General features: G+C 38.3%; 2 protein-coding genes across 3 annotated transcripts; both read right to left on the bottom strand.

Annotated features, from left to right (window-relative positions):
- Window positions 1–11,928: 11,928 nt before the first annotated feature.
- zgc:92664 (uncharacterized protein LOC436695 homolog) lies at window positions 11,929–15,246 on the bottom strand. 2 transcript variants are annotated; one of them, XM_036597631.1, is made up of 6 exons: window positions 15,054–15,246; window positions 14,640–14,734; window positions 13,731–13,832; window positions 13,108–13,328; window positions 12,901–13,005; window positions 11,929–12,637 (listed from the first exon to the last, which is right to left on the bottom strand). In XM_036597631.1, exons 1-6 carry the CDS (start codon window positions 15,072–15,074, stop codon window positions 12,573–12,575), a joined length of 609 nt encoding a protein of 202 aa, XP_036453524.1. In that variant the 5' UTR covers window positions 15,075–15,246; the 3' UTR covers window positions 11,929–12,572. The 2 variants fall into 2 exon arrangements, with proteins under 2 accessions (XP_036453524.1, XP_036453525.1); XM_036597632.1 differs by lacking the exon at window positions 13,731–13,832.
- A 5,574-nt stretch (window positions 15,247–20,820) lies between these two features.
- Window positions 20,821–35,608, bottom strand: ache (acetylcholinesterase). Its single transcript, XM_036596161.1, has 5 exons — window positions 35,310–35,608; window positions 28,064–29,504; window positions 27,352–27,544; window positions 27,056–27,234; window positions 20,821–24,542 (listed from the first exon to the last, which is right to left on the bottom strand). Exons 2-5 carry the CDS (start codon window positions 29,445–29,447, stop codon window positions 24,421–24,423), a joined length of 1,878 nt encoding a protein of 625 aa, XP_036452054.1. The 5' UTR covers window positions 29,448–29,504; window positions 35,310–35,608; the 3' UTR covers window positions 20,821–24,420.
- Between the last annotated feature and the right edge of the window lie 33,097 nt (window positions 35,609–68,705).

Raw genomic sequence — 68,705 nt, 5'->3', positions numbered from 1 at the left:
GGCGTCGGAAGTCCATCAAGACCATCATAACCATCACTCTCCTCTTTGCCCTTTGCTTCTTCCCCTTTCATGTGACCAGAACCATATTTTTGGTGCTTAAAGTTACCAGCAGGGTGCAGTGCCATACAATGCAAATGGTCTCCATTTGTTACAAAATCACTCGCCCGCTTGCCTCCTTCAATGCCTGGCTCAATGCTTTGCTCTACTTCCTCACCAAGGAAAAAAGTGCGCCCTGCTGCCACAAGCCACAGCCCTCCCAACATGGCCTCCTCTGGCCTTTGAGGATGTTGGGAAAAGGAGGGAATGGAGAGGATGAAGCTGAAGAGGCAGGGAACCATAAAGACAATGAATTCAAGGAAGAAAACAACATATTCAAAGATCTACCTTGAGAAAAGCCTGAATTCCAGAGAAGACATCAAAAATATAGGATGTTTTTGAGGTGTTAGCACCATGAGTTTACCTGGTGTATAGTCAAATGTATAAATGTAAACTTGTGGATTTGCCTTTAAACTCTTTAAAATTCTTATATCCACATTTTGTTCTCATTTGTGCACTCACATGAAAAGTGGGAAAAAATAAAGAAATTTCCTAATGAATAAACTAATAATGTGATTCTTAGCAGAGAGTATTCACACAATTCATTTGGTAATATTATGTGTGTATGACCTGTTTTTGTCCTCTTTGTTCATTTTACCTCAGTATAATGATAACACAAATAAGCTGCTATGACATGTTGCGTATCAGATTACTTGAGGACTACTTGTTTTTGTTTTTTTGGCATACCTCATCGTGGACTTGGGTATTTTGTTCAGTATCAGTGAATGATGTTGCTGACATGTGAATGATTAAACTGAAAACAAACTGTACCAGCATGTACATTTGAGACCACTGAAAGATACTAAAACTCACATGCAATATCTTCAAAACACTATTGCTCTGCCAGAAACTTAGTAAGTGATGAGATGTGTGACAGGTGAGAATCCAAACAGATGTTTCTTGTTCACACTTGTGATTTACAATTGTTGTAGTTGGAGTTAGGAAGAGGTTTAAAAAGGATTAGTGTCAGGGTCAATGAAATTTCTTTCAAAGTCCATTCACTGTCCCTCATGTGAGAGCGAGTAAGACAAGAGGGATTAACAATTGGTTATGTATTAGGTGATGTTAATTATTTTCATTTTTTTTTTGCCACCCAAAGCTTAACTTAGCATTTTTGATGCACATTTCAGTTATATTAAAGATTTATAATCACAGAATTCCTTGTTTTCAGAAACGCATTTTCACATACAATAAAGTGCCCTGATTTTAGCGTAGTGTCTTGGTAGCTTGGTAGCGATATTAGACAGAACTAATGTCTCATTTTGCTCACTGTCACCTTTTTCTCCCTGTCACTTAAACTATCCATCCAGAAATGGGTGGACAACTGAAGTCCTGGGCTTCTACTACTGTAACTGTAATAAAGTTTTTAAACCGAACACCTTTTGTCTGTCCTTTTTCACTGAAATAAACTAAAAGCTCATAATCCATGATGGACCCCAGCCTCGGATGTAGTTATTAGAGCATGGTAAATGATTAAGCTTCTAACTAACAGAAATGCTGTATAAATGGAAAGTCTCCTCTGTGTAAACATCCCATAGTATGCCTATGTTTGGTGTCAGTGGAAGAATGTGTGAGTCACTGATGTTATAGAAAAAATGTAGTATTTTCTCTGCATGTCCCTCTGTAAATGTGAATTTGTCGTTATATCATTCTACCTAAAAACATGTCAGTGACGGGTTAAGTCACTTCTCAGGTTTCAGCTATCCAGGTCTAGTAGTAAGTAAAGGTAAATGGACCTGTGGTACAGGCTAATACTGAACGATCTTTAAGATTATGCCACAAATCCAGTCACCTTGACTTACACTACTATTTCTAGCCAACTCCAAACTGTATATCAATGTGAAAATGTTTTCTCAACATGCCTATATGCAGAGGTGGATACACCATACACGCATTCCCAAGTACAAAAATATTGTTACTTTCGTGAAATAATGACTCTGATAAGCACCTTTCCAAAAAACCACCTTGTACAAAAACAAGAAAAGTCAAAGTTTTTGAAGTACTGTAAAGGAATTTCTGAGCATACCCAGCACCAACAGAGGAGCTGAAGTAGAGGTGCTGTTAGCAAAATAGCACAATGAAATCGAACATTTAAAAAAATGTAACTAAATGTGAAGGACTAAATGGAAGTGAGGGAAAACTAGATTTTCTTTCTCATACTTAGACAAAAAGGAAGTAGAAGTAAACTATCACTATCTAAAATTACTGAAGAAATTCCAAAAAAAAACTAAAATGTATTTGAGTACACTATATGTGACTTTTTACTACCCACCTCTGCCACATCATTTTCTTTCCGAGAAGTCGTAATAGTGACCACTGAGCAATTCTGAATCCCAGAAAGTGGCGTTTTATAACAATAAATTAAAATTTCTCAAGTGTTGCAACAGAGCCACCAACATGAACTGTACCAGCAGCTACGGACTGACTTTAAGGAGACGCTGCAACACAGTGAGTGTGCAGCAGGGGGCGCCAAGTGGACCATCCGGGAATTTCAGTTTGGAAATTCAAAACAAAACCAGGCAGGGAGACTCCCGACCTGCACCGCGGCACAAATAATCTCTGACCGTTAAAATAATTTAACAAAAAAATTATTTAAAAATTCCTGGGGCAAATATAAGCACAGTGAATACCTTATTTCGTTAAGATTAGCCAAAATACATGATTCTGAGTAGTTTAAAAATTATAATTTGCGGGAGGAAATTTATATTTATTTTTTTTCTCGTGCTCGTGTCATCACAGTGTAGAGCTGCTGCGGCGAAGCGTTGGCGCCATTTTCAAACTGCAGAGTCCGAGTGAATGGAAGTGTTGTAAGCGACAAATTCGTGTTTTTGTTCTTTTAAAAATTTCCGTTGTTATTTCACAGTTTGCAGTGATTGTTCTGTCCGGGAAGCGAAGCTTTTTTTCCAGAGGTAAATCAATATTTTATATTTTAAAAACTTGACTGCTAAGTTACTACTTTAAAATTTGTCATATCTAGCCTTTTTCCGCAAATGTCACTTTTTTCTGACTGCTTGGTGCACAGATTTGTGTTGGATGGCATTATAGCTCGGTTAGTTTTAATGCTAAACTCCTAAGTAACAGGACTGTGAGCAACGTGGACAAACAGCCAGTTTGCGAGGTTAACATACTTACTGGCGACTAACTGACTAAGACAGCTTATTAGCTGGTAACGTTAACGTTAGTTCACGAAGTGATGCTTGTTCAGGAATAGCACATAGATGACAAAAGTATAACTTTGGCTACTTAACTACACTACGCTGAGGACACTTTATTCGTTTCCAGGCTGGAGCCTAGTCAGTAAATGAGTAACAGTTAAGCTGTTTGTGAAGAGAGAGCCGATGCTGCTGAGAAACTGTTGGTGGATAAGGCTGAGTTAGCTCTGTAGGAGTTTCCTCTACGCAGACCTTCAGAGACACTTTTCTCCTGTAGCTAACATTACTGATAGTCCTGCTGGTCTAACAGTGCCTGCTTTTATAAAGTCTGTTACACGTTAAAAGTAGGCACCTGTTATGATCTGTAGTCGATGTTTGGGGTTATTTCTTCATTTGACGTTTGGTCAGATGTGTAGTTAGTTTTTTTAATAATCTGATTTGTTTCTGCGACACGAACCACTCCCTGTTCGTTTTTTTTCTTGCTTGCTTTTCGCCGACTAATTGTTCTTTGATCGAAAAGCCAGAATCTGACGTGTTTTACGGCTTTCTGTGTGGTTTTCTACTGGTAGACATATTATCATGTATGTATTTTTTTCGATGTGTAGCTTCTAAAAGTCGCTCCCTCCTTATTGTGTCCGTTGACCGTTTGTATATGAAGAATACGTTTATCTCGCTCTCAGGCAGATTTGACATTAAATCGCTGAATTATTGATGAGTATCGGTAGGTGTTGTTGGGTTGATGGATATGACTTAATTCAGCCTAAGTCAGACCCCCACACATGGACAAAACCGAAATGCAGGCTCCTTCATAAAGTCAGTTTGTCCTCGTTTTCATGGGCTGTTTATTTATCTGCAATGTTTGTACAAACAACATTAACATCTTAGTTCAGATTAACCTGCTCCGCTCGTATGCCGGCTGTGAAATCTTGGCTTGTTCACAGGGTCGAGCAACCTAGATTATGTGGCTACGGGCCAGTCACTTTAAAATAGTATATATTCGCAAGAAATTTGTGACAAGACCTATAAACTATATGTTGATGACTAGCAGTACTCGATATGTAGACTGTCCTGCTCACCCTTATGTATTTTCCCATATTTCAAAACCGGCTCGACCTGTATTCTTATTTATACTGGTTTTATGCTCTTTTTTGCTCTGTTGACAGTCAATTTCATTCACCAGTGTACAGTTCACGTTGACTGGTCAGTTCTGCTAAATGTGCTTGTTTATGTGTACCGTGCAGGTTTATACCCACAACCGTAGGACGTACATACACCTTATACAGGCAGTGATGGAGCACATTAATCAGAATACAGCATGTATTAGGGGATATACTCTTCAAGTTGTTAAAGCAATACATTCTACCTAATGGTTTAAAATGTGTGGCATGTTGTGTTATCTGCTGTAGCTACAGGATGTGTAACAGGTAACTAGTAACATAAATGTGTAAAGGGGTGCACTGTTGGTGGTGTGACTTCAGCAAGCTGTTGGCTTTGGGAGGAGGTTCAGAAGAGGTATATAACCTAGCTGTTCTTCGTTGCTGATTTTCCTTAGGAACAACACTGGAAAAGGGGCTGATCAGGTGCTTTTTTAGTGGAGGATTGCTGTTTGCATTGATCATTATAATTCTGGCTATGCATTGACCTAGTTAGAAAATTGCTCTCTAGTTTAACAACTTCTGAAGCCACACTATTTTTCATAGGTTAATCAGTTGTGGATCAGTGCTCTCAATTTTCAATTGTCCCTCCCCAGATTAAATTTTATATTGCTAGAAAATCTCATCATATTACAGTTCTAACTCATTTGATGTCAGGTCAGTCTTGTCAGCTCTCAGTGAAACTTTTATTCATAAAAGTAGGTAAACCTCATAATATAAAGCTCTGCTGACTATGAGGCCTTGTGCAGTGAATAGACAGGTAGTGAATGGAATTTGTGCACCTGCTTCTTCGTCACAGCATATATTGCTGTAATTTAATTCACATGTTTGTATCGCTTGAAACAGTAGTGCATGCAATCCAAACGTAAATTAGGTGTGAGTTGGCTTTTGTTATTGTTATTATTTTTTTAAATACATCTTTTGGTCTGTTTGAAACATTTTACCCAAGTGTTTGATCATTTTGCAATCCATGACTGTATATTCAGCTGGAATTTGAAATCCTCATTTGTATTTTTGTAATGAATATTATTTAACTCAAATTCGTCATGTTTAATTTTCAAGTGTGTCTGTTCAGTGAAAAAAGATGTTAAAGAAATTTTATGTTCTGGGCTTTGATGTAGTTCCCTCACTGGACTGTTCTTAGTCTTCCTGTTTTTGTGTGTGGTTACTGAGGCTTAGTGAAGATGTGTTGTTGTTTAAGCTGACTGATATGATGCTTGAAGTGAAAAAGTTGAAGTACGTTTGCCATTTACTTTTATAAACAGTCCACGTTAGAGCACTGCTGCCTATTTTTACAAATTTGTACACATACATGTGTATATATAATTAAAATAAAATAATAGTGCATGTATTCATAGGACTACGGGTAGGAATATGATTACTAGGGAGGAAATATAAGCTGATTTGAAGCTAAGCCAGTGTATTCTTTGTTGGTCATTATTTTTAATTGTTCAGTTGTTGTGTGTTTACCTTATAAATAGTGATTAAATCTTAAAGGCCTGTTTGGGGGAGCCTTTCATCCTGGTGGGGTTGTGACTTTGATATCTTCTGACTTTTGCTTTTTGGTTGTGTATCATTCGCAGAGGCCTTTGTCTTGTCTGGCTGCGTGCGTGTGTGTGCGCATGCAACTGTTCAAGCCCAGTTGTCCTCCTCAGTAAAACTATCTGTGGAACCAGATCAACATATTCTCCATTTTTTGCACCTAGTCTCATTCTACACAGAGCCCACAGTACCGTTGCATAAAACCAAGCTCTGTATTCAGATGGAAATATGAAAGCCTTAAAATTCAGAAAAGTTTGATGGGGATTTTTTGGGTTATGTTTGGTACTTTCTTTTTCTTCCCCTGCTCGCATTTGTATTTTTCTTTTTCTTTCTGCGAATGAACCAAGGCCAGGAACAGACGTAGTTTTCTAACAATATGTTTGAACTTAAAACACGGTCCTGTACTGTTGTGAGGTTTTAGTTCGTGGCGAAAGCTTTCCTGCATCGTAGCACAAAAATGCCACAAACGACACAACACTTTTTCCTCGTTTCGTTTCCCTGTTTCCCTGTGTTTCTACAGTCAAGCCTTCTCCCTCTTTTGTTCCCCCCTCTCCCTCCCTTTCTCTCCGTTGGCTGTGTGAATGCTTTGGCAAGGGTACAAGAAATCAAGCAACCGAGAGCTGCTAGCACTGGCGCGCCCCAGACACCAAGTCCCACAAATTAATTTTTTGCCCGGAGACGGTTGAAGCAACAGCCCCCAAATTTCACACCCTTCTAAGGGGACCCCAGGGTGACGTACTAATTTTTTTTGGGATTTTTTCAGCCCCCCGAAAATGTTCATTTTAATTGTAGAAAGTGATGCCCCGGGAAAAAGGCTACAACCCCTGCTTTTTATGCCTACCAAGTTCCTCAGGCAGCCTCACTAGCTACAGCTAAGCAGAGGCTGCACACTGCATGGACTGCTGGTCTGGAAGTGAATAGGGAGAGAAAAGGGGTTTAAGGGCTGAAAATAGGTGGTGGGGGACAAAAGGTTTAGGCACTTATTTTACTACTGGAAGCCCCCAACCTGGAATGGAAACCCCAAGCTTAGATGAGTGGGTGTATTTTTGACCTCAAATTAAGACTTGGAATGCCCATTGATAAGTGTATGTGTGGATTTGTTTTCTTTTTAATTCTACTGCTACAAATTTGTTTAAAATGACCTAGCTATTTCAGTTGTTGAATTTGTTGTGTATTTTTGAGGAACTTGCATATTTGCATTTGACAGACTTACTTGGTGTGTTTAACCTAGTTTTAAGAAAGATGGCAAAAAAATTCTTTGAAGGCAGTTTTGCTTTTCTGAAAACTAAAGCATATTAAACTTAATTGGATTTAGTTGGTTTAAAATGTTTTTGTTCTCCTTTCTACCCAGGTGCAGAACTGATTGGAAGATGGGTGTTGGGTGAGGTTGCTTTTGGAAGTACCTTCACCCCTTCCCTGTTGCTTAACAGGCTGAAGAAAAAGGATCGAGGGTAAGTGAATTTCTTTTTCTGTGCCTGCTTCAAAGCTTAACCAAAATGGCCCCTGGTTTGAATGGGTAAGCAAAGTTAGGCCAGGGTGTGTGTGGCGTGTGTGAGTGTGTGCGAGCTTGCTCTCTCTCTCTCTCACTCTCACTCCCCACCCATTTGCAGTCTATCCTTTTTGTCATATTCTCTCTCTCTCTTGCTCTCTTTCTCTCTCTCTCGCTCTCTCTCTCTTTCTGTCTTTCAGTGTCTCTCTCTCTATCCTTTATTGCCTCCCTGATCTCACTCTTTTCTTTTCTCTTGCACTTTCTCCTGTCTCTCTCTTTCCCGATGAACAGCTGGCAGAAGTAGACGAAAATAAATGCCTTCTTCATCTCTGCTGACGTGATCATTTGATTGAGACTGCCCTTTTATCAGACGTAACGGTTAAGCTTCACACTGGTCTATAATTTACTAATGTTTTAATGCGCTATTGATGATGGTCTGTAGTTGCTGGACTTTGCAGCTTTGTAGTTGCTTAAGATTTTTTAATGTTAATAAAAAAATATAATTGAGTCTCTATACTTTTATTAAATGAAACTAACAAATTTTTTGTAGCCTTACACAAATTTGAATTATGATTGTGAATATATTTTTAATGCCATCGGGATCATTAAGACTTGGGTACACCACATAGTGTGGTGTATTGAGGAAATTATTAATATTTTCGGGTACACTTCTTACAACAGTTGTGATAACAAGAGATATTTCAGTCACAATCCGTCTTATTCTCATTCATGAATTTAGAATTAAATAAAACAAACATTTTGGTAAGTGAGAATTATGCTTTTCCTCTTTAATTAGTTTACTGTGCAATTCAAATGTGTCAGTGATGGTGTATGAGTGTCTTTTAGGGCTTTGTGGTAGGCCTGCATTTTTTCCCTCAACGATTTGTTCGTAGTTATAAATAGTGTTACAAAGTCCTCTCGATCTGACTGTTCTGTCACTCAGAACCACTTTAGTGAACAAATTTATGTCCGTTAGGTTCGTCTCTATTGAGTGTCATTGTCAAGGTCACACCTTTGGGATTCCCTTCTATGCTGCTGTTTTTTTTTCCTGCTCCCTCCTTTCTTTTTTAGTCTAATCAGTTCTCATTGTTTGTCACTTAAAATATGCCAAGCTCTGTTACAACTGTCTTGCTAATTTGTTAAATAACTTGTAGATTACTTGTAGTCATTAGTGTAATATTAATTAGATATCTCAGTTCTTTTTTTTTTTATTTCTTCTAATGTAGGTTTTTGCATCTCAGATGTTTACCCTCTTATTTCTGAGAGTAGTATTTTTGTAATCTTCTAAATTTTTCTCCTATGTTGATTAAGCTTGGTTTTCTTGGAAAACTAAGTTTTGTGGTTTTTTTTTGTCCCCCTCTTGTTTTTTTCCTCCCTTCTTGTTCATTGACAAGATCAGATGATATTTTACAATATCTCTGTTACATGATTAGATGACATTTTATTACAAAACAGAAGTGGTGAAGGGTACAAGATATACATTAAGAAAACAAAAAATAAAATTGGCAAATTTGGGGATTTATGGTAATTACATGGTTAAAAATTCTGGAACTATTGTACTTTTTTTAAATAACTGGACTATTTTGTGTTTTTGATCAATGTATTGTCATTTAACATTTTTAGTAGACACATTTATTTAAAGAATAACCTTTTAAATAGACCCTATTTTTACATTTATTTTCTTGTTCTTCCCTCTGAATCCACCATTTTGTTTCCCTTTTGAACATTCTCACTTTCTTATTAAGTGTAATAGGCCTTGAAAGATACAAAAGACCACACGCCTCCTCATAGTGATCTGAAAATGCGATTTGAGTAACTGATTTTGTCAAATGTTTATATTAGTTTAATGTAATTTTTTAATTCAGTAAAGCATTTTTTTTTAACCGAGAACTGTCTGTCTTATCTCCATTATGCTCATCTTCAGTTAGCTCAGCTGTGAAGCTGATGTGTAATGCTTGAAATGAAAAAGCTCAAATGAAGACACTGTTCTTCAGGAAAGAAGCCTATATTTAATAATCTTTTCCTTTTCTCTTAAGGAAAGCCAGCATCTCACCAGCATCTCGTTCTACCCTCATAGCCTCTTCATTTTCAGCCAGAGTACCCTCCAGCAGCACATCATGATTTGCAGGTTCATATGAGATTTCCAAATCATTCTGTGCTGTTACTGGGAGCCTTGGTGGTTCTACAGTAACAGATAGCATTCTGTGTCCTTCTCCACCTGTGCAGATGCAGTGATGGGCATCTTTTCCTAATGTAGGCTGAGTCTTGGTGGCTTGGGGGTGTAGGTTATTAAAATAATGTAGTGCATTAGAGATTCACATACCCTTTATTGAAGAGAGTTTGTCCCAGCTGTCTTGTGTTCTGAATTTGCAGCAGATGCTTATCAAAGCATTACGGAATTGCATTGATCTGTTGTCCAGTGCAAATTTTGTTTTGACAAATGACCAGAGATGGCACGAATATTGAATTTGTGTAACTGAAGTAGCCACATCAAGAAGCTTTTTTCTATGAAGGAAATCGTGTTCCCTCTTGTTTTGGAGAAAAAAAAAAAAACGGTGACAGTCCGACTAGCTTTATTTGAATGAGTACTGCCCTGTATCTTTATTAGAGCTGTACGAGGGAAATATCTTTCGTAATATTCTCCCTCTCTGTGCCTTCTCCAGACAACACTCTCATTACTGCAGCTTTGTCTCAGTGTGCCTGACACTAGCAGCACATCAATATTGGCAGCTGCCCTCTCCCTGGGTTGCCAGTATGGTTTGTGCTGCTCCCGTCAGACAGACGCACTCTTCATCTCTCTTGAATACAGATCAACATGACAAATGCATGTACTTGAAGGCTGATAAGAGATGTGTGGGTTTTGCACTTGCCTAGTCTTAATATTGTGCAGCCAATATCTGCACAATCTCTGATTACTTTTGCAGCTTTTTGTAATAAAGAAGACCCGTTATTGTCTTTTGTGGAAAAAAATATGCTTAATCATTGTTTATATGGCAATAAACAAAAATATGTTTAAAACTTACTGGAGTTTAGATTTATTTCCCACCATCACCATGTGGATTCTGCTTGTGGACTGATAGCTTGTAGTTTATTAAAGATTATTTAAAAATATTTCCATGATAAACTGAGATGTAATGTCTTCTGTGAATGCTTTATATGAATTAATGTGGCTCTGTTTGAGTGTCCTACAGAAACAACACTGGTGTCTACACTTGATGCCTAGATATTGCAGGAGGTGTAATTTACAGGAAGTTCCATTTTTCACCAAAGATAAACATTCCCTTCAGTTGATCACATTTTAAATGCACAAAATGTTACATTAATTTTAATTAAAATTGCCACGTTGAGGTCTCTCATTCAGCATTTACTGTTCAGTTACACTCAACACAGGCTGTGGTTGCTGGTTAATTTTATGACACCAGTGCCACTCAACTGGAATAATTGGAGCTCACTTGCCTGGGATAAATGATTTATTTTAAATTTAAGTGTACGTGATACTAATGATCTGCCTAAAGCTGCAGTTTTCACTGACCATTATTTGCCAAATGTTGCAAAAGTGGATCTGGGCCTGTATTCATAAACTGTCTCAGTGGAAAATCACTCTACTCCCCAAAATTTTAGAGATGGAAATTGTTTTTTACTTTTATGAATAAAATGTTCCCCACTTTAAGAATAATCTATTTCTAGTATAAAGGGATCAGAATTATTTGTGAGGATTCTCACTAAGTCAAATACAGTGTGGAACACACTGCAATACAAGCCATACAAATTACAAGTTCTTAAGACTTTAACCCATTTCTTACTTAAACAGGAGGCTTTATAAAGGTTCACTAGGAGTGATGTGTTTGTTTCTAGGAATACTGTTTTATGCATGTATCACTGGGGAGTATTGCTATTTTTTAAGTATAATTTTCTAATGTAGCATTTTAGTGATTACATAGACATTTAATAAAAACACTTCATCGAATGAATGGAGTAACATTTGTGTCCAGTTAAGTTGTATAATTTAATATTAGATTACAAATAAAGTTCTTCATTGACCCAGACTGAGCTCAGATTTCCAAGCCCGGTCCTAGAGAATCACCTGCAGTGCAAACCTGATTCAGCTCAAGAAGTACTTCTTAAAATGCTAATAGCAAAATATGACTATCTTGCTGTTGGGAAAGCATGAAACTGCGTTATAACAGGGGTGTTGCACTCAAGGCCTTGAGAGCCACAGCTCTGCCGAGATCAGTGTTTCCCTCTTTTAACACAGGATTCAACTCAACAAGGCCTTGCTAATTAGCCAGTGAGTTGAATGAGGTAGAATGCTAAACTCTGCACTGCCTTGGCCCTTCAGCGCTGGAATCTGACACCCCTGCAATGCAGGTAGGCCTCCAAACCTGCAGTTGGGAAATATGGGATTAGCTCATACCAACAAATTAAATGTTTGGAAACATGGCATAGTTTGCCACAAAAAGTTATTGCAGCTCACAAAAGAGTCCTCACAAACATGCACTGATGACAGCCTGTAAACTGAGCACCTTTATAAAACTACAAATATTAAAAAACAAACAAAAGTGTTACAGTGTACTCTTGTCATCTTATGGAACAAATCTGCATGCGTTCTGCCTACAAATTAAAAAAGATTACAAATTTGCATTAAATAAGCTTATGTAAGCCCCACTTAACACAAAAGGAAAATACAAAATATAGCTTTTCATGGACAGAGTGTTCTGATGGAAACAAATGTTACAATAAAAAGTGCATTAATGGGGAAATAAAACATTTAATATGAATTTATAATACACATATGAAATATAATGGCATAGAAGAGGTTCCTGAAGCACTTCTGGCCATATCGTTTAGTAATAAAACTGTACATAGACATTTTACTGTCCTATTTGTATTTCAGCAAACTTGAAACCAAGGAGTTGAGACCAAAGGGAAGAATGTAATATGAATTGAGCCCTCCATCTAGCTTACATATTAGACCTTGCATCCAAACTAGAATTCGAATTTAGGCTCAGTCTATGAAAAGGTGGAAGGCCCAAGAGACAGTTCCTTGGGCTACAGAGTACTTTCAGTAGAAACAGTCCATTCTGAAGTGATGCGAGTTACTTTTGTTTCCGGCTGATATTTATTAGAGGTGAGCCAGGTTCAGCGGGATAGGAGAGGCAGATCACTGGAGTTCATGATGAGACTGGAGTCAAGATTTAGGCTTTCTGTAGGACAAAAATGACCACCAACTTAGTACTACTTATGCACAAATGTGACTGAACAGCACAGTAAATGTCACTTGAAACAAAGCATTTACAAAGCATCTATAAGACTAATTATACACTGATAACTGTCAACATTTCTAAAAAAGAGAAATACTGAAAATGAATGTCATTAGATTGTATATATATAAAAACTCAAATGAGCAAATATAGCTCCCTACTTCTGTTCTTATTTTGATCAACACAAACACAAAACATTTTCATACCTTGATCGAAATTGAGTTTTTTCGCTGCAGAGCTGTCACCAAGTCCCTCTATGTCTACCAGGTCGCTATTCACATCCGAGTCATTCAAAGCACTAAGCGTAACCTCTGTGAACCATAACCACATACATTGTCTCAATGTGATTATCATAACATTTGAGAAGAGGCAAATTATTCCACATTCACGTCTGAAATGCAAAAATAGCTCACCTGATGTCTTTGGCTTCTTAATGCTGGCTGGGCCTGAGGATGCTCCCTGTAAGCTTGTCGTTACTACAACCTGAGAAGTTGGCACAGCTATGACTGTAGGTGGTGGAGGGGGAGCAACAGCAACTTGTAGCTTTTTGGTGCTTTTCTTTGGTGAATCAGAAGACAAGGGAACTCCACTGTCTTCATACAGCTTCCTCTTGACTGTGGTCTTGATCTGTGCCCTAATTATAAGAGATTCAGTTAAATTTGTACTTTGGACATACAAAGCAGACTATAATTTTTTTTTTAAAGATTTCAACCCAAAACCATCTTAAATTACAAGTGTCTATCACACAAAACATGGTTAAATACCACATCAAGCAAGCCTGAGTTAGAATTTTTGTTTCTCTTGAATTTCCGCAAAGAATACCACAATATCCAAACCACACATTGACACATTTCCATCCAAATTTAACATTCCGTCCTACATGAACATGCAGCCTTGTGAATTCCAGCAGTGAACCTACAGAAACTACAGAATCCACTACACCTGAGATATGAGCCTAAATCTGAACTGTAACTGAGCCAAGTACAGTCAGGCCCTGCACAGGAAATAAGCCAGAGAGGGAGACCTGATTCCTTACACTGTGCGCTTCTTGATGACCGAGCTGAGCGCGTTCAAGTCGTCACCAAAGCGCCTAACAGCCGACCGGAGCATCTCAATCTCAGTGTCCGTCCACTTAGCTCTGCAAGAAGACAGCAACCAAGGCACAGGTCCCATAGTGTGACTAAGCTTCACTCTGACTAAAGATCAAATCTCAGCCAGTTTTGTTCTGCACAAAATGGCCTTAGAAATTAGTAAAACGGATGTCATACAAGGTCAAATATCACAACCTTTCAATTGATTTTAACACCTTAAACATCTGAGACAGGATTGACAGTTGAATTTTCCATAGGTCTTTGAGAAATTCAAGAGAAAACAAAAAACAATCAAGGCTATCAAAACTGTGTTAAAATGACTGATAATTCACTGTTACCAAATTAAAATATGGAGAATGTATTAAGTGCTGGGCAGTGGTGTCTATATTGGTATTAGTGTCAAACAAAGCTTACTTTTACTTTCAGCAGTACTGATCAATAAATATAATCTCCATGATAATGTTCTCTGACATTACATAAAGTGGGGTCCCTGTTGGTAAAAACACCAATAGTAATAGAAGAAAACTGAATAAAATGGTCAAATCAATAAAAGCTGTGCCAGATTTGTAAAACATCCATTAGCACAGAGTTCCAGTATTAAGTAATGGGTTCATTAACTCTATCCATTATTAATTTTCTCCATATATCATGATTATGAATTTTATCAAAAACGCTCAGCAGTAGAATGTAAAATACAAGTGTTTACGAATGCTAGGCATATCTATAGCTTCATTTATTTTCAATGAAAAGGACAAAAAAACAAATATATGTTGGTACCCGAGTTCATCTGCTCCACAAAATGAAAACATAGTAGGGAAACAGTTCTGCCTCCACAGGGAGAGACTCCGGCTTACCCTGCTGGACTAGAGTCAGCCACTGGATGCAGCTGCATGGTGAGCTCCCCTAGTTTAGTAAAAGCAGCTCCTGCTGCAGAGAAGATCTCACCAACCTAGACACAGAAAAATCACTCTTGAGGGAAGCTGTACTGGTGATAACACTGTGTGAGCTGCTCACTGATGGGGACAGAAATCAGGCTAAACATTAGCCAGCTAGCTGGAACTTGAGCCAAACAAGGAGAACCATTAGATTAGTTAGCACTCTTTCTTTCTGAGTGAGGAGAAGCCTGTAAGAGGTAGAATTTAAACCGTATTTTGTGCGCTATTTAACCAGCTAATGTTTGTTAAAGTTAACGTTATATCGACCCCGAGTTCCGGAGTCGGCTGGCTGGCTAACAGCGCCTAGCTGCACTAGCTGTTCTGCGGAGGTACCTTTGTTGATGCCGAAGTCATCGTTCCTTCTGTCTGATCTGGCAAGCTTTAACGTTTAAAACTGCAGAAAGGAAACGCTGTCCGGCCACCTGATCTGAGCGCCAGCCGGTTATGAATCTCTTACATTAAAGAAAAACGGTGTTTTGAAATAAATGAGCGGCATTAGTGCGCCATAAAGGCTTCGCTCCGCCCATTTTCACTTTGCCGCTGTCTGTGATTGGTTAGATCCGATCAGGTCCTCAACAGACTCAAAGGTGCGCCAAAATGCGCAGGCTAGTAGATTTCTCTGTGATTATTGGCTGTTCCTACGTTTCAAAAGTGATCGCTACCAGCAGGTCTGAACGACATTGAGTGTTCAGCACCATAATGTTTTCCAAATATATATCATATTTACGTTAGTATTAATAATGTCTGACAAAGCTGACATACTTTAATCAGTTGGTCTTTTTCTGTTTTCTTCTCCTAAAATTACCCCAAAGAGAACACAGACTGGAAGCACGTTACTTACTTACTGTTTATTTACAGTTTAATGCCTTTTAAACAGTTTCTTCAAAATAATCTGAAGCACCCAGAAAATGGCAATTTGCAGTTAATTGTCAGGACTTGGACACCAAAAACAGACAAAAGAGATTTAAAAATAAACAAATAAATAAATAAATAAACAACAAAGTGCTTGGCAATGGGCACACAGACAAAAGGTTCATTATCTATTATAACAGATCATTCATAAGGTTCATTATCTCTTATATACATTGCAGTATGTCAGTATCACTGTACACTGGTATAGATGATAAATTGCCCACTACCAGACTGAACTGTATTCATATAGGTTATTTTAGGCATGATCTCCAGGGTATCATGACACTGAGATATGAGGACGCACTCCAACATTTTGTAATGTTTACCACTGAAATCTATTTTTAGAGCAGTACAGACCTAGTAAAATTTACCTATTAAATACTGTAATTAATGATGACCCTTCATTAAAACTGTGGATGGTTGTGGTACAGATGTGATGCTGTCATCTCTCTGTGCCTTGGATCTCAGCAAAATCTGTAGACTAACTAAGTGAGCTACCAGATTCTACAGGAAGTATTATTTCAGTGGACGCTAGCTGACCTCTGGAGGACAACAAACTACACTACAGTACACAGGGTTGGGCAAAATGCATTAAAAAAAGTAGTGTTGGCTGAATACCGAATACACTGTCCTAAATGTATTCAGTATCACGGTCCATTACAGTACATAAAAATAACATATTTAGAATACATTTAGAATATGTATTGATACAGTACTTGGGGAAAACTGCTGTAGTTTTTATTTAATTCACTGTTCTGTTACTGGTTGGCAGTTTTGTTATAATAATTCTTCCGATAACATGTTTCATGAAGAATTCAATTATTCAAATGAATTCAAAAATGAATACAAAACTCTCAACATTATTTAGGCTCTCGTTGCCTGCTTCCACTGCTGCTCCCATAATCACACTGCCCTTTTATAACCTAAGCCGAACATTTGTTATACTCCAATAACAAAAACTCACAAATTTGACTATAAAATGAGTAGCTGTGTAATTTTCAGTTAATGATAGGTATGTAACTTGCCAAAGAGTGCATACACAAGTCCCGTACAGTGCCAAAGCTGAGATTATCACTCGTGAACATGTTCACTCTGTTCAGTCATCCCTACTAACACTCAGATTAAAGTGGCTCGTCGTAGTGATTTATCAGTCTACTCAGGCTTTAGAAGGAACTTCAGTGTTTGTAAAGAAGCCATTTTTCAAGTTCTTCTTTACAGTATGTGTTTACATGCTGTCTGCTGATTTCAAAATAGTTAATAAACAAGCATTGATGGTATTTCTTTGAAACATGGTGCATAAATACACCGATCAGGCATAACATTATGACCACCTCCTTGTTTCTACGCTCATTGTCCATTTTATCAGCTTCACTTACTATATAGGTGCACTTTATAGTTCTACAATTACAGACTGTAGTCCATCTGTTTCTCTGCATACTTTGTTAGCCCCTTTTACCCTGTTCTTGAGTGGTCACTGTGTCCACTCACTGTCCACTCTAATAGACACTCCTACCTTGTCAGTCCACCTTGTACATGTAAAGTCAGAGACGATAGCTCATCTGCTGCTGCACAGTTTGTGTTGACCATCCTCTAGTCCTTCACTGGTGGTCACAGGATGCTGCCCACAGGACACTGTTGGTCCAGCAGTGACACTGAGGTGTTTAAAAACTCCAGCAGCACTGCTGTGTCTGATCCACTCAGACCAGCGCAACACACACTAACACACCACCACCATGTCAGTGTTACTGCAGTGCTGAGAATGATACACCACCCAAACAGTACCTGCTCTGTGAGGGTCCATGGGGGTCCTGACCACCGAAGAACAGGGTAAAAGGGGGCTAACAAAGTATGCAGAGAAACAGATGGACTACAGTCTGTAATTGTAGAACTACAAAGTGCACCTATATAGTAAGTGGAGCTGATAAAAAGGACAATGAACAACAAGGAGGTGGTCATAATGTTATGCCTGATCGGTGTACATATAATGTACGTATAACATTATATATAATATTATATAATAAGAATAATATATGTATTCCAAATACTGGTATTCCATTACATCCCAACCCTGACAGTGCCCTATACTTAAACACACTTTTACAGTGTCAGCTGATACAGGGCGAACAAAAAGACAGATGAAAGTTTTAATTTGAATTCTATGTGTAGAGAAAACAGACCTAATTCATGAGTATGAGCAATGATAACATACTACATTAAAGTCTTTTATTTCAAAAACAGTAAAGGAAAACTTTTTTATAATATGAGCCCATTAAAAGGTGCCATCAATACCAGTCTTGTCAATGACTTTATAAAGAGTCCTCATAATAATTCCAACACATATGGTTTTACTGTCAAATAACCAGTTATTATTACTTTACATTATTAAAGTCACGATCAGAGATTTTAGTGAAACAATGGCGACAGTGGCTTGTTGAGTAGAGCAGTTGAATGCAAAAACCAGCAGTGACATGAAGAACCAGATTTACCAGATTCTTTGGGGATTGTCTATTCTAGCATTGTTTGTAACCAGTTGATTGAAATGCAGAAAAACTCCATAACCTTTCACAACCTAAATGGAATTATCTTTGATAATCAATAACCTATAGCTTTGAGGTAAACAGATCAACAAAGTTTGTATTCATCACAGAAAAAATGCACTATTGTGTAAAAGAGTTCCTGAAAAATGTATATTTATGTGCAAATAATCAACTAACACTAGTGTATAATCCTCCTGGCTATGCCTTGTGATTTGAAAGTGCTTCAAAAAAACAGCAGAAGAGGCGTTGCCGCAGGACTTTGGCCCCCTCTCCTGGTCAGTCTGTCAGGTGTTTAATATTATTCTATGAGCAAATTGAGACTAGTTATTTACTATTATGTACAAATATTACACCACAGTTTACTTAAACTGATTTGAAAGGTAACTTTTTATGCGTTATATTAGTATGCATATTAGTATGTATTTACATAACAAATTGAAATCTAATCAATCACTGTAGGTTAAATTTGGATCTGTATAACCAGGGCCTAAAGTGCTAATAGTGTTTGTCTTAAGAGTGTAACAAATGAAACTCTTTATAGTAAAGAAAAAGAGAAAGAAACTGGTGATCGTGCTTTACTTCAGGCATAAATACAGGACCCCTTTGCAATGAGCATTTATTTTGATAATGCTTGGTAGGATTTTAATAGAAGGTAAAAAAAAATCTGGATCCAGAGTGGGCCTTTGCAGCCAAGTGCAAAAGGTTGAATATAGCTTGTGTCCACTTGTGTCCATGGCTAAAAGAAACAGATTGCCTTGAGTCATTTCCACGAGACATCCTATTATTAGCCTCCGTCTCCAGATGACTGTGTTGCTTAGGCAGCGAGTGACACTGTAATGAATTTCTGAGAAGCGATAATGTTTCAAATACAACTCATCATTCCCTTGTCATATTCATTTACTGAAATAATTGCACTCTTTTAACATTTCTTTTTTTCCTCCAGTCAAATGCAGTTCATTCCATTCCTCATATAACAGCCCATACATCACCGATATGCTAATGGACACATTAAGACTACCTTATTGTAGCAGTGGGTACTCGCTTTCCTTGGATTGCTTCAGTGCACACTAGCAAGGAGAAACACCAGCTGGCTTCACAGCCCTATATACAATTAAGTGCCATATTCATCTAGATTGTCTACTTTAGTGGTCCCCAGTGTACACTGGGCCAGCATGGATCCAACCTTATGTTTTAACTAGCCCATATCATGGGAAACTGTTTTTTCCTCACTTTTTAGAAATTAAAGAGTTTGCTTTGATCTAATATGTAAACATTTCAAAACACACTGTTTACTCCTCAGTCCATACAATCTGTATATGGAAAGTAAGCTGTAAAAACAAATTCACTGTTTTTTGTGAATAATTAATTCACAAAAACCATCACATTACTACACATCCATCCATCAGCTTACAGCATCTTCACCCTGTCCATTTATACTGATGTTCAAGGGGAATTCCACCAGCTTTTCAAAAATTCTGCATAATTCAATGGCTCAGATCAAAGTTATTTAAAGTGGTTTGATGTGAAATGGTTCATTGTAGAGGAACTTATTGACTCTGTTTTCCTTCCAGTGGTGGTGACAGAAACCAGTGCAGAGCCTTGCAACGTCCTGCATATACCTCCCTGCTATGAATGTATTTAAAAAAACACGTTTTAAGCCAAAACCTCACAAAACTATCACAACTCAGGCACCAGTGTATTCATAACCATTTTTTGTAATAACAGACCATTCTTCATGACTTTGTCCACATCTTAATCATTTAATTATGTAGAAATCTCAAAAAAATCAATGCAGTGTTTCAGCTTGGACTGCTTTTCGGATGAGGCAGAATGCAGGGCAGCCAATCAGAACAGATAGTTTATATATAGCAGTCTTAAAGGCTCGAGAACAAAAATAGCCTTTCTTTCTAAATAACAAAGAAATTTTGAAAAATGGGCATGTGAAAAAAAGACAAGAAAATTATACTGTGTTTGGTATATAAACTCAAGCTCCTTTAAAACATCCACTACCTTCACCACTTCAACATTTAAGTCTTTGGGATAACCCTGACCAGTTGATGGAGTTATTTATTGATATTGGACCAGTGCTTTGTGGATTAGACTAGAGACTACTATACAGCTGCCAAGCACAAGCCCATCGGTGTATTATGCCTTGACTGCAGCAACATAGCTATTAGCTCATTCCTTATCTGCTGAGGTAAACCAGGCACATCACAATACAGTCCTGTCAAATTTCATCAAGTTGCTATGTAACGTAGATCTGGGCCTCTGCCTCTTGCCGCAAGCTAGTCTTAATGTGTGATTATGTGGATTTCAAAAGTAAATAAGAGTAAATTTCAGAATTGAAAAAATGTTTATACTGCATTCTTCTAGCTTTTTCACATTTACAGGAAGCGTTATATTTTAGATTCGATTCAGTTTTTTTTCTCAGATATCCACATCTACACTCTTAAAAATCAAGGCTCCTAAATGGTTCTTGGCTTGAATGTACAGTTCAAGGAAATTGGTACATTATACAATGTGGAAGTTCTTCAGACTTCATCAGAACTCAAGACCTCATAAATCTCATTTACAAAGGTGGTTCTTTAAAGACCTTTAGACACCTTTATTTTCACGAGTGCATGAGTAAAGAAGACACAGAGGCACATGAATCAGATTTTAGTCAGTCTGTTTAATGAGGTTTTGTTGGAGGACTTCAGATACAGTGCCCAGAGAGGGCAGAAACATACCATGCAGAGGAGTCGCACAGTGCTGTCACCACACAAGTTTGGCACAGTGGGCAATATCTGGACCAAAAAGAGTAATAACAGTGATGGCACAAATAACTGGACAATCCGTCGAAAAACCTGCCAGGTTTTGGGGGGGGTTGGAGGGCGGTGGGGTAAGAATCATTAATATTGATCTGAAGATAATATTCCCCGTAATGCCTAATGATCACACATTGCTAGGCAAGATGTCCACAGTGGTTACAGGTTCTGACAGAACAGAATGCATTCATAGCTTCAGCACACAATCCATTCTGAAGTATTTGTCACCGTAAACAAATAGTACTAATAAAAAACAAATACCACAATCGCTTTGTCCAGATATAGTTGTTTATAATCAGTGGCAAGTCCATTTGCAATCATCTTCAATATAATACTGACCATCATCATTATTACCAATCAAGCTATTATCATTAAATAAACACTGATGCATTAAATTATCAAATATATTCCATTGCAAGTATATCATCTTATTGCTGATTGCTAATCTCAGGGATATTAATACAGTTTTAATTGAATATAAATTTGTAAATATAATATACATCAGCACTGGCATGTTGTTACAAGGAATAACAGTCTAATTTCTGAGTACAGAATACAGAGGGGGAGGAGCTTTAGGGCATGCACGGGACTCTTCATTGGACGGAGGAGATAAGGGTGACCTCTCATTGAACAAGAGGTGCAAGAGAGCAGCTGTCACTCAAACCCACAGACAGACGCGCACACAGCCACACTGTAGACACATGCAGTTATTTCACTTATCTCTTCTACTCAAATATTTATACCTAAATAATTTAAGACAGTACCTTTAGTCTTCTTTTCTTTTGTAATTACATCGTTTAAAGCTAAAAGTACACTACTCCAAGCATATCGGGAGGTTACATGTCTGATGAAAGCCAACCACGATGCTCCTGGAGGACCCGCTGTCCAATCACAGCACTGACCTTCCACATGTCCCTTCCACAGTGTTAACCAAAGTGTACAAATAAATAATGCTGGGCTAATGTGTGAGTAAATCAGTGGTGTGACTTACAGAGATAAACGCAAACAACCACACTTTATAATGTATAAACAGAGAGAGACACAGACAAGGAAAACTGAAAAAAATGGTACATTCAAATCATCACAAAATAATATCAGACCCAAAAGCAGTCCCAAAATGTAATAAATACAGTACACAATAATTAAAACATTTAACCTGATATGAGCAAACTAAAAACAATACACATATAGCTTTAGTTTTGATATATGATGCAAGCATGCAACAAAAAATACTGAAACGAACAAAATAAAGACATGCTAAAATAGAAAAAATCTAGATTAAACCCTTGTATGCTCTTAAAAATAAAGGGTTCTTTGAAAAGATGCCACTGAAAAACCATTTTGGTTCCCAAAATAACTCTTTAATGGACAGTTCTTTAAAATACTCAACTGAAAGGTTATTTAGAGAAGGTCATTCTTCTGTAGCATTGCTCCAAAGGTCGATTTTGGCACCTTTAGTACTGAGAGTGTACGCTCTTAAAAAAGCTGCCACAAAGGTTTCTTTGAGTAGTGCCAGAGAAGAGCCACGTTTAGTTCCCCTAAAAACCTTTCAGTGAATGGTTCTTTGGATTTTTGTAAATGGGAAGTGGGAGTGTGAAGAACCTTTTTAGATGCAAAGCACCTCATGAAACTGGCTTGTAACTCACTCATTCACCCACTCACTCACGTTTAGCAGGCTGAAGATTCTCCTCAAGGGGATGCTATTAACAAATGAATATCTTTTGGTGCTTCATAAATCAAAGACACTGTGTGTCCCTGTTAAAGTTTAAAGAACATTAAGTTCAACATGAAGTTAAGGTTCTAGAAAGAGAACATTACTGAACAGTTACATTATGTTCAAAAAGAAATGAGCTACTGTGAAGAACCTGTACTTTAACAAACCTTCAACCTTCAAACCTTTCAGGAACCTTTACATTATGTGGAAGTTCTTCACTCTCACACATCTCATGTACAAACGGTCTCTTTCTTTCTCTAAAGAACCGTCCATTGAAAGGTTTTATAAGGTGGTTCTTCTATGACATCGTCCCAAAAGAACCCCGAATGGCATCTTTATTTTTAAGAGTGTGGTGGTGGCTCTTGTGAATTCGTCTTCCTTTCTCTGAACACTCCCTTCAGAACACTCGCTCTGTTTTCCTTCATCATCCACCCACTGCATCAAGTGACTGATGTTGGGGCTGGAGTTAAGATGGCTGACACAGCAGGCTGTCATTTCAAACAAGCACTAACTAAATTACGCTCCTTCCATTACCGTAATGAAAATTCTTTCCCACTGAGGGAGGGGGAGAGGGGGGAGCCAGCCAGCCGGGGAAGAAAAAAAACGTTATTGACTCTTTGGCACACAGACATCACACAGTACTCGCACAGCTTTTCTCTTTAGGATGTGTGCACACACGCAATGCCCAGGCAAAATATAATGAAAGTAGAGGTGACATTCACGACGAGTGGTGCGCTACATACAGACAATACATGTAGGTGAATACTGACCCATTTAGGTGCCAAATAGGGTGTATGTATGCTTCTGCAAACACACGCTCTCTATCAGTCACTTTTTTTAACCTAACACATACTCACAAACACACATAAATACTGTAGGATCATGCTGTGAGCACCAATATTCATGCAATGTGTACAGCAATCCAAATGAAAATATGCCTACGTATTAGCGAAAGACATTGAAATCACTTGTCACACATACTCGCGACCCTGCACACCAATACAACCTGGTGCAGTATATAGCCAACACGCAGACCATGGACTGAAATGGCTCATGATTCCTATATGTGATATCAAAGAATTTAGTTGGACCCACAGAGACTGCACAGAGTAGACCACAGAAGCATATGGCAAGATTAAAAGACAGAGGAGAAGACAGACAGAGGGGAAACACACTGAGAAATACACAAATGGTCAAGCAGCCATCGTAAATTAAGCAGACTATAACAGATTAAAGGAAATCCTTAAGTAAAAAAGGGAAATGTGGGATCCTGAGGACCAGAGTGAATGAGGGTTTCCAAGCATCAGTTGTACTGACACACGCACACACACAATCACACAGTTATCAGAGGTAATATCGCACCTTCATTCAACATTTTCTCTTCTTCTTCCTTACTGATGACCACAACGCTCTATAATCTCATACTGCCATAACCCCTTACTGCATCTAACTGCTTACAGTGAATAAAATGTGATACGATACTGAACGACACATACAACCTGTGCTTTACAGGTGATGAACGAGACACTCCACAGTGAGTATGTGTGTAATATTCACAAATCCAATCTTAGGCATCAATCAATAATGGATGTAATCTACTTGAAAACCAGATAACCTGTGACCTTCTGTCAAGGGGTTCTAGAGACTATAGAGTAATATGGTCATCACTCTTCTCTATTTTGTCTTCTCTTGCATTCTCTCTCTTTCTCTTACATGCTCCACAGAACTGTTTAGAGGTCTGTACAACGCTCCTGCTTGTTGTAGTGGTCAAACTGGCTCTTCCAGTGCATCATGTAGGAACTCCAGCGGTGGAACTCTGCCTTCCACTGTCGCTCAGCGTCATCAATGTTGTCTGAGTAGAAAGAAAAAGTAGAGAGAAACAAACAACATGTATTTTACTTTAAACTGTTCTTGAAGCACAAGTAATTTAAAAGGCCAATATCATGGAAAACCTTTTTTCCACTTTTAAAGAATAAATAAATAAATAAATAAATAAATAGTTTGATATAGCATGTATCCTTTGTTAAAGTTTCAAAATGCACTATTCACTCTAGTGTATATGTGGCCCAAATATGGAAATTAAACATCCCATTTCAACCCTGTTTACACCTGGTCACTTCATACGTCTTGAGTATCAGAATTATATCTGGATAAGGCCAAGCTAAATGCAAGTGTAAACACACCGAAAAAATAGATACAAATCTGATTGCACAAACCACTTCAGGAGGTGGTCTGAGATGCATTTGAGCCACATAGCAGTGTAAACGCATCTGTCTCTCCAAGATACATTCAACAACCAAAACTCTTCCCCGTGCAGTCCGTCACTGGGTATGTGACCCGTGTCTGTGAGGAAGATCATCATGGAGGATGTGTATGGTTGGGGACCCAACGATACGAAATGCTTAATAGCTATATGGACAGACACTACTGTGCAAAACAAACTACAGATGACGAGGCTGAATGGATAATTGGTAATTGGTTGCTGTGTAATGAACAGATTTGCATATTCCATCCCACACAACAATCGGATTTCAGTCCGACTAACTGAAGACGCATTTGACTACATGCATGTGGCTAATATCTTATCAGGATACTATCCGGGTATACTAGTCACATGAAGTGACCAGGTGTAAATAGGGTCTTGAAGTTCACTGTTTGATGTCATGAATGCCAACATATTTACATACATCTGCCTGTTCAGCTTACAGCAGTTTAACCCCACCCATCACACTTAAGTTCTAAACAGTGTTTCAGCCTGGACTGCTTTTTAGATGAGGCACAATACAGGACAGCCAATCATAACATATATGCACATATAACTTGTGATGGACATGGACTGGTAATACAGTAACAAATAAAGATCTGTGATTATGAACCAAAATGAGGCAAACATTAAGACTCAATACTTTCCTGCAAAATCCAGTAGAAATAAACTGAACAGCCAAATTAATCTAAAAAAAAGGACTAAAAGATGGGAGCCCAGAAAAAGAAGAGTTGAAAAGAAGATCTGTGCAGAGGACTTTCAGATGTAAACAGCAAGTCCAAGACATCCATTAAACAAATTACTCAGCAGCAGACAAGAGCGTACTCAGGCTCCACCTATTCATCAGAGCAAAAGACCTCTGGGGGATTCACAGTTTACGAGTTTGGGTCACTTTTAGCCAGACTGCTTCAGCCCCTCAGAATACAGGGCAAGAGTTCAGCTGCTTTATGTTCTGGTTCACCTCCAGTATAATAACGCCAGTTGGCACTGAGAGTTTGTTTAGTTTCAAGATACACAATCAATGACAAGGCATTTCCTCAAGGATATTAACCAGTTTACTACTTTGACCATAACTACATCACATTTTCAAAAACTACATCACATTGTAATGCTGGTAACTCACACACACACACACACACACACAATCTGAGCCACTTATCCTCCTGGATTGTGGGCATGCTGGAGCCTATCCCAGCGGTCACTGGCCAGAAGGCAGAAAACACCCTGGACAGGTCGCCAGTCCATCACAGGGCAGACACACAGACATACACATTCACACACACATTCACACCTAGGGGCAATTTAGCATCTCCAATTCGCCTGACTGCATGTCTTTGGAGGAAACCGGAGTACCCGTAGGAAACCCACACAGATATGGGACGAACATGCAAACTCTACACAGACCTAGTCCCCCAGCTGGGGAATCAAACCCAGGCCCTTCTTGCTGTAAGCCGACAGCGCTTGCTGGTAACTCTTTTTAAACAAATTTAACGCCAATAGCAATGTGATTCTGACATCACTGTGCTTCCCTACAAACAACCCAGCTCAGGGGGTTTGTAAGACATACTGCTAGTAATTTTATTCAGCCTCCCTTGCCTAAATAGCAGTAAATATTAGGAATCCATCTTTAAAATGCTACCATACACCTGTTTTCTCTACATTTACATTTACAGCACTTAGCAGATGTTCTTATCCAGAGCAACTTACAAAAAATGCTTTGTCTTTCTAGAGCAGGTATCTTTGCTAGTTACCAATAGGTTAGAGAGAAAGCTAGTCCTGAGCTCAGATACTGCTAGAAACAAAAGTCCATGTGGATATCTAGAGAAAATCCACTAATGCTGAACATTCTGCAGTCTCTCAATGATCTGTTGCGCTCTCAGTTGCCCATATTGCTTGGTGTTAATTCTTCTGACTGCCATGGGTATCAACATGATATGATGCCAAGATTTGCTGAGTCACAGTTTTACAGTGGCACAATGTGGATGACAATTAGCTCTGATTACCCACAAAAATAGTTGATTTTCAAAACAATAAAACAAGTTAATTTAATATGAAAGTATCACTACAACATAAAACAGCAAACATGATTGAGTTTTAGTTACCAGTAATGTTGAGTAGTCTAGGCAGAAATCGGTTCCATAGAGCACAGCGCTGTGTATTCAGGCCCTTGTGCACTCTCAGTGGATCTGTGTCCAGGCCCACATGTTTCTGCTCGTTAGCTGTGAAGAGGGGCCACCGCCGTCGGCTGTCCATCGATCCATCAACATTAATATTAGGGTTACTAATTATGAAAAAAGAAAATAAGACAGAAGATATAGATAGTGAGGTAATTTAATTTTTATTTTGAATTAAATTTACACAGACTCACACATTAGCTCTGTGTCTCTGCCTTTCTTACCCAGTCCGGGCAAAGTTAGCCCAGTATCTCATCATACGTCGGCTCAGTTTCTCCTCCTCTGCAGTGTAGTTGAGCCTCTTCTCCAACGGCAGGCCAAATACAAACTCAATCTCATAGCCATGGATTACACCCATCCACTCAGGCCAGGCCAAATTTGAAGCTCGATGGTCAAACAGGTAGAGATACACAGCAGCTGTGAAGGCAGAAATAGTTGTGTAGAATTAGAATTAGATGTGTGTCAAATGAAAAGATCAAATCTCTTGTCACAGTTTTCAAAGAGCCCCATGCACTCAGAAATGTGGATTTTTAATTGGTTAACTCCTCTTAGATGACTTATTATGACTATATAGATTGGTATTTGTGTCAAATGTGTAATCATATCACAAACCTTACATCTTCACAGGCTTTCTCAGTACTTTGGTGAAAAGCGATTTGTGTGCTGCTACGTAACTTATTTTTGGAATAAACAAACATATCAAGGTCCAATATACTAAAATGTGCTAATGAGAGGATTATGATGTTGCGACAGGAAACCTACAGAACATGTTTCCTTTCATTCTTTGTAAGTATTTAGGTTTAGGAATGCGTACCTGCAATTTGAACAGTTTCTTGGGTAAATAAAAATATGTAACAACTTATTATTCAACACAGTAAGCTATGTGGAAACATAACTGAAGTACTACGTTACTGCCACATTCTTTAATAACCTTACCTTGTGAATTGCCACTGTTGCTTACTGACCGTGAGGTGCCCAGGCCTAGATTCCCTTGACCTGCTGTTTGTGACTGGGCATACGATCTTGCAAAGTACTGCAGAGGACAGACCACATTGTGATCTCCTACAATGTCATCCATGGCTTCACGGTTCTTCACAGGGTTTTCCTCATCCATCCAGTCTGTGTACTGGAGAATGACTGCCTCCAATCCAATCTCATTGGCATGAGGAACACTCATCTTCACACCTTCCAGGAAGTCCTCCCTTGAGATCAGGCTTTCATTGTCCTTACTGAAACCTGGTGCACCATAAATCAAGAAAAATGACCCTTCATTCTGGTTTACACCCAGAAGGATTTGAGTGTCCTTGAAGTTGCCTTCGCTAAGCATGGCATCAGGAGTGTCTGGGAGCACCACACCATCCACAACAGGCACAAAGGAATAGCGGAAAAGGCTGCTGTATGGAAGTACCTGCCACTCGTGGTCGATGAGCTCCTGTGGTTGCTTGCTCCTCAGGCAGTTAATCAGCTCGGTGTCATTTCCGTCAGGGCAGCCCACCAGCCTGCTTAGTTTGGTGGCCCTCCTACGAGCCTCATCAAAGCTGACGGTGGCCCAAGGGCAATTTGGCACACCACTTTGAAAGATGGCACGGGTAAATTTTGGGCGACTGTCTGGTGACAGAAGGTGCATGCCAACTGAGGCTGCACCAGCACTCTCCCCAAATATAGTTACCTGCTTGGGGTTGCCTCCAAAGAACTGAATGTTGTCCTGCACCCACTGGAGTGCCAACCTCTGGTCCAGCAGACCCACATTTCCAGGAGCCTCAGAGGAACCATTAAGGGCAAGGAACCCAAAAGCACCCACCCTATAGTTCATAGAGACCACCAACACCTTTTCTGAATGAGCTAGGTAGCGGCCGTCATAGACGTCCAGAGAGGAGGAGCCAGTGGAGAAGCCGCCACCATATATCCAGACCATAACAGTGAGGTTGTGCGGCCGAGGGGAAGCAGGAACCCAGACATTTAGGTAAAGACAATCCTCACTCATCATTCTGTTGGGGTTCCACATTTCAGTTCCATGAAAGCCAGGGTACGTAGTGTCCACCTGCTGGCAGCAAGCATTAGGATACTCTTTGGCCTCAAACACATCATTCCAGGGCTTTTTGGGCTCAGCTGGCTTAAAACGCCTTTTTCCCACGGGAGGTTCCGCAAATGGAATACCCAGGAAGGCAATCACATGGCTTCGGTCAGGGACAGGCAGGCGTACACCCTGAACACGGCCTAACCTGGTTGTTACTGTAAGCTCAGAGTCGCTCTGGGCAACGTAATGGCGGACAAAGAACATAATGAGAATAATAGGGAGGAAGACATTGGAGACCTTCATGTTGTCTTCTGTTTGTGATCGTCGTGCTTGGAGTTTTTCAGAGGCTCAGCTCAGAGTCTGTAGAAGAAAAAAGATCACTGAATAAAAATGTAATATGGAAGATAAGCAAAGTTGTACTTGGAGACATAAAAAGAGATAAAAATTCAGTCATCCTACCATTGTGGTGGCAAATGGTGTGACCATGAAATTGAGCTAAAAATAATCATAAACCATAAACCACGTTAATATCTGTGTATTCTTTCTTCTATTCCTACATTTTTTTAAAAAATACTATGGATAATTGGATAATAGTAATAAGTAATAATGTTGTGCATGAAAAACAGCATGTCTCAGCAGTGACTTCACAGATGCTAAAGTACTATTTTTATGTGAAACAACAATGTTGATGCTTGTTTTTCAGATTTAATTGTAGAAAGGCATTAAAATGATTATTTATCCCATGTTAACATTGCTTTAGATGTGTTAATATAACACATACCTAATACCTAAAAGAAACACAACACATACCTAAAAGAAAAAGATGGATTGGCACAGTAAAAAAGACAAATGTTGAAACTACCCAAGACCAAATACTTGCAGCAAGACGTCTAAATTATCATATTATTCATCTAAAACATAGTATTGGAGAAAACTTTGAGGTTCTAAAGCCCAAAACGCAAGGTTCAACATTCTTCATCAAACCCAAATACTGATTCAATGTGCTCTATCTTACAGTGATTGTTGTTCCCTTAAAATGTTTTTACAGTGCATAACTCATGTTCCTGAATATTGCAAGGGCAACGGCCCACATTATAATGCTGGTGTTTGATGAATAATGTCGGGCCACTCTGCCAAAGTCTTAACACCCACACACACCTGTGAGGTTGTTGTTTATGTTTTATGTGTTGTGTGGTTGCCATGATGACCAGATTAGTTCTGGAGGCATGGTTGGGGAGATGGTGCATGACTTCTGCTGCAGCTGTGTGTGGGAAGGGGGCTATTTCTATTCTTTTACTCCCTTTGCCCACGAGGTGTTCTATTAGAGTATGCACTACTATAAACACCTTAGGCTAAAACATTTGCGTGTGAGAGGTTTAGTTTTTCTTGCCAACTACTATGCAAAGACCAACATGAAAGAGAAAAAGTTATTTGGTTATAAGCAGATTCCACCTGAAATAACTTGGGATTGGACATTAGCCAATCCCAACTTCATATCAATGTAATATGCAATCCACGTGCAAAATATTACTTAGAGGGAAGAAGCATTTGGATCGAGTGGCAGAATGGAATGGAAAAGCCTCACATCTTCCAAAAACTTCAGTATTTTCACAAGAGTTCACAAAACTCCAGACACACCGTAAGGATCGATTTCAGCATAATAGCGATATCAGTTTTACAACCTACTCTCCAAATGGGGGTGTGGTCTTGTCCCCAGGGTAAATTACTAAGCAGAGTAAGGAGTGATTGAAACCACAACTGCGTTTGGGTTTTTGCCAGCCTATTTTGCATCACATCATAGTACGCAGAGTAAGCTTTCGAAAAGTGTTTTTCTTTGCTGACAACTTCTTTGGTAGTATAAAAATAAATGAGAGCGCCAGTAACAGTTTTGATGGTATAATAATAATAATAAAAAGTTATTGCTTTTGATCAACCACTGGTTATGACTGAATAATTTGGTAAGTCATTAAATGATTAACAATCCTTATGATTATGTTGCTATTAATGATGTAAGGGCAAAGTGACAGAGTAATGAAACCGAAGGACACAGGAATATTACCGAGGGATGCAGTTGGAATGTCTGTCTCTGGAAATGTAACATGAGGAAAAATACACAAAATCTTACCCTCCCACCCTTCAACACATACAGAGCCCACCCCCATTCCCCCTGACACATTAACTTTGTGCTCACCAGTTTTGTCAGTTTTGACCACTTGCTTTACAGATTGTGTGAAGGTTTAATTAATCCCTACAGTTAAGATAACCTTACACACTTTTTGGAAAGCTGCTTGCAGACTGATTTGAAGTAGACCTGTAAACCGGAGGGATTGTAGTGGTGCCCCAGGGACTGGGATGCAGGGTGTCCGTCAGTGTGTCTCAATGGAGTTATTAATATCCGAAAGAACAGCTGCGTGCCGGAAACAGGGGGTAGGGGAGGGTACGAGCATGGGGATAGACACAGGGGAGAGGCTGCCTGGCCTCAAATTAGATCCTGGAATTCGCGTATGAAGTTCACAGGGGGATTCACTTTCAGCTTGGGATTACATGTCGTCATGCGCACTGTCCTATCCCTACCCACACCTTCTACTCTCTCCCCTTAACTCTGCCTCTCTCTGTCCATAATACAGTCTTGTGTTTTATGACTGTACATGCTAAAGAGATTGCTTGCACTGAAAAATCTTTTCCTTTAACTGTGTCAAAGGAAACAGGCCATTTTTTACATGAGTATTGTTAATTTAAGCGCTTTCCAGACTCACAGATGGTATTTTCATCGTGTAGTTTATCTTGTAGTAGATACATCCAGATATGTGCACTCACCAAGACAAATTCCTCATATGTGTAACTTACATATAAACCAGAAATAAACCACATTCTGAGGTGTAACTACTAGCATAACTGGCAGGGCAATGTTTTTGTCTCAATCTAACACGGCAATGTAAACTTATGTTCGTAAAACTGTGAAAAATGTATCAGCTCAAATAAATGCGATCAGGCAATTATGTTATAATTGAGAGGCCTAGTTGCGACCAGGCCCTCCAATGTCTTTATTGTCCTTATCATTACTCACGTAATTTCCAACTGATAACTGAAGTGTAGCAACAACAACGGTACACTTTGAACAATCAGTGAATTTATGTACTTACATATTTTCTCTCTCATTTATCTCAGGTTAGCTACTTAATAAAATGTATTCGGGTTGTGTTTTGTCATATGCCAGTCTTTAAAGCTATACTATATCTGATTGGGAGGCTCCATCTCTGTAAACGTACAGCAAGAGCAAAGGAAACAAGCAAATTACATACGCTGTTTTTATTAATTAAAATAACTTAAGGGTTTTGTTTCAAAACACATTATAGACCCATTTAAAAATATTCTTTCTTTTTTTATGATATACATTGTTGGGAGTGGGCTTTACATACACAAGAAACATCAATGCTATATCAAGATTAATGGCATCTTTTTGTTTTTTTTTTAACTGCAACATCAAACATTGTTACAACTAGATATACAGCATTGTAGAATGAAACTCTATTTTTGTACGGCCCATTCATCCCAAGATTTTCCACTGGAGCCGCTGTAACCCAGTCTAGTACTTTTACTTGAATTGTATTGTTTTCCTGAAGTATCAGCACTTTTATTAAAGACCATTTTAGCCGACTCTTATTTCTACTACTGCTGGATACAGTCACTAACAGGGTGACTTACAGTTTGCTGTAGTGTGTGCAGTTGCCATGGCAATTAAAAGCCCACACTGGCCATTGCATCCTCTCTATCCTGCACACCCTCTCAGTGTTATCTGTGCCTACACTCTCTCCTCCTGCTGCTCTTACTTCACTGCTTTATACCTATTTTAGAATGTTCATGTCTTTTTTCCTTCAAAGACCTGATAGCCTGTGGGTAACTGCATTTAATAAGTCTAAAGGCGAGAGCACACCAACCACACAGCATAGAAGCACAAACAAACCTGTGTCTGATTGCTGGGAGAATCTACATTGTTCTCCTATGTTCACTTTGGTTCATTTGGCCAGTCAGTTTTTTTTTTTTTCTGGACATTCTAAAGACAACTGCAGACGTAAGAATGTACGTTTGTTGTAGAAGGTTTGGTCGGTGTTCTCTGGCCTTAAAAACACAGCAGAACATGAATTCACTGAAAAACAGTCCGTCATAAGTAAACACAGTAAACTGTAAACATTGTTAGCTTACAGCCTGTGTAGGATAAGCTTTACCAGACTGCCATGCAATCATAGCCTACCTTCTCTGACTCTAGTCAGCCCCCCAGCCCCCAACAATGGCCTATGACTGACACATACAGACAGTTTGACAATGGCCACAGAAATCGTTCCAGTTTTCCGTCTCAGCAATGCTAAATGGGCCTGCATTTCAACGACCAGACTGTCATGAAGCCAACTGTACAGTGAAGCGCTATTATTATCATAATCACAACAACTGCGATATTTTAAGTATTGGGCCTTTGCTCTGACTGACTGAATAGAATATAGAACAGAATGTTAGCAGTAATTGATCTTGTCTGAAGCAGCTGGATGCCTATAATTAACTTTTGTAACTGGAATACAGATTTTAAAGAGGAATTCTCAAAATGTCTGCATAATGAAGTCGTTAAGATGTAAACAAAGCCATTCGGAGTGGAAATGCACCATTCTAGAGAAACGTGCAGAGTCAGAGCTGCTCACAGTGGTCGTGACAAGAACCAGACATACAAAGTTCAATGCCTCTAAATGCTTCCGCACAGATAGCTACAGAAAAAAGGGTTACGGCATGCTGCAGGATTTAAATATGGTTTTATGATCATTTTGAGAAAAAAAGTATTTAGCACTACCTGCATTCCCTACAAAAACACAGAACACGTGTGTAGGTTCACTGGTTATTTTGGACAGTAAATAAAATGGATATATTTTCACTGTAGACTGTGATCCCCGGTTCCTGTCACCTCTAAATAGGGGTGTCAGTAAGTTTCTCTAGATGTCAAAGTTCCACACCAAAACACTCAATGATTCTGTTTACATACAATGAATTAAACCAAATTGCATAGAAATTCCCTTTAAAAGGACTGGACCAACTTATCATTATTGAGTCTCAGAGGACGATGGGGTCAGATAGGGGGCATAAAAGGAAGACAAAAACACACTTGGTCTTTCTTCATCTGCCCTATGGCTTTGTATAAGAAACCAGTAAATAGGATCAGTGTAAAATGCCACCACGTTCCCGTTTGAGTGTGAAAGCGGGCTGAGGTAATGATGGGACAGCCTCATTAACTGACGGTCAGGCAGCTTGTGCGGGTCTAATTAAGCGGTTGAGGACCAGATGAGTCGGAAAGGATGCGAGACAGGTGCTGGAGGTAAACAAGACTTCATTTTAGGGTTCCGCGGGGGTCTGAGTGCGCGTGCGTGCGTCTCCCCTTCTCTCCACTCCTGCTGCACATCCACTTTCATCCGTCCATCCCACCGCGCCTTATAATGAAATCACCGAGAGCGCGCGCACATCCATCAGCGGATCCGGGGCTTTTATTTTTAGAGGCGCCGCTCTTCTCTCAAGATCCCAACTCCAGCACACAGGTTGTTTAAGGCGAAAAAACAGGCAGCGCGTTTAGTTCCGCGCAGCTAATCACGCCACGAGCCACAGAGAGCGTTAATTACGCAACATATCACACTGTCATACAGGACTGCTGTTCACAGGCCTGCACAGTCTCTGTGTGAAGAACAGGGACAGCAAGAAACATTCACCGCAGCGAATTAATAATAATAATAATAATACATTCAAAATAAAATGAAATGGAAATTACTGGTGACAGGAAAAATTGAGGAAAGCACAATCCAAAGAAATAACTACGATTATATTCGTTTACGATTTTAAAAAACAGACCGTCAGCGTATGTGTTTTTTTTTTTTTTTCCAAAATGGAGCTCCATCATGCTGAACAAACGCTGGGAAATTCACAAACGCCTGCGTTACAGGCAGATGTGCTCCAAACACCAACAAACACACGCGTGAAGACGCACCACACACACACACACACACACACATACATATACATACACGCTGTGCGCGCGCTGCTCTTTTCGAGCTGTTTACTTTTGATTACGGGCGCTGACAAACGCGTGAACTTGCATAAGCGAGCGTAAAGCTGGTCTGGGTGAAATCACTGTACCTGGCGTCTCCCGCTGGCCAGCCGGCTCGGACCGGGCTGTTCTCTCTCTCCGGGCTCGGCTCTCCTCTCCCCGTCCTTGAGCAAAGGAAGCTGGAGTTATGGCCGTGCAGAGCAGGACGGGCTGCGGCGCGGTGGGGAGCGAGTTACTGTCTCTCCTGTCAGACTGTAACGCTTGATCTCGGCCCCCTCTCCCTCTCTCCCTCTCTCCCTCTCTCCCTCTCTCTCTCTCCCTCTCTCTCTGAGCAATGACCGAGCGCGGATCTCGAGGCTGGGAGCCGTACTGCTCCGCTGTGTCGATAGGGGGAGACTGCTTATTATAAATAGTTTACGGCGAAGGGAAAAAAAGAAAACGCAACTCTCGCGAGAAGAACCACCCCTGGGGTTCACGTCCACAGAAAACTACAACACAGCCAGTTGTTGCGCAGAAATCTGTGGAAGCTCATCCGCGCCTGTGTTTAAGTGGAGGAGAAAAAATATCAGAATCAGATTCAAGCTTTATTGGCCAGGTGTGCTTAGACATACAAGGAATTTGGTTTTGGTTACAGGAGCTCACAGTGCACAGTATCAAACATTTACATGTAGTGAATAAAATAAATATAAAATAAAATAAAATAAATATAAAATAAAATACAAAAAATGAAAATAAAATAAAGATAAAATAAAACATGCGTTCCTACCACCACTCACTTATATACACGCATACACAGTCATAGCTGTAACCTGTCCTGATCCTCATCTGTCTGAAGCGCCGGCCTGAGAGAAGGAGCTGGAACAGGTGGTATGTGGGGTGTGATGAGTCAGTGGAGATCTTCTCTGCACGCTTCCTGGTTCTGGAGGCATGCAGTTCCAGCAATGTGGGCAACTTAACCCCAGTTGTCCTCTCTGCAAATATGCCTGCATGTGCGTTGTTCCTCCTTCTCTGTTTCTGGCAGCAGCATGTCAAAATATCAACTCAGTATTTCGACTTTTTTAGTCGACATATTGACTTATCTCAAAACATTGACTATATCTCGAAATAATGACTTATGTTTTCAAAATATTGACTTATTTTGTCGAGATTTTGGAATCCTATGTCGAAATAATAGAAATAGAAATCGAAATAAAGTTTTTACATTTCAAGAAAAATAATTATTGTGGGATAATATGATTACTAATCAATTTCACCTATTAAGTCGAGATACTGTTATTATAATGAGAAGTCATTGTGACATACTAAATAATATTAAGAGAAATAAAGTCATTATTTTGACATTAATTACTCTGAGATACTATGTCATTATTTCGACACGTTAAGTCATTATTATGAGATGCTAATTATTTTGATATTGTAAGCCAAAACAGTGAGAAAGTGCATCATTCCTTTTAGATACTTAGTCAGTTTGAGAAAATAAGTTTATTACTATTATAAGAATATGTCCTTGGATTATTTTGAAATGCTAACTCAACATTTTGACATACTGCTGCCAGAAACACAGATGGAGAGGTAGGTGATTTTCTGTCCTCTGTAGCTGGTGGGAATGGGCTCCAGTTTATATATTTTGTTGAATTTGACATTTATCATTATAAAAACTGTCAAAATTATTGTGCTCTATAGAAAACAAGCCCTTTCATTTATTCATTCACATCATGATACACCATCACTCGGTGGACTCATCTGGCACTACACCAGGACTGTTTTATGTTCCGGCTGTCTCCCAGCCTTATGCTTTGGACTAATTGCTTTTATTTATTTTATGCAAATTGATCTTTTATTTTTTGTGTTGAACCTTTTCACTGATTAATAAAGTACAGGCTAAGCACAGCATTTAAAATAGGTGACAGAAAGGAAGGAAAGACATGTGAAGAGAACGAGGAACACTGAAAGAGACCAAAAAATGTTAATGCAAAATGACATCATAGGTTAGTTCCACTGCTAATAAATGTCTGAAGAGGCGCCAAGGCGTTTGATTAACCCCCTTTACTTCAGCTTAATAAAGCATGTCTTTGCAAAAGCAGCAGTGTGGGGCACGAAAATGGCTTAAGTGCTCATGGGCATGGCCCCAATGCTTAAGTCACAGAAGAGTTTATTAGGTGAAATGAGATGAGTAAGAGTTTATTAGGTGAGATGTACAAGCGTGTGCTTTCAGTGCTGAGCATGTTATTTGGGTTATTTTGGTGAATTTGGTATCATTAAGGATTATGATATCATTTCTGCAAAAATGCATGGCAGCCTGGATGCTCTTAAATACCTCTAAAGTGTAATTGAATATGTGTCTCTGCATATTCTGAATTATGGTGCCATTCTCCTTACCCAGAATAAATTCTGCTTAATTCAGTCATGACATAAAGGCAAAGCTCTCTGAGTGTGTGAGAGAGAGAGAGAGAGAGAGAGAGAGAGAGAGAGAGAGAGAGAGAGAGAGAGAGAGAGAGAGAGAGAGAGAGAGAGAGAGAGAGAGAGAGGCATGTGTGTCTGTCTACAGGTAGTTTTTACCACAGTTCTGACCAACGTTGTGATTGGGATTTAATTGTGATTATTTTCTGTACATTAAGCTCCAGGCCTTTATCAGGCAAGCAGACCAGAATATCTACCTTTCCAGACTTGAGGCTTGAACGATGAATGTAATGTGCCAGACTGCCTGTTCACAGGCTCTGTGTTATTACTTAATACTTAAAACTTAAAACTTAAGACAATGTTGAATAATGTAAGATATAATTAAAATACCAGTTTTTGCCATTTGAAAATTGCACTCTTTCAAACTGCAATTTCAATGTAAAATGATATATCATCCAGCACTATTCCTGGACACTTTTTGGGGTCAGTTGATTTAACCCTTATGTGGTGTTCATGTTCTTGTTACTCAGTGGTCCAGTGGACCCACCATATTATTGTTTTTTTTTAAATCAATAACATAATTTATGTAAAAATACCAGATGTTCAAAATATCACAAGTGGCCAGCGTAGGCTTCTCTTTTAGCAGCTGTAGCCAGTCAGCAGCCTGTCCATGTTGTCCACCCTCACACACACAAACAGCAGGCCATATAGGAGGAGAACAGAGTGAAGGGACACAGCACCTCCACATGGGTTCACCCCAACACCACATGTGTAATATAAATGTGTGTGTGTACAAGGTGTACAATTTGAAGACACTGAAAATGTGTTATTTTATATGTTCTTCACAGAAAATCAGCAAAGGCTAAGGAATCTGAGGTTGAAATAATAATGAATTGCATCAATTTTTCTTTTGGTAAACATTAAAAAACACAGACCTGAACACCACACAAGTGTTAATTTTTGTCATTGGATAACCGTGATCTTATTAATTTATACTTATACAAGAAAAGTTGTTAAACAAATATGATTACGGTGGCTGTGGAGAGAGTAATAGATGAAAAAAAAAAAATTATTATTTTTCAAAGTATTCATATAATCACAATAACTATTTAATTCATGAACAAAAAAAAGACATTAAGTGTTTACTGTGCTGTCATTAAAAATAAATGTCATTAATAAATTAATAAATTTCATTAGTCATAGCTTATTATAATAAAGTGGAATTATTAAGACAATTTGGCAACATTATACATTCTTTAAGATTAATACATTTTGTAGATGACAAATTGATGCAGGATTCTAGAGGGGCTTCTTGCTTTTCTTTTATGTGCTATAAAAACATTCTTCTGTTTCAATTTACTTCCTCTAACTAAGTGTAGGTTTATACATCATGTACATGTTAAACTCATTCACAAATATCGATTAGCTTTACAGTAAATAGACACTGTTAGGGGGAAATTTAAGGGGGACATTTCCCTCACTTTTCCCTACTACTGTTTACAGCATTTTTTAAACTGACTACTGACTTAAAACAACTAGTAGTGTTCCCTGTTAGTTCCATGATAAAGATCCCCATTGAGCAACTCTGTATTCTGCATATACAGCTACAGTGATGCCAATTCTAACTCTAAATGAGTTAGACCATATGCATGATTATAAAACAGCCCAGCTCAAGGAGAGAGTCTCTATACAAACTGTCATTCTTAGTCAATATCTATACTCTGTATGTCTGTACTACAGCTTGAAAACATATTCAGCCTTACGTTTTGACTCAGATTTTGAAAGGCATTTTTTCCAAACCACTGATCTATAAACTCTTCATGACTGTCATGTAAAGTCATTTATTTCAAAGGCATTGAACATGCCCTGGAGTTCAATACAGTGCATCATCCAAAAAAGGATAAGGTTAACACGCCTGCATCAGGGCATTCTCTGATTATTGGACAACAGGAGACCTTTTTTGGGGAAATGCTGTGAGGCTAACTGGGAATACGTTATTGAAATCAGGGACAGATTACAAGTCAGGCCTACTGGATGTGCCCTGGGGTCCTGTCACAAGAGGGCCATTGACCAGCACAGATTCACAGTCGTATACAAAAGTTTGATGCTCCTGGTCAAATTATGTTTTGTTGATTTTCTATCAGAAACACACTTCTGCACATTTAATGCACAATTTCCTTTTTGAAAATGGTTCTATATAAACACAAAAAAGAGTCCTTTCATTGTTACAAGCCTGACAATTCACACTTTACGAAGATGATTCTTCAAGGGTTCTTTAGTAAAGAAAATTATATAGGACCATATACACTCAAACCAAATATATACAACCATGAACACTCAAAGAACCCTTTGCATGATTCTTTGCATGGTAAAATGGTTCTTCAAATTGATGGAGAATTTGCTGTAGAGGGTTCTATATAGAACATTTTTGACAAGGGTTCTATATAACACCAAAAAGGGTTCTTTTATTGTTACAAGCTTGACATCGTAACAATAGAAGAGCGCTTTTTGGTGCTATATAGAACCATCTACAGCACATTCTGAAGAAAGCTTTCACCATGCAAAGAACCATTTAAGCATGCAGATGGTTCTTTGAGTGTTCATGGTTCTATATAGATGGTTCTTCATTTTTAAGAGTGTAGAAGAACACTTTTTGGCACTATATAGAACCCTTTTCAAAAAGGTTCTATATAGAATCATACACAATACATTCTCCGTCAATCTGAAGAACCATTTCACCATGCAAAGAACCATTTAAGCATGCAGATGGTTCTTTGAGTGTTCATGGTTCTATATAGAACCATTGTCTTTACTAAATAACCCTTGAAGAAGCATCTTTTTTTTAAGAATGTACAGCCAAAGAATTTGGAATAAAATAAAAAATTCTTGATGTTTAAGTCTGAATTTGAAACTAAGGAATGATGCTTTTGGTCAAGTCCTAACCACTTATGAAGTGAGCTAGACAACGTAACCACCTAAAAGAAGCCCCTTAAACCCACACTTAGTGTGTCAATGACAAGAAAAATGAAAAAGTAAAGACAAGCCCTACAAGCAGTGTTTTGGCAAAAAGTACCTGCTATGCTAATGAGTGAAGTGATGGTGAAAAGCTTACGTTAGCAGCTAATGATTGTAAAAGAATGCTTGTCCATGCAGGGTGTAGGTAAGGGGTGGATCGTAGGTGTTTCTGTGTGTCGGGGTGGTCTGCAGAGTTTCATGTTTAAGGGCTCACGATTTATTAATCAGTCTCTGATAAAAGTCAGTGGAAGGAATTATTTTCATTGTTATTGTTTCAGAATTTTATTTTTATTGTTTAGAATTTAATCCTAACTCTTTGTATGTAACCCTGTCTAGTCCCATGTACTGACTATGTTAAATAGCAAGAGAGGTCTGTGATAAATAACATGCCAGTATGAATTCACTTGTGTTTTGCATATATAAAAATTAAATTTTGGGCTCTTAAAGAATTCATAGGTCTATGCATAGGTTGCAAATAAGTGCTAATGACCCCAATAATTTCGATTGCTTTTTAAAATAGACTGATAAAGCAGTGTTTTAACATAATACCAACATAATATCTGGTTCTAGAAATAAAAGACCTGTCCCAAAAATTTACAAAAGATTAAAAAAACAGATTAACATTCTGTAATATTTGTTTACACATGTCTGTTCTGAAATATTAGAAACTGTAAAAAGGGAGCAGGTCAAAAAAAAGCTTCCAAATAAGGGAAAGTCTTGGAAAACATGTGAGTTGGCAAGTATGCACTTCCTATGATAGATGGTCTGACTACAATATCTATTACAGGCTGTTTTGGCTCCTTTACTGCAGTCAAAAGACTGACTCGATGAAACTGGTCTTTCCTTGACTGGCTGCAGTTTATGCTGTTCCAGTGCCTTATGCAGTGCATAGCCTCCATTTGCCTTATTGCATTTTGTAGTTCCTGCTAAATCAGCACAGGCAGCAGTGTCAATTTATGTACCAGCCAAGCAGAGAGAGTGGAAAAAAACTGCATACCTGGAGATGGACAGACGCAGAAAGAAAGAGAGGAGAGAAAAAGCCTTCTTGGGGTAATCTATAATAGAGTCGTTAAAAGCACCAGTTTGCTGATCCAAAGCTATTATCTAATTGCAGGGCTACTGGTAATTTGGAGGGGGCACATCAATCAATCTCTCTCTCTCGAGTCTGCATCCAAGTCCAAGGAAGCAATAGGCTAATGCCAGTAATAGAAACATCAAGTAATAGAAAATAGGGATGAATCTATTAGGCTAAAGAGGACATATAAGCGCATGATTACTCATGCTTAGCTAAGAGTTCAGAGGTTTAGCTATACAGAAAAGCAATAGCCTGCACATAGTATAGATGTTTTTTTTTTCTTTAAATATAATTTTCCTTCTTGCTGTTTCAAATGTACCTGTGTACCTTTCATCCGCCATTCAAACCACTACAAACACCACAGTGCCACCATGTGGTGATAAAAAAATGTGACCTCTTGAAGCATCTGTCTAGTGTAACCTAATCAGTTATGGAAAATGTCAAAATGATCATTTATAACTTGATTTGCCATCATTTAATACTATATTACTCATTTGCTTTGTATAGTTCAAATGAACAATACCTTTTTAGTCAGGCCTATAATCAATATAAGGGAAATGCCCCAATAAGCCCATCTAAATCTAAAGAAACATATTTCTCATATGGACTCTTCTGTTTGTAACACTATGTCTTATGATGAAATGAAAGATAAATAAAACACGTTATATGATTTATTTAAAAAAAATTAAATAAAAAGCAGAAAAGACAAAAAGACTGGGATTAAACACGTCCTTAAAGCCCACCTCCATTCTCAGTAAGCCCACACTCTCAAAAAGATGGTTCATCAAGGGTTCTTTAGTAAAGAAAATGGTTCTATATAGAACCATGAACACTAAAAAAGGCCTTTGTGTGATTAAAGGGTTGTTTGCATGGTGAAACAGTTCTTTGGATTGATGGAGAATGTGCTGTAGAGGGTTCTATATAGCACCTTTTTGAAAAGGGTTCTATATAGCACTAAAAATGGTTCTTCTATTGTCACAATCTTGACATCGTAACAGTAGTTAGTAGCTACATAGTAACAACAGAACCCTTTTTGGTGCTATATAGAATTCATTTGAGCATTTCTTTTTTAAGTAATAACCCAAACTGTCCAGACTGCTGTTGGTCATGTAACCTCTGACATTAACTGATAGCTTAGAGAAGCTTCTGAAATGGGAAGTAACATATCTAAATTCAGAAAACAGTTTCTTTGCAGGGACACCATTTAAAGTAAAGTTTTTTATGGTGTTCAGGACAGTCCCTCCACATTCACACAAATACCTCAGACTTAAAGAACTACTGTGGCTAAAATTTCAATGTTACATACAAAGCAGATTTATTTACTGGATAACATGCACGTTTTTTTTTTTTTTAACTATGCCAGTTATTTTATTAATATTTTATTACAAGTGCAAGTTGTCTTATAAGGTATGTGGGCTTATTGGGGGCTTTTGCTGTAATATTTACCCAGTTACTATTAATCAGCTCTAGTATTTAATGTCTCATTTGATCAAGATTGGTTGCTTGTCTGTGGTTGTATGTGCACTCTTAAAAATGGTGGTTCTTTGCATTGCTAAATGGTTCTTCAGATAGAGAATGTGCTGTAGCTGAACCTTTTCTACATAGCATCAAATAGGGTTCCTTTACCGTGATGTTAAGCCTGTGACAATAGAAGAATCCTTTTTGGTGCTATATATAACTCTTTTCAAAATGGTTCTATCGAACCATATAAAACACATTCTCCATCAATCTGAAGAACACTTTCACGATGCAGAGAACCCTTTAATCATGCATATTTGCCGGTTTTGTGTAGCATCCAAATATGAATGAATTAATGGAAATCGTCCATTTAACAAACTAGAGATATCAAAGTTCTATATCAAGATATATAAAAACAGGCTTTGCTTTGATCTGTCTCATGGAGGGATATCTTGTAAACTAGGGCCTTTTTGGGAATTTGTATGTCAAAAGTGAAAACTTCTTGCATTGAGATTTCTTTTGTTGGTAGTGTGCAAAGTTTGCTTACCTAAATTGAAGGTACTAGCACAGAAAAACTTTAAGAAGATGGTTCTTTAAGGGTTTCTTAGTAAAGAAAATGGTTCTGCAAAGAAGAACACCCAAAGAACCCTTTGTAAATTTAGGACTGGCTTAAAGGGAGTGTGTCTGCATTATCTCTAATATTCCAGGAAATAAAAATCAGATTTAGAATCAAAATCATATTCTCTATATCATAAACAAAAAACATTAATGTCATTGTCCATCTTTTAAATATAATACATGTGCCAGAATCTCCAAACTGTAATGCACACTTTTGTGCCATTATCGTAATAATGGCGTTATAATAACAATCCCAGTCAGCAAAAAGTGTGATCATTATGTACTAGACATTGTTTAATGATCAAAATGACTTTTAGATCGAGTTTTAGATTATACACTTCATCTTCACATACTGACAGCCCTTAAATGCTTCCCAGAACTAACCTGAAGTGGACACAAAACAGATTATTACAAACCTAAGATTTTCATCCATAAATTAATAATTCTTATTTATTAATTAATTAACAATGAATTTATTGTTTATAATTGATTATCAAATTATTAATAAATACTTAATCAATAACAATAATAAGCTAGGTGTAATTCAATAGTTTTCAAACAAAGTTTTATTAAATAACTTCGCTACCTTTTAAAAAATGTATATTGTAACTAACTATGGCCTGTACCCATAAAGCTCCTCAGAGTAGCTGAGCGCTGATCAAGCATCTGTCCTAGCTGGTAACTTTTGCAGAAACTCTCTTTGTCTGACTTATCTTAATTGAAGGGGAGTTCCACCAAATTTTCACATAAATCAGTTGTGATGTTAACAAAGCCAGTTTTAGTGCATTGTAGAAAAACTCATTTCTTCACACTGGTGGTGATGGGAACCAGGGGTTGTGATGATTACTATGCAAATATTGCCATTTTATTTGCTATCCACAATGACCAGCGAACCTACATGTTTTCTATAAGGGGCTATTTTCCCTTATAACACCCTGCATGGATTTTAAAAAATGTGTTTTAGGCCAAAAACATTATTGTAAGACATGCCTAAAGCATCAGACAACACACTCATAACCATTAAGCATAACTTTCTGTGAGGGAGCTTTTAGAGCTATTAAACGCTTCAGACGTCTGGTTCCTATCACCACAACTGTGAACAATTCTAAACAAAAACAAAACAAAACAAAAGTTTCTCTAGAAAGTAACATTTCACATCAAATCACTCTGAATGACTTTGTTTACATTTTAATGACTGAATTATTGAGAACTTATTGAAAAAATAATGGCATTCCCCTTTAATATGGGCCCCGAGATAGCTTTACTGTTGCTTGACTACTTTCAGCAGCGAGGTTAGATCAGTTAACTAGATTAGCTTCCAATTTTGGATATTATGACATTCAGCATACGTTTCCATTCTTAGATATTTACTTGTGATGATCCAGAAGTCAAAGCAGCCAGAGGGAACTGAAAACCTTTGTAATGTAACTTACTAGAAATGTGAAGTAAAAAATGTCTGTGGGTGTATACACATTTTATAGGTGAGAGATCACATAGCATGAAACCGAGGCCTATTCAACATAAACCAGCACCTTTACTGCATGGGTGTTGTCATATATTGCCAAGATTAGTCTTATTGCTATTAAGATGCTCATAAAATTATTTTATCTGTATGTAATAGTCATAAACTGAATACATTTAAAAGTAAATTTAAATTCATAGACAGAAAAAAGTAGATAAATTCAGAACTTTAAGCTTTTGCAATTTTAAGTTTAATGCAGTTTCGCCCAGATTAGTTTATCAGTATAAGATACCTCCTTATCAGAATGTTCAGCTCTCTTAGGAAATGGCATGGCTATATTTTGTTGTTGCTGGGGAAAACAACCAAACATTTACTTTATGGACCCATGAACTCTCAAGAGCCTGAGTCAAAGGACAAAAGTCTCTCAGAGAACAGTCTTGGTCAGAGTGATAAAGATTGGCAAATGGGTGTATCTGACCATGACCACGTCTTTATTTTTCACCTGAGTCATTCAATGAGATCAGTGGCTAATCCACATTGCTATTTTTAGTGAACCATTTCATGCTAAAATGGCCACCGCAGTCCCTGTTATCAAAGCTAGAATGAGTGTTTCCTCTATTTCAAATGTTTGGAAGCACTGATTTCAATATATATATTTTTTTAAATCTTTAAATGTCTTCTGGTGTTTAGCTTATAGTATTTTAATCTAAACTGTAAGTTGAATATAAGTTATTATTAAACAAATGCAATTATTCATGTCTATATATATCATTGAATTCAGGTGTTTCATTCAGTCCCATTGCCACGGGTTTATAGGTTTATAAAATCAAGCACCTAGCCATGCAGTCTGCCTTTAGAATGGATCATTCTAAAGAGCTTACTGAATTCGAGCGTGGCACTGTAATAGGGCGCCACCACTGCTACAAGTCAGTTCACAAAATTTCTTCCCTCCTAAATATTCCACGATGTGAGTGTATTATTGAAAAGTGGAAGTGTTTAGGAGCCACAGCAACTCAGCCACAAAGTGTCAGACCACATAAAGTTACAGAGAAGGGTCGCTGAGTGCTGAGGCGCAATAGTGCACAAAAGTCACCAACACCCTGCTGACTCAGTAACTGAAGAGTTCCAAGCCTCCTCTGACATTAATATCAGTACAAAAAGTGTGCGCCAGGGGCATCATGACATGGGTTTCAATGGCCGAGCAGCTGCATGCAAGCCTTACAGCACCAAGCACAATGGCAAGCATTGGATGGAGTGGTGTAAAGCATGCCACCACTGGACTCTGGAGCAGAGGAAACGTATTCTGTGGAGTGACAAATCACGCTTCTCTATCTGGGAGTAGGGCTGGGTGATAAAATGATAACGATAATTATCACGATATAACTTTCCTCGATAGAACTATAAGAACTGTTCGATAAATTTTCGAAATACACCATTCTCACACGTTCTAGTGACAGCCCTGGTGGCGTTTTCTACTGCAAGGAAAGCGACACTGCTGTTGCCAGGAGAGGGCGCACTTCCGAGTTTTTCGACATGATTAGAGATGGAGGGGGTGACGAGTAAAATAAGTTGCCAAATGTACTTTAGTAACGTCTGAAACGTGGAGTTATACTTTCCCTGTTTGAGTGGAGCGACCGGCGATCTGTTCTCTTGTGACCAAGTGTGAGTGACGAAATCAGTGGTGTAACTGTACTGTCCTACAGCGAACTCACTTCTATCATAACATCATAACAAGCGTTAGCAGCGTTGAATCACCTCTGCTCCTCACAACTCCAGTGCTGTGTTACAGCGCTCAAATAGTCATATTTAAGTATGAGTGCATTCCCAAGCAACGAAAGTGAAAGAAAGACGTGAGTTCATGTAAATTACAGCCCTGATTTAAACAAAAGTAAACTGAGGAAGCTGTGAGGCATTGGAGAGCGGGACAGCGCTAGCTTTCCAGGCTAGCTATTTTTAGCAGCTGGCTAACTTGAAGCAGCGCACTGTCACTCGCACAACACGGCTAATTGATGTTACTGTAGATCAAACAAGACACAAACGCACCTATTTCAGTTTAAACGTAGCTAAAAGGAGGACTCCATTTGTCTGGTGTTAGATATACTGTGGTTCACCCCTCAAACTACTATAGAGAAATCCAGTCGTATGCTAGCTGGTGTTTGAATACTGTGATATGCTCTGATATGGATGCGGTAGGAGTGAAGGCAGTAAGGCGGTGTGATCCATCACTGACGTACCGAGCCAGCTAATGTTTGCTGTTCATACTAAGCTGACATTGTAGAGAAACTAAACAGTTTAGCACTGTTATTGGCCAATTTTTTAGCATTTGTAATGGGATAGCTGAGCACTTGTTACCAGATAGCTAAAAATAATCTTTTCTTTCTTAAATTATGAATATTACAAAAATTGCGGCCATGCTTTTCCACCTGGTAAAAACAGCTCACCAGAAACTTTCTCCCACTCTCCCATGACAGATTTGTGAAATATTCCACCAGGAGCAAAAATCAGACCAGCAAAACCTTCAAACTTAAAAGAAATAATGATGACATTTATCGCGGTATGTATCGATATCAAACTATATAAAATTTGTTTATCGTGATAACATTTTTGCCCATATCGCCCAGCTCTATCTGGGAGTCTGATGGACCCCACAGACACTCCAAAATTCTGCAAACCAACTCCATATTAATGATTATGGATTTGGAATGGGATGTCATAAAAGCTCCTCTAGGTGTAATGTGTAGGTGTCCCAATACCTTCGTCCATATAGTGTATACAATGCTGTTGGAACAAAACCTTGTATCTACATTTTTGCCATTTTTCAGGTTTAGACATAATTTAAAAATGCCTGTTGCTCTTTACATTGTGTGTAAATTTCATGATGAATGGACTAAACAAAGTTCCCAAAAAATACTTGAAAAATGTCTGGTTCCACAGACCTACATCAAAAGTAAAGTATGTTTTTTCCTTCTCCTGTAAAGTTATCATTTTGGAGATATGAGGTTTTGTTCCGACAGCATTAAAACCTCACCCAGTTCCCCAAGTGGTTTATGCCAGCACTGAGGGTATGACAATTGCACATACACATCACTAAAAATCAGCAGATGCCACAGGCCAGTCATGCACCCTCCGCTGTGAGTGTCTGTCACCTTATCATGCTTATCAAAGTCTCCTTTGTAACTCTGTAAAGTTGGAGTACTTTATGACTCTCGTCAAATGTCAGTGTCCTCGTGTCACATAAACTGTTCTTTATGTCATTATTATCTCTAGTGGATCTTTAGGAGAAAGTGAATTTTGAACACATCTGGTTTTCAGATCCAGAAGCCATTAGGCAGATTTAGCTTATTATCATTGTAGCATCAGCTCAGAAAAAGACGCAAACAAAGTGGGGCGTACAGGCAAATGCTTTCATTTTCAAACAAGCACTTCCACAGGCAGCAAGAAATGCCCAGCCCAGTGCTGCCCCAACACGAAACACAGGGAGGGGGTAATGTGGGAGAACACAACATACGAGGAGGATAGACACTTCTAACCACTAATCACACTTCAAACCCCACTTTCCTCGGACACAGTTGCACTAATAACTAAAACAACACAACATCAGCAACAATATCAACAATAAGTGCCCTTTTTTGACCAGAAGCGTGGCTCATCCTGAGAGCCACTTTGCTTGGCCAAACTCTCTAAGCTGCCCATGGCAGCACGGCCCATGATAGACGCCACATTATTATTATTTATTTTCATTTTTTTAAACCATGTTTCCGACATGTTACTTAGGAGTCTTGTTTTAGCTCTGTTAATAGTACATGAAGAAGATACTGTGTTCTAGATTTTGACCATGCAATCCACATTTATCCCAAATTGTTCATCCCCTCGTTCCTCTCTGGTGCAGCAGTTTCTAGATTGCATATTCCATGTTTTGCAGACTTATTTGATATGTAGCCACACAGGATGGTACATTTCTTGAAAAATATCACATTGATGCACAAAACATCATGATCTGATTTTTGCATGAGCTTATGTATAAATGTCAACAGCGACAAACATTTCTGATGAAAAACTAACACTACAGTTTATTTTGTATACAACCTGACATGAAGAGCAAACAAAAATGTCGCTTATTCTATTTATATTTGTCATTTTTAGTTTAAACCTATTAGATGGTGAGACACAAAAATGTAGGCCTTAAGACAGATAAGGACCATTCTACTGAATTAGTTCAAACTGCAGTGCCACAGTGAAAAAAATAAAAATAAAGAAGTATTTAGACCTTAAACATTTACCAGGATTACGTTATGATCTATTCAAACCCAAGGCATTAATTGAGATAGTAATAAGCTAAATATATTCAAAAGCATCATTTATAGGATACTATATATTGGGAGGTGGGTGTCCCAAACCCTAACCCCTAAATTTCAACTTCTGAATATAATACTAAATACAATAATCCAATTTTTTTTTCAGTGTTGTTTTTTGAAAGATCTTTTTGATTTATTTTAAAGTTCAGAGGTTTAGATTTAACATAACTTTGTTTAAATTTTTACATTGGGGAAAAAAAAAAATATTCAGATGTTGTCCTATGTTTTTATGTCACTACTGGAACACAGAGTTTTAGTCCATAATGAGAGCTTTGTTTGAGCCATACCCCTGCATCATGGTGAGCAGTTAGATCCCATTGTTTTGAAGTAAATGTGTCCCAAAGTCTGAAAATCAGTGTGGAATATTTACAACTGTCACTACCGAATCACCTATTTTCTGCAGTTAAGTAAACTTTGTGTTTTAAAAAAAAATACTATTGAAAACTGTTCAAATCTGTGTTTGCTAGTCATGTACTGGATAGCATTTTTGGGTTGTGCTCAAACTTAGCTAAAACTGTCTCAGTCATCTTGTAAAGTTTAGTAGTATTTTGACTGTAGTGACAAAATAGAATGTTCAGTCATTTTTATTTGAATAAACATAATTAAGCACTAAGGTCATTCAGAGCAAACATCCAAAATGTGTTTTGAGCTCTGACTCTGATTAATTCAGTAGAATGATCCATAAACATCAGCTATATTCTAATTCGACTTAGCCAATACTAATGTTAACAGCTACTGCTATTTGGGAAAATAATACAAGCACATCAAAAATACAAGAAAGAAAGAAAGAAGAAAGAAAGAATTGATATGGACAGAAATCATAGAAACAATAAATCATGATAGTTTTATAACTGCTCCTCTGCGTGATCATGACTTTTACTTACTGTAACTTGCCTGCTAGTCTTTTATAAGGCTTATATAAGAGAGGGCTATACGTGATATGTGCGGCCTGCTCTTTTTTCTTTTTTGAATCTCCAAGAAGAAAACTGCAATTACATAATCAAATTATCCACATCATCACGTTTACTTGTGTTAGAGATAAGATTACTGCACAATGCCCTCATCTGACCTCAGACTAACTTTAGGTTGTCCTTTTGATTAGTATACTTACTGCAATAAAAGCAAGGTTAAATTATTCACATAGAACGATAATAAACTGCCTTGAACCATGTTACTTTTGGTCTACTGTGTGCAAATCTCTAATACTGTATAAAGTACTGTACATATTGCTTTCAAATATCTGTGTTGATATTTGAACAATTCTGAATGCATACAGGTTTTGTATTACAAAACAAAACAATACAAATGCTGCCACTAGTAGAAAGTTCAGTGAGCAAAATGTGGAGAGACAGCTGGTAGTGTCCATCAAATCAACCTTTATTTAAACCCAAAATACTTTGAGAGTGCCCCTCATTGCTAAGCTGTGCCAGTCGAGAAAAACACAACAAAAACAAACAAAACAGGTAGACACTGGGTGGGAGTGGCTAGAGTTTAGAAGATTAAAGTGACATGGGTGTGTGGGGTCACTTTGTAAGTTCCAGCTCACTGGTGTACAGTAAAGAAAGGTGGTTTTTCCCAGTTCAGTAAAAGCTGGAGGTTAGTGGTGGGCAATATGGTGAAAATAGGTATAACAATACTTCAAGACATCTTCATGGTACACAATATGCATCACAATATTTCAATTTTCTAAGACTGAATAAATTGGAACAGACAAAATAGAACCTGTAGTGCCACAAATATACTGTAATAATAATAATAATAATAATAATAATAGTTGTAATAATAATAATAATAATAATAATAATAATAATAAACCTACAACTACAAATGATTTTTTATTCTGTGTTTTACAAACTGCACAACACTAAATCCAATCAAACAGGCCTAATTATGCTCAATTTGTAATGAAACATGCACTTAGTCAGTGTTCTTTAGAGAGAATGTAGGAAGGCCTAACGAAGATGGTGTAAAACCAAGCTTCAGATCCACAAAGAAATCTTAAAAGACAGGCTGCGTGATTACAACACAATAATGTGCAAAGCTACGCAATCCTTTTTCTCTAGCATTATCAACAATAATATTAAGAACAAAAGAAGAAAAATAATGTTTCAGAGAGAGTACCATTGACCCCCCAGGGTTCAATTCTTGGGCCACTCATTTAATTTATACATGCTGCCAAATCCTACAAGACTTTGGAATATCTTACCACAGCTACGCAGATAATACTCAGATCGACTTGGCCCGCTCCCCAAACAATTACGGTCCCCTTCACTCACTTTGTATGGGACTCACTTTGTAAGGGACGAAACTTTCTGCTGTTGAATAAAGGTAAAACAGAGATTATTTTATTAGAGAGTAGCAAAGAGAGGCACAGACTAGCTGCCTATCTGGACTCAAGAGCCCTAAAATCTAAAAAGGTAGTATGTAACCTTGGTGTACTAATGGACTCTGATCTCAGTTTTAGCAGTCATGTCAAAGCAGATACTAAATCAGCATTTTATTAACGAGATCAGGGATTTTCTGACTGAACCAGACCTGGAGAAACTCATCCGTGCCTTTATTTCTAGCAGGACTGATTAGTGTAATGGTCTCTTAACTGGACTCCCAAAAAAGACAATCAAATAGCTTCAATGGATTCAAAATTTACCTGCCAGAGTTCTCGCTAGGAGTAAAAGAAGGGGACACATCACTCCCATTCTGGAATCCTTACAATGACTACCAGTCTGTTACAGAATAGACTTTAAGTTACTATTACTGGTCTATAAATCGCTTAGTGGTGAAGGACCAGCATATTTATCTGATATGCTGCAGCGATATGAGCCGAGCAGAACTCTCAGATCATTAGGAACATGGAGAAGCAGCGTTTAGCTACTATGCCGCTCTTAAATGGAACCAGTTGACAGAGAGCATCAGAAGAGCCCTTACACTAGACACTTAGGCATAAAACATTCCTATTTAAGCAGATTTCAGATCAGTTTAAAACACTGTTAGCTTTTCTAGCCCTTCTCCTCTGTAATGGCACTTTCATTATCGTAATTTAACTTTTAATTTTATTAAATTATTCTAATTTATTTTTTAATTTGATTTTTTTAATTTAATGATTTTCTCTTTTAAATCATTTGTTTTAATCATGTTTTAATTATGTTTTAATTTCTATTCTCCTCTACGTTTTAAATGACTATTTTCTCATTTGTAAAGCACTTTGAATGACAGCTGCATATGAAAGGTACTATTTAAATAAACTTGCCTTGCTTCACCGTGACGATATCCGTAACGTACTCAGAAAAGCATATTGTGACATCATTTATCATGAAAACGATAAATAATGTCATATTGCCCACCCCTACCCTAATGACCTGAAGGGTATTCCAATCAGTGGAACGAATTGGATTATTTCCATCATCTACAGTGAGTATTTACATGATGTGTTATACCTGACCCGTGAACACTTTGTAAATACACAAAAGGCAGTGCATTTTCTGACACACTGCAAGAGAGGACCAAAAAAAAAAAACAGTATGTAATAATGAGTGTTATAAAGGTCACCACTGATCAATCTTCATTCAAAGCAGAACGACAGACTGAAAGTTTGAGTGTACTAGTTAATACATGCCATATTACATCATCCTAATCAAGAACAGATAATAATCCTTCTCCTACTGTTCAGCAGCAAATACATAATATTTTGATACAGAAATCCAAACTTTTGATTTAACTGACTTACAGGTTGATATGACATCTAAACATAAGTTTATTATCCAGCCATAATGCCAAGCTACTTATATTAAGTGACTCATTTTTTCCAAAGCAGTGATGTTCAAAGTGTTAAAATTAATTTTGGAAGTTTTGGAAAACAGCATGGATTTAGTTTCCTCTTCGAAAATGATGAGTGACATATCTCCAAGTGTGAACTGGTGTAATTATTACACAGTACGTTTTCTGATAAGGAAACAGGTCATTCAGAAACCATTCAAATGCTTTGAGAACTGTTCACAAGAAATGAAACTTATATGCTGTGAAGAAATGGATACTTAGTGTGAAACTTACAGGGAACAAAGTCCACCCTGACATGACGTTAAATTTATAATGTGATGATACGAACATTATACTTATACATGCATACAAGTTAAAACACAATCATTTAAATGCTTAATGGGTCAGAGGTTTTATCTTTTGGAAAACCTTCACTGCCCTGCCTTCAATATCACAGAAGGACTGTAGAGGAAATGTAGTCCATGGAAAGAGACCATAAATTGCTATAGCAATAGAGGAAAGAAAGCTGTGATAAATATGTGTGCTAAATGTGCTAAATATTAACTTAGTTTTATATTAAATATTAAGAAAGTTGCTCCAGTGTATGTTAATTTATGTCTATGTTTAGATTTACATTTACTTGTTTTGATCTGTTAAATTGAGCAAATAAATAGCAAAACTAAGATCAGCAATACTAGCAATACATGTTTGGAGTACTTTTTAATACTAGAGTTTGTTCCCTGAAGAGGCTGTGTTTACTTCCTTTCATGTACAGATTCAGTGAAACATACAGCGTTGCCTAAACTTTGGCACACTGCAAGCTGCAAGCAATGGCTACCATAGACCTTTATTAAAGTTAACCCATACATTAAGATAAAGACAATGAACTTACCTTTAGAAAACAAAACAAACACAATATTCTTAATTAACATTTGTATTAATTACTAATTGCTGCCTCACTGAGAATGGAAAGTCTATGTTGCATTGCAGTGTAAAATGAGTGAAGAATCACTACAGGCACTACAAACAACTGTAGTTTGTAGCTACCTCAGTCCTTGCCATTTATACATATATATTTTATGTGTGTGTGTGTGTGTGTGTGTGTATATATATATAATATATATACACACACACAGACACTGTTGTACAGTATTGTATGTATATACAATACTGAGTAATGAGCAATAAAGGAGTGAGACGTTTATATCAGGAGTAAAAAGGGAGTGGAACTGCATCATAACTATGACCTTTACTACATCACTGAGAACAGTTTCAGAGTTAATCTGCATGTCAATTCCTGGAATCAATCATAGAGGACTGTTTGCCCATTATAACTCTATTCCTTTACAGCACTGTGATTCAGCTGTACTGGACATGAGTATGATTAGTGTGCGTTAACAGTACTATGGCCTTTATTTGGAGAACCTTTTTTCCCATTCTGATACTGTGCTTCTTTCCCTCTTCAGGTAAGATAAATTATTATATATTATGTACAAATCATTCTGAATTCTTGCTTGAGAAAATAAAAAAATCCAGTATTTTGTTACATTAATTAAAAACATGTTGCAATGATCTAGGTAGCCTGTGGTGAAGAGTTTTTGCTGGCTATTTGCCGTGTAATCTACACACTGCTTGTTTTAGCTGCCGTTTAATCCACAAAATGCTAACAAAGAATGGAACATTGGGTAGCTTGTACCAACAAGTTGTTTTGAATGATGAGAGAGAATGATGGATAGGGGTGTGTAAAGATACAGTCTGCAAAGTAGAAACTGCTTTTTCCAGCAGTTTATTACATTTGAAATTTGCAAACATGCGGCTAACCAGCCATGTAGCCATACAGAAATGTTTTTTCACCCACTCACTTAGTTAGAAAATGTTGGCATTATGTGAAAAGCCCGCCCGCTAAAGAATATTGTCAGTAACAGTGACCATGTTTTCATAATACATTAGGCTTATTATATTGGAAGTGCTAGTCAGCAGGAAAATTTGAACAGATTCATGAGAGTGATATTTTGCTCCAAACGTTTACTAGTTTGGTTAGTATTTTGACAAACTACTGAAAGTAAGGCTTTCACCTTGTTACATCTATACTTATTCTTTGAGTTGTTACGTATCAGTGGACTTTAGTTTAGGGTACACCCCTACAAAAACTGATCATTTGGTCAGTGAATAATTTTCCAACATCCAACAATTGTAGATGGAGTCAGATTTTGCTCTACAAAGCCTATAATGCCATAATTCTGAAGCAAAAACATAGTCCGATTATGAACACTGACTATTGTAAACGCTACTACAACTACTGAATATAATCATTTTAGTAAATATTGTGATGAATATTGTCTCGAATTTGAATTTTCTGTAAGAGTTCGAAAAGACATTTATTTTTTGTTAAGCAATTTAATAATGAAAGGAGTTGTGAAATAATTCAAGTTTAGGTCGTGGATTCTGTCTGAAGTTCCTCCTCCTTCCAATCTAACATCATAAATCTTCATCTCGATGTATAGTTTAATGTCCTGAATACTTGAATACTTCATAAGCATTTAAAAAGACATGTTTTTAAATAAGCTGCATCAGAATGCAAAGCATAGGAAAGGCTTTTTTGTGGAATGGTTTCATGGTTCCTATACAACTGTGATACTCATATCTTGGCAGCAGGTGCTTATTATGAAAGGCAGCAATGAATGCTCATAGTGATGTGTATAGCCTAAAACCGTTGACAAGTCATCACGAAATCAAATATTAAACAACGAGTGGTTCATTTGTACAGAGAGACAGCTCTATTCCTATGAGTGGTTTTGCCTCTTTATGTATGATTCACAATTCTGAACACTGCAGCAGAAATGAAACCCTTACAAACTGCATTTCTGTGTGTGATATGTACTATAGCTGGCCAGCTAACACTTCAATTAATTCAGTCTTTTTGCCAAGCTTTTGTTACAGGCCATTGATCCCCAGTACTGTTCACATGGCAATTAACTTTTACAATGTACTTGATTTTTACAACATGTGAATTAGTCAGACTTATTAAAAGGATCTTATAAAGAAGCTCAGACTCCTAAATCTTCCTAAGTTTTTTTCTTGAACTTGTTCTTGAAAAAGGTCCTAAGAAAAAGTCTACATCAGATTCATGGCGTGTTCTTAAACTGCAGAATTGTTTGCAACTTTGTGCTCTTGAGTGTGTGTAGATTGTGTTCTTACCTAAGAACAAATCCCAACTAAGAAAAGACTGGTGAGAATCTTCGTGAAAACTGCGTAAGTGGGTTTTAAGAAGAAATTTCTTTTTAGCGGTTGGTGAATAAGGCCTATTGTTTAAAGTGATTTTAATGGATTTCACTGTCCACTATACTAGACATTGGATTAGGCAGATAAAATCTGCAAGATTTTGAAAGATTAACATTGAGATAACAAACCCACACAAAAAGCTAAACATTTCCTGTGTTTAAGAACAGGTATTTCTGAAGCACAGAAATGTTATTTCTGTCTAAGACACTGGGTTAACATATAAAATGTATGTAATGTGTAATATTACATGTGCATCTATGTGATATGTAATGTAGCTTTTGTAATGATTTCTTTTTTCATGACCTTGACTGTTTCACCATTTGTTAATTTTAGATATAGTAATGTAAATCAGTGAATATGCTTTGTGTTAAAAAAGCTCTTTGGAGGTTAGGGAACCAGCCTTGTGACAGGAAGGTCACTGCTTTGATCCCCAGACCTGACAGGACACAACTGAAGTGCCCTTGAGCAAGGCACCTAACCCCCAACTGCTCTCGGGTGCTGCACATAGGGTTGCCCACCGCTCCCATACACTAGTGTGTATATGGGTGTTTCACTGCACGGATGGGTTAAATGTGGAGGTGAATTTCCCCACCGTGGGATTAATAAAGAATATTATTTATTCATGCAGAAATCCAGGTACTTCCAAGAGTTCAGAAACTTTTTCATGCAACTGTACGTTCAGTGAGCACAGGAAAAGTTCAATGCTTGCTTTTTGTCTTATTATGATGGTAAAAAATGTAATTTTTTTTTTTTTAACTCTCACATTTCATGTGCCTAAGTCCAAATTTCCAGTATACTGGACACTGAATATTACATGTTTCCCAGAATGTTACTTAGTAGGCAGCAGAGAACATTTCATAACAAAATATTATTTGTTTTTAAAGTGTCCAGTCTTGGGATTGAAGAGGCTAGACAAATCATTTGAATTTGAAAATACAACTTATAGTATTTAAAAATCAATATACTACCAAGTCACAGTTACTGCTGTGGTGTGGCTCACCTCCCAAATAATATCTACTCAGTGATAGTCCTTTGGTGACCCTTTTCTGCCTGTCTGGGCCTGTATTAACAAAGTGTCTCAGACTAGGAGTGCTGATTCTAAATTAGCATTCCTACTCTAAGAAGCTTTGTTACTACAGGTTCGTTAGATGAACAAGGTAAAGGGGGACTGATAACATGTTCACTGATAGATGGACCTAGATGAGTCTATAATTGTAAGTTTAAAAGTGCACTTATGTGTTAGGTATGGTAGGTACAAGGTAGGTACAACATAGATGTAATAAACTTGCAACTCAAAGTAGAGCAGCAGATGTGCTGTTTGAACATACTATAAGAAATAAAAACTGTTTCCTTTTAAAAAATAATTCAATAAAGTATGAAGTCATGAAACAACTAATGTTAGGGTGAAGGATCATGCCTGAGCAACAATATGAAATTATCATATGAATTACCATTTTCATATGAAATTGCTGTTTAAACCACTAGAGGACTCCACTTTTCCATACACATTACAAAATGAAACGAGTCAAGTAAAACAATCCAATCCAACAATACAAAAACAATGCAGTTAAACAAATGATTTATGTGTGATAAGTTTATCATTAGGGTTGTACTGGACTCGTGCGTGCATTTTGTGATGAGTTACATACGTGCCATTAACTGATAACAGTCACCCAATCTATAGTCTAATTGGCAATTTTTTTTATTGGATATGGCAAATTGTTTGCTTAGGTCATGAGGTGGCAGTGGGATTGTGGGAGCTGCATTGGACTAAAACAGGCAATTAGAGCCAAAGTAATGTTAAGAATTTTCTAACTTAATTTGAAAGTGAAATTTTCATAGACCACATTAAAAGAAGAATTACATAAAGAAAACCAGTAAGGAACAGTGTGATAAAAAACAAAAATTACAACAAAGCTTTTCCCAGGTGCCCTATCAATATATATTCTAGATATATTCTGAATGTGTACTTCACTATTAAATTTGCTTTATTTGATTTGTTGAGTTCTTAGTAGACTTACTTAGATTGTAGTACACCGATCTAAGTATTCTTAAATAGAATAACATTCTTGTTGCAAAGGTAACTAATAAACTGTGATGTGGTTTGTTTCACAATTTCTTAGTTGTTGATTTACACCAGGGTTCTCAAACTCAAACTACCTTAGGGCCACTGGTTTAAAATGCACTTTAACTACATAATATTTTAACTAATGTTTTACTTAACAGTGCACACTAAAATTTGAGGTAAAATCTCCCATAATTTTAAGTTTTATGAATTGACTACATAACACATTCATTTAAATGCATTTATTAGCAATTCTTCTGTCGACCCAAAACAGAACTACTACTACTACTACTACTGAAGTGCTGGCAAAACAAATGGTTAAATCTGCATTCTTAGTGGTTTTGTTTCATAACTCAATTATTTTTATTATTATCTAACTATTTATGTAATTATTAGATTAATAAGAATGGTTGGGTGTAGTCCACGATTTTATTTCATGTTGTTATTTTGCTAATTATAGCTAGTGGGAGACCAGTTAAAGGCCTTGGAAGGCCAGTGCTGTGGTTGATGCTCATTTGAAGTCTTATTACCGCTGTCGAGATGAGTAGTAAAGGCAGAGCCTAGCAAGTAAGTATTACTATGTAAATGTTACTCTTAGTCTAGTTTAATCTAGTTAAATAAAGATTTTATTTTAGATTGTCATAAGCTGCAAACTGTAGCCGATGGGTGCCCAGTTAAACACCTTAATGATTGATGATTAATGCTGCTTTCAATTGAAGTTGTGTCAAGGGCTAGTTTCCTCAGTTTATTTTTTCTTTTTTTTAATAATGCAATGTGCTTAGCTTAAAATCTTCATGGCTGCTTATTGTGATGCTGGGAGGGTGTCTAGAGGGTAAATCAGCTGCTGCTGATGTGCTGCAGTGTTCTAGGCAGTTTCTTAAGGTAGTAGAATGAATGGAGATTCCGACAGTCATTTTTCTCCTGCATGGTAGCTTAGCACTTTTTTAAGGTAATTTGTAACCCTAGTGTTCTATAAAATTAAAATGGTATAATTTAAAGTCTTTTATGTTGCAATTTGCACTTGCATTTGAACAAATTGGTATATAGAAGTGAGAGTTGTGTATTGCTTGATTTATTTTTATTTTTTTGGATTAGTTATGTTTATTTGTTATTTAGTTTGAGGTATTACTTGGGGTGGAGTGCTTAGCCTTAGGTTCCAGTTGGTATGCCTTAAATGCTTGGGAACTATTAAAAGTTATATTAGCAATATAAATAAATGTATAATAAATTTTCATAGTCCTGTTTTATTAAATTGTCTAATAAAATGTTATTTTGTTGCATGTCTGCCATCTGACATTTATTCAACTGAACAAACCTTGAAGGAAGGAGTATTTGTATTAGTGTTTAATAACCCTTTCTGTAAATATGTTTAACCCACATGTTACTCTCATCTCTTAATTGAGAGCGGCATAGATATTTTGAGCTCATTAGAGAAAAAGTAGTAGGGAGTGGTGTGCTGTTTGGGCTGGTGGGCCTGGTCTAGTGGAAGCAAACCAGCCTCTTCAGCTTGGTCTCTCCCTCTACTCTTGAAGTTGGGTCTTGGTAATGCCCACACTAAGATATTAGTGGGGTTCGGATTCATTTACTAGCCTTAGATCTCGGACAAACCGCCACTAGCCAAAAGTAAGTCTTTTTACTGGTAGGATTAGAGAGTTTATAGGAGTAGCTTTGCAAGACACTATCACACCTTTTTCCACTGGGGAAGTGTGTATCTTGAGAATGCCATGTTCGGCTTATTTACTTAATAGATGCTTTTCATCATCAACAGTAAATAATAACATTAAAAGATTCAGAGAATTTGGAGAGATCTCTGTATGCAAGGGACAAGGCCAAAAACCAGTATTTGCTGGCCATGATCTTTGGGCCATCAGGCAACACTGCATTAAAAATCTACATAATCCTGTAGTGGAAATCACTGCATGGGCTGAGAAACATTTATGAAAACACTGTCTATGAAATCAGTTCATCGCTGAAAATGCAAGTTAAAACTCTAAAATGCAAAGATAAAACCAAATATAAACAGGATCCAGAAACAATGCCACCTTCTCTGGGCCCGAGCTCATTTAAAATGGACTGAGGTGAAGTGGAAAAGTGTCCTGTGATTCGACAAATGAACATTGGAAATTCTTTTTAGAAATCATAACACTGTCCTCCAGGTTAAAGATCATTTAGCATATTATCAGCACATAGTTCAAAAGCCAGTTCATATTCATAATGGTATCGGGGTGCATGAGTGCATGAACGAAGTCTACACGAACATGACATACTGGGACAATAAATACGAAAATATTTTTAAAAAGTATCCACTGAAAAACTTTTGAGTACGTTATCATAATTTTCTTGCCTTTGTAGAATACAGACTTGTTAGTATTCATTTACTGAGAAACTAATACACAATTTTCACATCCTTATAAGACATGGTCTTAGTGGTAAAGAAGGCACTTTGAATGTGAATTGCAATTTTTTTCCTGAAAAGAATATGGAATTCAGAAGAAATTTCCATATCATTCCATAGGTGGATCAACAACAGAACAGACTTATACAACGGTTTCTGAAACAATAACAAATGGATTCCTGAAATCTAGTGTCCATGCCAGTACAACAGATCGTGTAGTAGAAACAACGTTCAGGCCTGCGTCAACAACATTGGAACCAGAAACAACAGCAGCGACCTGGGAACCAACAACTCAGGTTGCAGGAACAACCACACCTGTCTTAGAAAAAACTACACCACATGATGGTACAACAGCTGATTTGGAAATAACCACATTGGATTCAACCACTACCTCCAGTGACTCTGCCACAACAGACGGTTCAGAAGCAGTAACATTGACAACCATCATAACCACATCAGAGATAGAAACAACCACACATGATGCAGGAACAACAACACAAGAGTTTGATATAACTACACATGAAACAGGTACAACAGCAGCTGTTTCTGAAACAACAGATGTGAGCCCGACATCTAGCGTCCATGTCAGTACAACAGATGGTGTAGTAGAAACAACGTTCAGTCTGTCCTCAACATCGGAACCAGAAACAACAGCAGTGACCTGGGAACCAACAACTCCGGTTGCAGGAACAACCACACCTGTCTTAGAAACAACTATACCACATGATGGTACAACAACAGCTGATTTGGAAATAACCACATTGGATTCAACCACTTCATCCAGTGACTCTGCCACAACAGACAGTTCAGAAGCAGCAACATTGACAACCATCATAACCACATCAGAGACAGAAACAACCACAGACAATTTGGACACAACCACACATGATGCAGGAACAACAACACAAGAGTTTGATATAACTACACATGAAACAGGTACAACAGCAGCTGCTTCTGAAACACCAGACGTTGTCACAACATCTAGTGTCCATGCCAGTACAACAGATGGTGTAGTAGAAACAACGTTCAGTCCTCCGTCAACAACACTGGAACCAGAAACAACAGCAGCGACCTGGGAACCAACAACTCAGGTTGCAGGAACAACCACACCTGTCTTAGAAACAACTATACCACATGATGGTACAACAACAGCTGATTTGGAAATAACCACATTGGATTCAACCACTTCATCCAGTGACTCTGCCACAACAGACGGTTCAGAAGCAGTAACATTGACAACCATCATAACCACATCAGAGACAGAAACAACCACAGACAATTTGGATACAACCACACATGATGCAGGTACAACAACGCAAGAGTTTGATATAACTACACATGAAACAGGTACAACAGCAGCTGTTTCTGAAACAACAGATGTGAGCCCGACATCTAGCGTCCATGCCAGTACAACAGATGGTGTAGTAGAAACAACGTTCAGTCTCTCCTCAACAACATCGGAACCAGAAACAACAGCAGCGACCTGGGAACCAACAACTCAGGTTGCAGAAACAACCACACCTGTCTTGGAAACAACTATACCACATGATGGTACAACAACAGCTGATTTGGAAATAACCACATTGGATTCAACCACTTCATCCAGTGACTCTGCCACAACAGACAGTTCAGAAGCAGTAACATTGACAACCATAACCACATCAGAGACAGAAACAACCACAGACAATTTGGACACAACCACACATGATGCAGGAACAACAACACAAGAGTTTGATATAACTACACATGAAACAGGTACAACAGCAGCTGTTTCTGAAACAACAGATGTGAGCCCGACATCTAGCGTCCATGCCAGTACAACTGATGGCGTAGTAGAAACAACGTTCAGTCCCTCCTCAACATCGGAACCAGAAACAACAGCAGTGACCTGGGAAGCAACAACTCAGGTTGCAGGAACAACCACACCTGTCTTAGAAACAACTATACCACATGATGGTACAACAACAGCTGATTTGGAAATAACCACATTGGATTCAACCACTTCATCCAGTGACTCTGCCACAACAGACAGTTCAGAAGCAGTAACATTGACAACCATCATAACCACATCAGAGACAGAAACAACCACAGACAATTTGGACACAACCACACATGATGCAGGAACAACAACACAAGAGTTTGATATAACTACACATGAAACAGGTACAACAGCAGCTGTTTCTGAAACAACAGACGTTGTCACAACATCTAGTGTCCATGCCAGTACAACTGATGGTGTAGTAGAAACAACGTTCAGTCCCTCCTCAACATTGGAACCAGAAACAACAGCAGTGACCTGGGAAGCAACAACTCAGGTTGCAGGAACAACCACACCTGTCTTAGAAACAACTATACCACATGATGGTACAACAACAGCTGATTTGGAAATAACCACATTGGATTCAACCACTTCATCCAGTGACTCTGCCACAACAGACAGTTCAGAAGCAGTAACATTGACAACCATCATAACCACATCAGAGACAGAAACAACCACAGACAATTTGGACACAACCACACATGATGCAGGTACAACAACACAAGAGTTTGATATAACTACACATGAAACAGGTACAACAGCAGCTGTTTCTGAAACAACAGATGTGAGCCCGACATCTAGCGTCCATGCCAGTACAACTGATGGTGTAGTAGAAACAACGTTCAGTCCCTCCTCAACAACATCGGAACCAGAAACAACAGCAGTGACCTGGGAACCAACAACTCCGGTTGCAGGAACAACCACACCTGTCTTAGAAACAACTATACCACATGATGGTACAACAACAGCTGATTTGGAAATAACCACATTGGATTCAACCACTACATCCAGTGACTCTGCCACAACAGACAGTTCAGAAGCAGTAACATTGACAACCATCATAACCACATCAGAGACAGAAACAACACAGACAATTTGGACACAACCACACATGATGCAGGAACAACAACACAAGAGTTTGATATAACTACACATGAAACAGGTACAACAGCAGCTGTTTCTGAAACAACAGATGTGAGCCCGACATCTAGCGTCCATGTCAGTACAACAGATGGTGTAGTAGAAACAACGTTCAGTCTCTCCTCAACAACAACGGAACCAGAAACAACAGCAGCGACCTGGGAACCAACAACTCAGGTTGCAGAAACAACCACACCTGTCTTGGAAACAACTATACCACATGATGGTACAACAACAGCTGATTTGGAAATAACCACATTGGATTCAACCACTACATCCAGTGACTCTGCCACAGACAGTTCAGAAGCAGTAACATTGACAACCATCATAACCACATCAGAGACAGAAACAACCACAGACAATTTGGACACAACCACACATGATGCAGGAACAACAACACAAGAGTTTGATATAACTACACATGAAACAGGTACAACAGCAGCTGTTTCTGAAACAACAGCTGTGAGCCCGACATCTAGCGTCCATGTCAGTACAACAGATGGTGCAGTAGAAACAACGTTCAGTCCTCCGTCAACAACACTGGAACCAGAAACAACAGCAGCGACCTGGGAAGCAACAACTCAGGTTGCAGGAACAACCACACCTGTCTTAGAAACAACTATGCCACATGATGGTACAACAACAGCTGATTTGGAAATAACCACATTGGATTCAACCACTTCATCCAGTGACTCTGCCACAACAGACAGTTCAGAAGCAGTAACATTGACAACCATCATAACCACATCAGAGACAGAAACAACCACAGACAATTTGGACACAACCACACATGATGCAGGAACAACAACACAAGAGTTTGATATAACTACACATGAAACAGGTACAACAGCAGCTGTTTCTGAAACAACAGCTGTGAGCCCGACATCTAGCGTCCATGTCAGTACAACAGATGGTGTAGTAGAAACAACGTTCAGTCTCTCCTCAACAACACGGAACCAGAAACAACAGCAGCGACCTGGGAACCAACAACTCAGGTTGCAGAAACAACCACACCTGTCTTGGAAACAACTATACCACATGATGGTACAACAACAGCTGATTTGGAAATAACCACATTGGATTCAACCACTACATCCAGTGACTCTGCCACAGACAGTTCAGAAGCAGTAACATTGACAACCATCATAACCACATCAGAGACAGAAACAACAACAGACAATTTGGACACAACCACACATGATGCAGGAACAACAACACAAGAGTTTGATATAACTACACATGAAACAGGTACAACAGCAGCTGTTTCTGAAACAACAGATGTGAGCCCGACATCTAGCGTCCATGTCAGTACAACAGATGGTGTAGTAGAAACAACGTTCAGTCTCTCCTCAACATCGGAACCAGAAACAACAGCAGTGACCTGGGAACCAACAACCCCGGTTGCAGGAACAACCACACCTGTCTTAGAAACAACTATACCACATGATGGTACAACAACAGCTGATTTGGAAATAACCACATTGGATTCAACCACTTCATCCAGTGACTCTGCCACAACAGACAGTTCAGAAGCAGTAACATTGACAACCATCATAACCACATCAGAGACAGAAACAACCACAGACAATTTGGACACAACCACACATGATGCAGGAACAACAACACAAGAGTTTGATATAACTACACATGAAACAGGTACAACAGCAGCTGTTTCTGAAACACCAGACGTTGTCACAACATCTAGTGTCCATGCCAGTACAACAGATGGTGTAGTAGAAACAACGTTCAGTCCTCCGTCAACAACACTGGAACCAGAAACAACAGCAGCGACCTGGGAAGCAACAACTCAGGTTGCAGGAACAACCACACCTGTCTTAGAAACAACTATACCACATGATGGTACAACAACAGCTAATTTGGAAATAACCACATTGGATTCAACCACTTCATCCAGTGACTCTGCCACAACAGACGGTTCAGAAGCAGTAACATTGACAACCATCATAACCACATCAGAGACAGAAACAACCACAGACAATTTGGATACAACCACACATGATGCAGGTACAACAACGCAAGAGTTTGATATAACTACACATGAAACAGGTACAACAGCAGCTGTTTCTGAAACAACAGATGTGAGCCCGACATCTAGCGTCCATGCCAGTACAACAGATGGTGTAGTAGAAACAACGTTCAGTCTCTCCTCAACAACATCGGAACCAGAAACAACAGCAGCGACCTGGGAACCAACAACTCAGGTTGCAGAAACAACCACACCTGTCTTGGAAACAACTATACCACATGATGGTACAACAACAGCTGATTTGGAAATAACCACATTGGATTCAACCACTACATCCAGTGACTCTGCCACAACAGACAGTTCAGAAGCAGTAACATTGACAACCATCATAACCACATCAGAGACAGAAACAACCATAGACAATTTGGACACAACCACACATGATGCAGGAACAACAACACAAGAGTTTGATATAACTACACATGAAACAGGTACAACAGCAGCTGTTTCTGAAACACCAGACGTTGTCACAACATCTAGTGTCCATGCCAGTACAACAGATGGTGTAGTAGAAACAACGTTCAGTCCTCCGTCAACAACACTGGAACCAGAAACAACAGCAGCGACCTGGGAAGCAACAACTCAGGTTGCAGGAACAACCACACCTGTCTTAGAAACAACTATACCACATGATGGTACAACAACAGCTGATTTGGAAATAACCACATTGGATTCAACCACTTCATCCAGTGACTCTGCCACAACAGACGGTTCAGAAGCAGTAACATTGACAACCATCATAACCACATCAGAGACAGAAACAACCACAGACAATTTGGACACAACCACACATGATGCAGGTACAACAACACAAGAGTTTGATATAACTACACATGAAACAGGTACAACAGCAGCTGTTTCTGAAACAACAGATGTGAGCCCGACATCTAGTGTCCATGCCAGTACAACTGATGGTGTAGTAGAAACAACGTTCAGTCCCTCCTCAACATCGGAACCAGAAACAACAGCAGTGACCTGGGAACCAACAACTCAGGTTGCAGAAACAACCACACCTGTCTTAGAAACAACTATACCACATGATGGTACAACAACAGCTGATTTGGAAATAACCACATTGGATTCAACCACTACATCCAGTGACTCTGCCACAACAGACAGTTCAGAAGCAGTAACATTGACAACCATCATAACCACATCAGAGACAGAAACAACCACAGACAATTTGGACACAACCACACATGATGCAGGAACAACAACACAAGAGTTTGATATAACTACACATGAAACAGGTACAACAGCAGCTGTTTCTGAAACAACAGATGTGAGCCCGACATCTAGCGTCCATGCCAGTACAACAGATGGTGTAGTAGAAACAACGTTCAGTCTCTCCTCAACAACATCGGAACCAGAAACAACAGCAGCGACCTGGGAACCAACAACTCAGGTTGCAGAAACAACCACACCTGTCTTGGAAACAACTATACCACATGATGGTACAACAACAGCTGATTTGGAAATAACCACATTGGATTCAACCACTACATCCAGTGACTCTGCCACAACAGACAGTTCAGAAGCAGTAACATTGACAACCATCATAACCACATCAGAGACAGAAACAACAACAGACAATTTGGACACAACCACACATGATGCAGGTACAACAACGCAAGAGTTTGATATAACTACACATGAAACAGGTACAACAGCAGCTGTTTCTGAAACAACAGATGTGAGCCCGACATCTAGCGTCCATGCCAGTACAACAGATGGTGTAGTAGAAACAACGTTCAGTCTCTCCTCAACAACATCGGAACCAGAAACAACAGCAGCGACCTGGGAACCAACAACTCAGGTTGCAGAAACAACCACACCTGTCTTGGAAACAACTATACCACATGATGGTACAACAACAGCTGATTTGGAAATAACCACATTGGATTCAACCACTACATCCAGTGACTCTGCCACAACAGACAGTTCAGAAGCAGTAACATTGACAACCATCATAACCACATCAGAGACAGAAACAACCACAGACAATTTGGACACAACCACACATGATGCAGGAACAACAACACAAGAGTTTGATATAACTACACATGAAACAGGTACAACAGCAGCTGTTTCTGAAACAACAGATGTGAGCCCGACATCTAGTGTCCATGCCAGTACAACTGATGGTGTAGTAGAAACAACGTTCAGTCCCTCCTCAACATCGGAACCAGAAACAACAGCAGTGACCTGGGAACCAACAACTCCGGTTGCAGGAACAACCACACCTGTCTTAGAAACAACTATACCACATGATGGTACAACAACAGCTGATTTGGAAATAACCACATTGGATTCAACCACTTCATCCAGTGACTCTGCCACAACAGACGGTTCAGAAGCAGTAACATTGACAACCATCATAACCACATCAGAGACAGAAACAACCACAGACAATTTGGATACAACCACACATGATGCAGGTACAACAACGCAAGAGTTTGATATAACTACACATGAAACAGGTACAACAGCAGCTGTTTCTGAAACAAAAGATGTGAGCCTGACATCTAGCGTCCATGCCAGTACAACTGATGGTGTAGTAGAAACAACGTTCAGTCCTCCGTCAACAACACTGGAACCAGA

This window comes from Colossoma macropomum, unplaced genomic scaffold (genome assembly GCF_904425465.1).
Source record: "Colossoma macropomum unplaced genomic scaffold, Colossoma_macropomum, whole genome shotgun sequence".
Taxonomy (NCBI): Eukaryota; Metazoa; Chordata; class Actinopteri; order Characiformes; family Serrasalmidae; genus Colossoma; species Colossoma macropomum.
This window is presented reverse-complemented; position numbering and strand designations above follow the sequence as displayed.

Coding starts and splice junctions, on each gene's coding strand:
- zgc:92664 (XM_036597631.1), bottom strand. CDS start 15,074: ATGACTTCGGCATCAACAAAG. Junction 14,735..15,053: donor TGACTTCGGCATCAACAAAG/GTACCTCCGCAG, acceptor TTCTGTGTCTAG/GTTGGTGAGATCTTCTCTGC. Junction 13,006..13,107: donor TAAGAAGCCAAAGACATCAG/GTGAGCTATTTT, acceptor TATGGTTCACAG/AGGTTACGCTTAGTGCTTTG.
- ache (XM_036596161.1), bottom strand. CDS start 29,447: ATGAAGGTCTCCAATGTCTTCCTCCCTATTATTCTCATTATGTTCTTT. Junction 27,235..27,351: donor GCTAACTTTGCCCGGACTGG/GTAAGAAAGGCA, acceptor TTTCATAATTAG/TAACCCTAATATTAATGTTG. Junction 24,543..27,055: donor TAGACTACTCAACATTACTG/GTAACTAAAACT, acceptor CTTTCTACTCAG/ACAACATTGATGACGCTGAG.